This window comes from Myodes glareolus, chromosome 14 (assembly GCF_982192425.1).
Source record: "Myodes glareolus chromosome 14, mMyoGla1.1, whole genome shotgun sequence".
NCBI lineage: Eukaryota > Metazoa > Chordata > Mammalia > Rodentia > Cricetidae > Myodes > Myodes glareolus.
The window spans coordinates 59,927,374-59,999,462 of NC_142039.1; the positions used below are offsets into that span (position 1 = coordinate 59,927,374).

The 72,089-nt window shown below is 44.8% G+C and overlaps 1 protein-coding gene, 1 long non-coding RNA gene and 1 pseudogene across 2 annotated transcripts; 2 read left to right on the plus strand and 1 right to left on the minus strand.

Annotated features, from left to right (window-relative positions):
• Positions 1–6,490: 6,490 nt before the first annotated feature.
• Mcur1 (mitochondrial calcium uniporter regulator 1) lies at positions 6,491–31,635 on the minus strand. Its single transcript, XM_048430294.3, has 9 exons — positions 31,179–31,635; positions 24,057–24,176; positions 19,183–19,286; positions 18,598–18,699; positions 17,146–17,187; positions 16,271–16,342; positions 13,974–14,027; positions 11,686–11,800; positions 6,491–9,844 (listed from the first exon to the last, which is right to left on the minus strand). Exons 1-9 carry the CDS (start codon positions 31,522–31,524, stop codon positions 9,789–9,791), a joined length of 1,011 nt encoding a protein of 336 aa, XP_048286251.2. The 5' UTR covers positions 31,525–31,635; the 3' UTR covers positions 6,491–9,788.
• On the plus strand, positions 8,010–23,687 carry LOC146892054 (uncharacterized). The gene is made up of 3 exons (XR_015005164.2): positions 8,010–8,150; positions 9,501–17,634; positions 18,540–23,687. It is a non-coding gene; the product is annotated as an uncharacterized LOC146892054 (long non-coding RNA).
• Positions 31,636–34,186: 2,551 nt separating the features above from the next.
• LOC146892055 (cytochrome c oxidase subunit 7C, mitochondrial pseudogene) lies at positions 34,187–34,990 on the plus strand (annotated as a pseudogene).
• Positions 34,991–72,089: the final 37,099 nt, after the last annotated feature.

Here is a 72,089-nt window from a genome sequence, read left to right on the forward strand (position 1 = left end):
AGTCTAGAAAGTAGTGGGCTGGGCAGAACCACTAATGGTTGCTTCCTTTTATAGGTTTCCATCTGAGGCAACAGAGAGGACCAGAGAGCCCGAGGTGACACACACTACCTTCCACTCTCTGTCTTCCATGCTCTGAGCTTAGGGTTTGAGCTCTCAGTACCCTCTTTTCCTGAGGTACTTGGGAACAAAAGTGCAACTGGGTTGAGTCTAAGGAGGCTCTCCTGGCTGGAGAGAACCAGAGTCCCTTGATTTGCCTACCTGGGTCAGTCCTGGATTAGAGGGATAAGCAGGGACTCCCTTGAGGACTTTCTCCTGGTGTGGGTGGTTTGGGAACCCTGGGTGGCTAACTAGAACCTTTCTGCCCTGAATCTGGCCTCCCTCCCTGAGTTACTTAAGGGAAGACCCCATGGGGATGCCCATGACGGAGAGATGGCACTGTAGATAAGTGAGTTTGGATCCCTAGAACCCAATGTGTGAGCTCTGGGTTCAATTGTCTCAGCAAGTAAGACGAAGGGCAATTGAGAAAGATGTCTGACATCAACCTGGGGCATGAATATCCATGTGTATGTATACATATGTTCCTACACATGCATGAACATGCATACACATATGTACAACACACATATACATATGCCTTGGGGTTTCTATTGTTGTGAAGAGACATCATGACCTTGGTGACTCTTAGGAAGAAAACATCTTCACCAGCTTCCTGTTTTCAATGGTTTCCTTAATTGCCCAAATTTGGTTGTCCTTGAACTTGCTCTATGAACCAGGCTGGCCTCAAATTTTTTGTCTAGCATGCTCCTTTTCATTATAAACCTTTATAAGCATGAACACTAGTAACCACTCAACAGAGTCTACACTAGGCTGTTTTGAGATGTCCTCTGTCAAAGGAATTAATACAAAACTTTTCAATTAGCCTCAGGCAGATTTTTCGGACAAGGACAAAAACCAGTCATATTCTTCACCAAAATATCACAAGAATGATCTCTAGGCAACATACTCAAATTTTTCTCCTCTGAAACCTCTTGAGTCAGACCCCTATAGTTCATCAATTCACACTCAGCACCACTGCCTTCCATGTTCCTACTAGTAAGGCCCATTGAACAGTACTTATAGTATTCCAATGCCTTTCTAGTCTACAGTCCCAAGTTCCATATTCCTTTCAACAAAAGCAGTGGTCAGGCCTATCACAGTACCCTAATCCCTGGTACCAACTTCTGTCTTAGTTAGGGTTTCCTTTGTTGTGAAGAGACAGCATCACCTTGGAACTAGAGGTACACATGGTTGTAAACTGATGTGTGGGTGCTGGGAATGGAACCCCCAATACTCTGCAAAAACCATACATGCTCTTAATTGATGAGCCATCTCTCCACCCCCAATGTGGTAATTTGAAAGAAAATGGCCCCCAAAGGGAGTGGCACTATTAGGAGGTAAGGCTTTGTTGGAGCAGATATGCCTTGTTGAAGGAAGTGTGTCACTGTGGGGTGGGCTTTGAGGTTTCCTTTACTCAAGTTACACTAAGTGTGGCACACAGTTCACTTCCAGTTGCCTGTAGATCAAGATCTAAAACTCTCAAATCCTTCTCCAGCACCACGTCTGCCTGTATGCTGCCATGTCCCACCATGATGATAATGGACTAAACCTCTGAAACTGTAAGCCACCTAATTAAATGTCTCCCTTTTCCAGGGGATCAGGTGTCCTCTTCTGACCTTCAAGGGCACTAGGTATGCACAGGCTACATACACATACATACATGGACTAAACTAAAAAGGAAAGAAAGAAAGAAAGAAGAAAAAATGAGCTGCTTTCTGAAGTTTTATATTATTTTTATTTTATTTTATGTTTTTAGTCAGTCTTTCACTATACAGCCCTAGGTGGCCTATAGCTTTCTGTGTATACCAGGCTGGTCTCAATCTCATAGAGATCTGCCTGCCTCTGCCTGCCAAGTGCCGAGATTAAAGGTAAAGGGTGTGCCACCATGCCTGGCATTATAACACTTTTTTTTTGCTTTTATTTTTCAAGATAGGGTTTCTCTGTAGCTTTGGAGCCTGGAACTCACTCTATAGACAAGGCTAGCCTCGAACTCACAGAGATCCTCCTGTCTCTGCCTTCCAAGTGCTGAGATTAAAGGTATGTGCCACCGTCGCCTGGCCTTATAATACATTTTTTATATACAGAAATAAAAAAAAAACAATGAAACCAACTGAGGTCCTGTTTTGCTTGGGGGAGATTGAGGGCACATGATTTCCAGAGTCAACAGGAAGCGGGCAGAGGTAAGAATGAAAGAGAACCTAGAGGCGAGTGCTCTCCGAGGCCCAGCTCCAGCTTCCCACGGCAGTGGAAAAGCTGCCGAAGATTATTGATTCATTCAGTGCTACAGCTGGTCCACTTAGGTGATTAAGAATGGCATGACACAATGAACAATGACATCACAGACGACACCGAAATCAAACATCAGGCCTAATATTAGGGGAATCTAAGGCCTCAACAGAAGGTTCCATGCTTACATCAACCCATGGGTACCGAGACCCCTAAATAAAAATATGAACATTGCCACCTCTCTTGGGACATGAATGAGGAGTACTCCCCCAGGGGCACTGTACTCTTTGACTACAGTGTGGTCTGTAGTCTACCTGTTCCAAGGAGAAGGTTATTCTGTAGGCTGTTGCCTGGGTCTCAATCAGTCTGTCTGTCTGTCTTGGGACCCTGGAGCATTCGAAGGGAAATGTGTTCACCTGGGCAGTTGTGCAAACATAATGACAACCACGAGTGAATGATTCAGCTGTTGCACACAGACTGCACAATGGTTGCTGGGCAGGCTCAGGGTTTTCCTGTTTACTGAACATTTTCATCTTAGACTTCAGTTGATCCTCACTGAGTGTGGTGTTGATTTTCTGGACAATAGCATGTTCGGAGCTGCTAGTCACTTCTAGGCTAGGTGTTTGGGGCAGGGGAGTCGCTTCGGTTTTCTATGCCTCGGTGCCCTCACCTGGGAGGTAGAGATGATTCCAGTACATTCCTTACCAGGGTGTGATGAATGAGGTGAACACGTGGACTCGAGAGCTGTGCCAGGAACACACTGCCTCCAAGCTCTCTGTATTCTTAGCGTCACCACCACCATTATTCTAGAAATTTGAGAACTGTGGTGTTGGTCACGTTGACACCTGAGTCTGATGACTCGGTGAGGTGGGGCTTTGCAAAGAAATCAGGTCTTGATTGCTTGTCCACATCGGGTGGACACCTGATGAGATTAGTGCCTCGGTAGGAGACCAACTTTTCTTTCTGTGTCTCTACAGGGGGAGTACTCAATACGAGCACAGGAGAGGAGTGGTGGGCAGGTGTGCACATCTTTACACACACGGCAACTGAGGTGAGGAAACGACTCCCTGCTCTCTCTAAGCAGAAGAGAATCTCCCAGTTCTCGGGTTAAGGTAATACATCAAAGATGAGGATATATAACTGTGTGAAGTTTTGAAAAATACTCAAATGTGTATGTGAACTTCCCCCTCCCTCTTCAAACATCTAAGTTCATTCAGAATTATGGTAAGATTCTAGAAAACTGGTCACGTGATTTCGAAAATCAGTTCAAGAAATGGGGCTGGACAGATAGCTCAGAAATTAGGAACATTCACTGCTTTAGCAGAAGATCTGGGTTTGGGTCTCAGCACCCACATGGTGGCTCACAATTGTCTGTAACTCTAGCCAGGGAACCCATCTCCTTCTTCTGCCTCCATTGGAACTGCACACACATGTTGCACATAATCTGCAGGTATAACTGAACTCAAACATATAAAATAAAAATAAACCTTAAAAAAAAAGCAATTCAAGAGCTAGTAAAAAAACACCTTTGAAAAGGCTGGAGAGATAGCTCAGAAGTTAAGGGCACAGGCTGCTCTTCCAGAGGCCCTGAGTTCAATTCCCAACAACCATACAATGGCTCACAATCATCTATAATGAGATCTGGTGCCCTCTTGTGGCATGCAAGCATACAAGCAGGCAGAACACTGTATACATAATAAACCTTAAAAAAAAAACCACATTGTTGAAATGGAGTAAAGTAAAATCAGTCCTATACTGTTGGTATTCTCAAGTGTTTGTGGCCACTAAGGGATGGCGCTTCATGCTGATTGTGGGCTTTGTGCGCAGCCTCTTTCGGTTTTGTAACATTCTAACAGCACTGTCGCATACCGACCTAACAACCATTTCCAGCCTTATCAGGCTTGTTCAATTCCCTACCAAAAGGGCTGAAAATGCTAACCATTTCCTTTTGTCTGTTTACCTCAATCCTGGTCCATGACATTTAAGGAGATGAGAACCCCTCTCCCCTTATTTAAAATGCTATCATATGGAGGATGTGATGTCTGGAGTTGTGGCAGCCGTCTTGTGATCAGAAAACCTTCAGCTTGAAGCTAAAAGCTAACACAAAGGGAAGTAAGACTGGGAAGACGAAGAGTCCCTGCAACAAGAGTTTTCATGGGAAGACTCAACATAGACATCTGCTTATTCCAGACAGGGAGTCCATGACAGACCAAAGTACGGATAGCACCGAAGCCCAACTTCGGTGAACTTGTTGAACCAACTTGGTGAACCAGTGAGTTTTATTGGAGTTACTTACAGGAATATGGGTGCAAAAATGCTTACCTGCAGGAGCAAAAATGACTCAAAGACAGCTGCATCACCAAATCCACTCTAGCATGGGTGACAGCTCAGACATGGGCTACGGCACACTGCACGGCCGGCTCCATGCAAGCTGGCCTTTCCGGCTCCTCTAAACAGCTGCCAGGTAGCTCGGCTGGTTTCTGTAGCACAAATTCTAATTGGTCTTAAGAAATAAAACCCGTGGCTGGAGAGGTGGCTCAGCGGTTAAGAGCATTGCCTGCCCTTCCAAAGGTCCTGAGTTCAATTCCCAGCAACCACATGGTGGCTCACAACCATCTGAAATGAGATCCGATGCTCTCTTCTGGCCTGCAGGCAGACACACAGACAGAATATTGTATACATAATAAATAAATATTAAAAAGAAATAAAACCTGGATCAGATATTAGGGGCTGAAACCTGAAGGATCAGAGAAGCAGAGCAGCCAGTCACTAGAGAGACCATTTACCTCTACCAACGCTTAAATCCGAAGTGGCAATCCTGTCCTTAGACTGTCTCCCCAGACTGCATCCTCAGACTGCAGGGATGATCCTAAGACTGCAACTATCTCCACCAAACCCCATACTGCAAATGAACTCCTGTCTCCTCCTGCCTCATATTCCTCTCTCCGTCCAGCCATATCACTCCTGTCTCCACCTCCCTAGTGCTAACTAACTAACTTACTAACTAATCAACAGAGACCCCTCTGTCTCTGTCTCTTGAGTCCTGGGATTAAAGGTGTGTGTGTGCCACCACCACCGGGGCTCTAGTGGCTTAGCTCTGCACTCTGATCTTCAGGCAACCTTTATTTGTTAAAACACAAACAAAACATCACTACAGGTTTCTGCTTCTTCTAGAGCCGCTAGTCTGGTCTAGTCTCTGCAGTTTGGCTCACCTCAGAGATGATGCTCCTCTATCTTTATTGTTTGCAGGTGGAAGAGAAACACACGTCTCTGGCAGCATAGCAAACAGGTTAGATGGAAATCTGTTTCTAGAAAATGCCTTCCTTTCAAACACTTAGAAAAATCAAGGTGCCTAGACAAAGGTTTTGGTTTGCTGACGACATGAAAGGGACTGAGGAGGACAAGGTGACACGGGACTAAAATATAAAAAGTTGCATCTGATATTGAGCCGAATCTCTGAACCAATGAGGGTTCTCTGCCTCATCTCTCTGCCCTTCATCTTTGAGGAACCATGGCTCGCTTTTAAAGGGGTCTCTCTCTCTCTCTCTTCTTTTTTTTTGAAACGGTCTAACTCTGTAACCCCAGCTAGCCTTAATCTCATGGCAGCTCCCCGACCTCGGGTTCCTAAGTGATAGGAGGGATTGCAGGTGTGAGGCACCCCTGGTTGATCCCTAACAAATACCTCTAGAAAAAATAGTAATAGAAAACCTGGCTACATCTAGTTTCTTTAACTGTCTTAACTTTGGTGAAAGATTTCTAGGTGAAAAAAAAAAATAATGAGTCTTGCTTAACAAGAATTTTCTGGCTGTCTTGACATTCCATTTCCCCACCTTCCCAAAGACTTCTTAGACCGCCTCTGGGGCAGCCTTTCCGGACTCAAGGTCAGCCTGGAGAGTCCCGCCCAGGGAGAGCTTCAAAGTGACCCTACAGTGGCTTTTCCATCCTATGTGCGCTCTCTCTGGTCACTGTGGCTGCCCAGGGAAGGCAATCGGTGGTTTACACTGGGTCTGAGACTCTGTCCATCAGGGACAAAGGTGAGGTACAGAGGAGCGAACCCCACAATGCACCACTGCTTTTCCACAGCTCTGATACCTTAACCCCCAGGTGTTAACTGCATCATTTCCCCTCACGCAGGGAGTTAAAACACTTTACACGGAGTTGCTAACAATTCTTTCAAATAAATATTTATTTTGCAAATCAGACATTCACTTTCAAATATAGTTTCTCTGTAAATCCAATTTTTTAAGGTATTATATTTACTTGTAATTCACTAGAGGCAACTGAATGGTATCATTTTACAATGGGCGGAATTAAGAGTGTAGATGCAATTGTTCCAGATAGAAGGTATATTCTATTTTTATATACAGTCTGAACCAGAAAGGTATATTAATTACACAAGCATAAATCTTTTAGTTTAATTAATAAAATATATTCATTCCATACAATAATAAAATATAATCGAATATTTGCTGAAATACTTAAAAGGGTTACAAAATAATCTGGATTATCACTGAAGGAATGTAAATACAAATCTGTAAAAAGATATTTTCTGAGAACAATCCCTACAAGGTTTAACATTTCCAAATATCTTACATACATAAAGAATAAATTATTCCCGGTTAACACAGTTTTGCCTTAGGGCCATAAAAGCTGTAACAATTTTGAACACCTTAAAGTCCCAAATTTTCTAGGGTAGGTTCTGCCAGCGTTGGTTGGGGGAGGGGAATGCTCACAGTAATGACAAGGTTAATTAGCAGGCCGAGAGGCTTGGAAGGAGGAACAGGAAAACCAGAGGGAAGGCGACGCCAAGACACTAGACAGGTCAGGCCAAGCACAGGCTTGCTGTGGCTCAGGATCTGGTGCCTGAAGCCTTCTGAGAGACTCCAGCAAGACTTGGGCTTTGAGTAGGGCCTTTGTTCCTGAATGTGACTTGCTGAGGTGCCTGGCACACTTGAAGCGAAAATCATGTTGCCAGATTTTAAGAAAAGCAGTACAGAAATCAAAGCAAATGTCTCCAGTGAGGAGCCCCAAAGGGGCTTTGCATACGAATGCAGGGAAGGAGTGAAATTGGACTTGAGGCTCTAAAAAAAAAAGCCAGAGGGAGCCAGCTGTGCTGACTAAGGCTTAGAAACCCAGCACTTGGGAGGTTGAGGCAGAATAGAATATTCAAGACCTGTGGCTTGGTCCTCAGCAAGTGCCACAGCGCGGGGGTTGGGGGAGGACAGAAAACACAGTACCCAGCCGAAGGCAGAGGAACACTTTGAGAAGAGGGTGAAGCACGCTGCCCACGGGACTCTTCTACCCCTGTAGCAGCTACTGCTAAATGTCCCCACAGGCTCGACCCAAGGCTGCCATCTGGAAACCTGCCAGACATTTCCCAAGGGCTCTGAAGCCTCCGCGAGGAAAGCTCAGTTAGTGTGTGGTCATGGCACCCACACACTGTATGTCCAGGGCAGCGACGGGAGGCCATGCATAGTTATTTATAGCTCAGTGCTTTTCAACTTTATTAGGAAATAAAGGGAACACAGTCCTGAACACTCCCAAGTTTCAGATACGCATGACACCCACACCCTCAATGACAGCAGAGCTTCTAAGGTCAAACAAAACTGTAATGTTCGAGGAAGGACTCTAGAGCAAATCAGCATAGCCCGCAGAGACCAGGAGGGCTGCGGGGCGCTTTAAGCAGACACAGGATGTGTTCCTTAGCATACTTGATCAAGATATGGGGACATGGACAACCGCACACCCGCACACCGTGCTTTTCTCCTCCAGGAGATGATACGAGCATCTGGGCTTTGAGCCCTTCTCCAAAGCTGTGCTGCCTGCAGGTAACTGTGGGAAGGCCTTCTCGGAGGCCTGCAGGGTGCATGGGGACTGCTGGACGGGCAGTCTGTGGAGACTCTATTGAAATGGGGAGAGAAAACAACAAAGTGCTTTATTGGGTGTTTAAGACTTTTTTTTTTTTTGTCTACTTGAAAAGGATACACTTCTATTTCACCCTGATACTCTTCTAATACAAAAGCACTTGATTTCCATAATATGTGGGGCTTAGAATCTTCTTAAGCAAATGTTTTTTTTTTTTCTAAAGAGGCAAGAACTTAATGATTTCTAAAACTTGGAAATTACATTCAAGGAACAAAAGGTAGCCTTTATTTTTAGCAATGTGGTTGGAATCGTGACAAGGGCTGATTTAGTCCACAAATCAAATGGTGATGTGTCTAGGGGTTTCTACGCTGTGCACCAGCTTGTACATTTGTGCCTGCATGGGAGAAAGCCAGGAAGGGTCCCATGGTGTCACCGCTTCCCAAATGCTCACTCTCCTCCATGTGCCAACACCTTAAATAAGAGGAGAACGAGCTTCTCCAGAAAAACACCAGGATCTGTTTGTTTTAAAGACAGAGGAAAAGTGGATGTGAGGTCATCTCTAGCCACAAAGAAATCAATGCACATGAGGCCGACGGCAAGCGTGGCGGCTTTCCCTGGGCGAGGGAGCTGCACACAGACACGGGCACACTCATTCTGAGCGCTGTGTACACTATCTAGACAGCCCACGGGGGAGAGTGCAGTGTGCCATTTTATATAAAAAAAAATGGGTGGACAACCAGAAGGACGTTTACTCAAAACCGCAAACTGAAGCAGGGTTTCATTCTAAGAATTCTACGTTTTCTAGGGAGGTAACGCCATGGGTGTGGTGAGCTCCCACAACGTGAAGGAAAGTAAGAGGACGAAGAGGGGGAAGCTAGCGGGCTGAAAGATAGAGGCTGGGCGTGGTGGCACTGCTGAAGGACTGTGAGTTCAAAGCCAGCCTGGGCGAAAGAGCAAGCCCTTAATACCAGAAACACATGATTGGCAGCAGTGAGAGAACTTGTGCTGGAATCACAAAGATGCATTAGGCACCAGGACTTCCAGCTGCAGGGTACATTAACAACAAGCACCACATTTTACTAAGACACTGAAAACAAAGGCCGCTAAGGTGCAGCAGCTCCCGCAGCAGAAGCAAGGCCATGCCAGGAGCGGCTGTTGATGAGGAGAAGAGCTGGTATTCTGGGTTGGACTCCAAGGATTCTTCAGATTTAAAGCTATTTTGTCTTCAAAATGAGTTCCCGAGTTCTCCACCTTACAGACTACTTAGAGCAGCCGAGGATGACATCAGCATTTATTTCTGTCATATACTGCAGGTTTAGACCAAGTCCATTGCTTTGGTCGAATGGAGTCTTGAAAGCGTGGTTCATACTGCTTGGTCAGAAAGTCAACTAAAGAGGGGAGCGCTGAAGAAGAATGACAGAAATCCCGACTTCGTCACCTTGGTTACGGATCCACGGTTTGCCCAGAAATAAACGATATGTATGAAGTCAAGTTAGGACTGAAACTTGAAACAAGAAGCAAAAAGTGGGACGGGGTAGATGGGACAACAGTCTCGTACTCTTAAGGCAAAACGATAGAAATTTCTTTAAATAGGCACTTTATTATATCCACAGGCGATAAAATCCCAGAGCTACTGTTAGGCACGTAAACACAGACCCTGCAAGAGAAACAACCGAGAGAGCTGTTAGCCCCGAAGACACTCTCAGGGATTTTCTTTTGTGTTGGACCAGGTGTCAGGCCGGAGCCAGTTAGAGGGCGGAGTGAGGAAGGGCAGCTGACTACAGGCACTTCCTCCCTCTCCTTGTGCCAGTCAAGGCCTGAAAACAGTGTACCAAAGGGGTGCCGTCCATGAAACACTGTTTGTTAAAGAACATGTCTCCACCCGGCAGCCAGCACCAGCATCTTCCCACTACAGACGTGTTCAGGGGTCAGGAAGACCTTCCAATGCCAGCTAGAATCACCACAACTGGGGTCAAAGTGCATGCACGTGTGCGATCCACTTCCATTTAAGGAGCAACATTTCACTACTAAATGCTGCTATAACTTTAAAACACTTGATTAATCTGAAATGGTAGCACTGACTTGAAATAGTGATTTTTAAAAAATATTTTTTTTTATCATACGTGAATGAGTGTTTTGCCTGCATGTCTGTATGTGCAATGTGTACATGCCTGGGGCCGATGGAGACCAGAAGGTATCAGATTCTCTGGGACTGAAGTTACAGGTGATTGTGGGCTGCCATGTGGGTGCTGGGACTTGAACCCAGGTACTTTGCATGAGCAGTGATGTTAAGCACTGAGCCATCTCTTCAACCCCCCGGTGATTTTTTTTTTTGATGCCAAAATATTCCTTCTTTGGCTGAAACATTACGAAAGCAAAAATAACTTCTTTACAGGATTGCCCTGGGGCTGGAGAGATGGCTCAGCGAGAGCACCCGGAGTCTGAATCTCCAGGACTCAGCTAGAACACTGTGCATGCTCATAACCCGGCTGTGGGCAGTGAGATTTCACTTGGATTTTGATAAATAAAAGCTTGCCTAAAGTTCAGAGAGTAAAACGGCCACACTGCTCAGCCCCACAGACCAGGCAGTGGTGACACACACCTTTAATCCCAGTAGCCACACTAGTTTGCTATAGAAACCGGGCAGTAGTGGTGCACACCTTTAATCTGAGCATTAGAGGGGAATATAAATGGGAGGAGACGGCTCATTCTTCTGAGATTCCTGGAGGCAGGACCGCCATTTTGGACTGAGTTGAGGTAAGAGCCAGTGGCTGGCTGTTTTGTTTTTCTGACCTTCAAGTTGAACCCTAATTTCTCTCTCTGGGCTTTTATTAATTTTGTGCTACAGCTGTGTGTGTGTGTGGTGTGTGTGTGTGTGTGGGCGTGGGGAGGGGAGAGACAGGACTGCAGGCTGATATCTTAGCTCCAGGTTCAGAGAGAGACCCTGTCTCAAGGGAACAAGGGAGAGAGCGACAAAGTAGGGAAGCCATGCCCTCCTCTGGCTTCTTCAGGTGCACACATGGGTACCCCCCTCCAAGTGTCACCAACGGAGTAAGATAGTATAGATACACACTGGACAGAATGTACACACTGGACAGTCTGTACACGCTGGACAGAATGTAGACACTGGACAGAATGTACACACTGGACACAAATCAAAGGTCTTCCATTCTATTTATATGCTATTTTCTGTACTGAGCTTCACTGAAATCCCTAAACCATAAGGACAGCATCCTATCAAATTTAAGGTCTCATTATAAGGTTAGCATAGTATCATATACATATACTATAATAAAGTACATTTATTACTAAGGAAGAAAAATGCAAATTAAAGGAGCTACTCCATCTACTGGGAACTGCAGGACGTGCTGCAACACAAAGACGTTAGAGCAGGAGCCGGCGTCGGTCAGCGACATGAGCTGCCCGCCCCTGACTGGTCTATGATGCTCACTTCATTCTTTCCATATGTTTTAAATGCTTGGGTGTGAAGCAGCTCACCTGCTAAGTATTTGATTGTGTCAAGCTTGTGCGCCTCCAGCAAAGTCTTGAGGCCAGCCACCTCGGTTTCTATCTTCCTGTCTGTCTGGGTCAGGGCTCTGTCTTGCTGGGCGTGCTTTGAAAGCAAAGAGGTTGAGAACGTTAGAGTCTGTGGGTGCTGGTCTGTGCCCTGGTGCTCTGACCCAGAGCTTGTTCTCAGCACGGTGCAGTCCCGGATTGAGAGCTGGAGCTGGCTTTAGTCTTGGCTCTGCCATCCTCTGGCCACAGGGCCCTTAACACCCTCTGTCTCAGTTTCTCTCTGTTTGGAAAAAGGCATTAGAAACAGAACAAACCAACAACCTACCACTGGTCTTGCCTCCAGAAGAGCTATTCAGAGACTCGAGAACAATAATCTATATGGCAAAGTTGTTGAGAACCAGACCAGCCCGCTCTCGACGGTTAGTGATGGTAGCCTCTGTCTAGCCCTGCAGGGGACAGTGGACATGGAAGTTCCGCTGAGAGACGAACATGGCCTTAGATCTGATAGCAACAGAGCTGACTCAATATTATTTCTAGCCACGCCTTTCCAGGCTGTCTTTTCCACAAGTCAAACGTCAAGTGTTCTATTAACATCTGGCTCGGCGACCAGGGGCCGATTTATGTCCTTCTCCAAATGTGAGAAAACTCCAGACCACACATTTAACCATCAGTGGACGATGGCTCTGGCTGTCGTGTTAGTGCGTGAAAACACCAAGAGCCTTCTACTAAAAGTCCAAGGACAAGAAGGTTCTTTTTGGTTTTTCAAGGCAGGGTTTCTCTGCGTAGTCCCGACAGTTCTGGAATTCGCCCTACAGACTAGGCTGGTCTCAAACTCACATAGATTTACCTGCCAAGTGGCTTTTTAACAGCATCAATGCGGGTAAATAATAATAAAAAAATGAAGCCAAACAAAGATCCGTGTATCCCATGAAGGTCCTGCAGCACAGGTTCCAGGCAACACAACATATATTACCATAGGGATCTACCCTGTAAGCTACACTCAGGCCACTCAACCGCTAGGGTATGTATGTATGTATGCATGTATGCATGCATGTATGTAAGTATGCAATGCATACAGAAACACACACACATCAATTAATTCATGCCTTAAACTGAAAATACAAGTAGTGTCTTATATTTTGTCATTTGTCAATCACTGAGACTTAACGTTAATTCAGAAACATGATTTTATTTTTGTTAAGTTTGAAAGTTTTATGGTATTTCAACTACTGGGTATTTATCCCAAATAACTCAAGCAAAAAAAAAAAATCTAAACATGTCTATGCATCCATGCTTGTCACACTTCACACAGCAGCTGAGTGACAGAAGGAAGCCACGTGTGCGTCAACAGATGAATGAACGAGCTGTGATAACCCAATAGAACAGCACCGTCTGAAGACGGAAGCTGTGCCATGTGCAGTATGGACAAACGGGAGGAACGGTACTCACTGGAGCCAACCAGCCACGGGAGACAGATGGGCTCTGGCTGCACTGACACAGGTCGGCTGGAAGAGCAGACCCAGAGAAAGCAGGAAGGAGGCTGTGGGACTGGGAGGAGGGGGAGCGAACCAGGCTCTATGGGACACAGCTGGGGGCCAGAGAGATGGCTCAGGTGTGTGCCTGTGACTCCAGGGCCGAGAGGTGGGCAGGTGGACCCTGGAGCTCTCGGGTCAGCCAGTCTAGCCAGCCACCAAGTTCCCGCTGCAGTGAGAGACCCAACAGCAGGGGGAGAGCGATTCAGGCAGATACTTGATATTGACCTCTGACCCCTACAGAAGTGAGCACAGTTGTGCACCCCTCCCAAGGAAAACACAGCTTCAGCTCTGCAGAATGAATGACACTGGGACGGAGACATGGCTCAGTAGTTAAGAGGACTAGTCGTTCTTGCGAGGGTTTCGAGCTTGTTCCCAGCACGCATGTTGGACAGCTTACAACGTCCTGTAACTCCAGCTCCAGGGGTCTAATGACCTCCTCTGGCTTCTACAGGCACTTGTACTCATAGGCGCATACCCGCAGACAGACAGACACCACACAGACAGACAGACGGCACACAATTAAAAATAAAACAAATCTTCAAAACATGCTATTGAATTACACACTAAACTTCTTTCAGCGATAATTCTTGCATACATTTTGCCACAATGAAAAAGGATCCCACAGTAAATGTGCACATCTTCCTGCAACACGTCAGACGATGGTTAACCCCAAAGCCACGCATGGGGAGAAGCAAAGCTAAACAGAATGGCAGTCAAGTTGGCCCCGGTCCTTACCAGAGACACCATTTCTGTCCTCAGCTGCAGCATCTTCTTCTCGTTCAATGAGTACTGAAACAAGCATGCAGCACGGGTTAGTCTGGTCCACTGTCTTTCTGCGGCCCAAACCTTTCGTTCTCACCGCTTCCCAGAACATCTGACAGGAGACGTCACCCTGCACCCCTGCAGCCCGCAGCTCTTTCTCTGAGCCTTCTTATTCATATCCACTGGCTGCGCCAGCTGTTTTAATATCGACTTGAGTCATTTGGGAAGATGGACCCGCAGTTGAAAACACAGCCCACCAGGCTGACCTCAGAGCATCTTCCTGATTTGATGTGGGGGCCCAGCTCACTGTGCTGACGGCCCAGGGGCTCTAAGCTGGCTGAAAAAGCCGTGGGGAACAGGCCAGTAAGAAGCGCTCCTCCATGCCTCCAGGTTTCTGCCCTGACTTGCCTAAATGACGGACTACACATTGTGAGCTGAAATAAACCCCGTCCTCCCCAAGTTGCTTTAGGTCACAGTGTTTCCCCCAGCAACAGAAAGGAAACCAAGACACTGCTGATGTGTGGCGCCCTCCACTTCTCCTTCTCTCTGCTATTTCTTGTTCTGTCTCTTGACTGTGATATCGCTGGGTCCTGCCCGCTGTTAGAACAGCCTAGCTTGGGTCCCATTTAGATGGGTTTGAAAGAACTAATAAAGAGGAGGGGCGTCAGTTTAATTTAGGAATGACGCTCCCATAACAAGAAGCCAGACAGACATTACTGACAGAGGAATTATAGGAACAACATAATATTAGGAAAAAAACTGTTCAAGCAATATGATCCTGTAACATGATATACTATTGCTAGAAAGCTTAACATAGAATACATAACAAGAAACACAGCAAAGCATCACAGACTCTCCTAACAACAGTGACCAAAAGAACCCTGCTGTGGGAAGCCACAGCCCAGTGTTTCTGAAGGTCTTTAATGGTAGTAAAAAGACTTACTATGGCTCTTTTGACAATAAAATAAAAATCAGACATGTTTCCATAGTAACAAGCATTAGTATTTAATCGGGCAAACGGCAACCTGTAGTTTAAACGAACATTTTAAAGAATTAACATTGCTAACAAGAAAAATAGCAATGCCTTAAAGAACCTACAAAATTTCTCGCTATAAAATGTCCCAGTCAAACCCCCAGAGCAACAGAATGTAGTAAGGCAGTGGTCAGGAATAAAAATGCATCCCCAAACTCCGGAATCCTGAACTAAGGAACCAGGCTGGTGACTCAGGACCCTGTTACATAAACTGGAAGGGTTTCAGATCTGTGCCATTCATCATATCACCACCAGAGGGCAGAGTGGAGCTGGATGGTCTGTACCCCTTTAAGCTCACAGCATTAACAAATCCAGAGATAAGAAAGGCCTAGATCTCGACACACGGTCACGCTCATTAAAATGACGCTCTGGTGGCCGTACATTCTGGAAAACAGCAGTATTCTAGGCTACTATGGAAATGGCTGTAATATCACCACAACTAATTTTTGTTGGCTGTATCAAACTCAGGGCTTCGCGCATGCTACACAAGAGCTCAGCCAGGGAGTTACAACCTCAGTCCTAATTTAAATTTGAAATGAGTGTTTTAATTTTATCAAGAAGAAAGTCAAACCCTTCATTTGCACTCATTCTCTGTCACCCATTTACTAGGTACCATGCATGCAGTTCTGCCTGTTGCTTCAGAGACCCAAACCCGACATCCTCCCCTCAACAAATCCTATACGTTCACAGGTTTTTATCCGTATCCACGCCCTGCAGCTCCCAGTCTCTGAGATATATTTCTTTGCAGCTTGGTTACGCACAAGCACACAGTTACCTTTCTAAACCAAGTGAACTGCAGCAAAACCTAGCTGTCGGAGGCCACAAAAGGGCTCCCTCTGCAGGAGAGGGGTCTTTGAGACTCAAAGGTATTTTAAAGACAGCCAAATGGGCGCAGCAATTACTTGGCATAACAAAGCTTAACTTGAGCACTGAAATCCAACCGCAGCTCAGGTGTGATGCTGCACAGGTCTGAGCTCCAGTACTAGCTTCATCCCCCTACTGTGACACACCCTGACCAAAGACCGACTGAAAAGTGATGAGCAGGAAGGGCTACGTGGGCCCCCATGCGTGGGATCTGATGTAAAACGTAATTAAAATTTAAACTCAAGTTGTGAACTCTGATAAATGGACAAGTGTCTGATGATAGTTGTATCTTGCATATCAGACTAAGACTTCAACAAGCATTCCATTCTAAAAAGAAATAAATTAATGATTTACTCTTAATAAAGGAACATACCAATTCTTTTACTCTGCTCTTCTCTAGATTGAAGTTTAATTTGGTGTCTGTCCGGACTTTGAGTACTTCATCCTGGGCAGAGAGCAGAGGACAAAGAGAATGAAGGAGCCAGCAGAAGAAATCTGAACCTCCTGAGGGCTTACACCGAGGACTGCCCAGCAGGGAGCCAGCCCAGCAGGGGCCTTGAGACTCAGGACTCTCAGGTCAGCTCTGAGCCTGGCCCTCCCAGTTATCTGCGCAGATAATCCCCATCAGCCTGGGAAGGCTCAACTGTTTTAACCTCAAGACTCGCCTTATGACCTCCCTCACAGAATCTGAATTCCTCCAACCATTTCTGAAAGCAAAGACAGAACCAAAGGACAAATAATCAACTCTGGTTACATTAAGCTTTCTCGCTAAGATGCACCAACATCTTTTCTAATGCCACCGTTCTTTCCTACTTGACAAAGTGACCAGCTGCTGGGCGAGCAGACATCTAAACCCACATGGAAGACTACTAAGCCGCCCTCTTATAGAACGGTCTCAGGGACCCAGTTGTGATTTACAAAGACTCAGGCAGGTGTGGTGGCAGAGGCTATCAACCCCAGCACTCAGGAGACACAGAGGGAGGTGGAGAGCTGGTGGGAGTCTGGAACTTTACATATACTGAGACCCTATCTCAATAAAGAAAAACACACCTTCCTACAACACAATTTCCTTAATGACTGTGGTCACAGACAAGGGTAACTGATACATCACCCGGTGTGTGCTTTGAAGTGTATTACACAAATTTCACAGCATTGCATGCTTCAGCACACACGATGCACTTGTGACATTTTATCTATTCATGAATTATGGGATTCCATACACACTTGAGGGCAGGAAAGAGAACTTACCATCACTTGCTGTTTTAACTGGTGGAGTTCAAGTTTTATTTTCTAAAAACAAAGTAAAGGGAAGAGTCAAGGACGTGTGCCAGTTAAGGAGGCAAACACAGAACAAACATCACAGCAAACATCTAAGCACAGGTGCCCCAGTCGCGACCATGCTCAGGACACAGAACTCCCTGAGCTGGCTGTGGAGGAGCAGCCTCAGCACTGGGGACACTGAGGCAGAATTGTGCAATGAATTTGAGGACAGTCTAGCTATATACTGAGTAGAACACCAGAGTCTGGGCTACATAAAAAGGCTCTGTTTAAAAAAAAAAAATCCCCAAACCCAACTGACTAAAAAGAACATTTACAGTCATCCTATAATGCACGTGCAACTGGGAAACCAGGCTGACTCCCCCTTTTTGGTCACATCAAGTGAGGAACTGTGACACACATTTGTCCAAGGGACTCCATTTTCTTCTTAGGCTCCCCCCCAATTCTGCCCTCTACAAGGTGAGTTCAAAGTCAACTGTGTGACTTCCCTTACAGGACTTCAACAGGACTGAAGATGAAAGCCAGATGTGAAGAAGCATTTCCCTAAGCCACACACTACACTTTAAAAGAGGCAGAAAGCGGCAGGTGGGATGGCTCAGTGGGTAAAGCACTTGTCTTGCAAGCCCGACAGCCTGAATTCTATCCCCAAATCCTATTGGAAGGTGGAAGGAGAAAACCAGCCCCGCGAGGTCGTCCTCTGACCTCCACAAGCATGCACTGGAATTCACGTATGCACAGACATACACATACATTGAATACATACACAATAACAAAAATTGAGGCTAGAGAGATGGCTTATTGGTTGAGAGCACTAGTTGCTCTTATAGAGGGCCCAGGTTTGATTCCCAGCACCCACACAGCAGGTTGCAACCATCTGAAATCCCAATTCCAGATGATCTGACACCTTCTCCTGGCTTCTGTGGGCAGTGCATGCAAGTAGCACACATACATGCATGCGGGAAAACACCCGCAAACATAAAAAGGCTTAAAAAGAAATAATACTTATTGAATTACTTATTTTTGGTAGGAAAGTGGTAGTCTATAGATTTATTCCTAACCTTCCAGACTGGGGGGAAAATCCGAATACCTACTATAGTCGGATGATGTGCATATTAATATAATAGCATAGACAATGAAAACATAAGGTTCTGTTATGCAAAGCACACTGTATGCATCTACCAAACAGAAGTCTAGAATGGGCACACTCCGTGGCGGGTTAATCAGCCAGGGTTGTTCACTTCTTGAGAGGAGGCACGAGAAGGGGTCTGGGCTGGATTCCCAGGGCTAGGAAAGTTCTCGCCTTGATGTGCTCAGCTGTGCAACCCTGCACAGTCACTCTGAGTTATTTCCTTGTGCCCTTCTAGGTGTGTGCAGCTCAGCGTCTTTAGCAGAGAGAATGTTAGCGTAGCAGAGCGGCTTTACCTCGTTTTCTGCTCGGAGGGCTGAAAACTCACTCTTCTCCAGGATGACCATATCCTTCTTCACGTTAGCAATGTTAGACATTATCTGCTGAAGAGTGATTTCCTAGAGGAAGAGAACAAAGCACGGCCGCTAGCCCCACTTCTTCTCATCTCTACCTGCTGACACAGCTACAAAGAAACTGGAGCCGCGGGGCAGAGTGAGACTGGTAAGGGCACCCTCTGCCCCAAAGTGAGACCCCGAGGAGGACACTAATCCGTAGCAAAGCAAGTGAGTCACAGCTTAGGGGGAGAGAGACTGCACTCGGAAACACGAAGCTGTCACCTACAGCTCTGGCCGCATCTCCAGCCATTAACGTGAGCTTGCCTGGAACAGTCATGCTGACATAATTAGCATTCGAACACAATCCCATAACTAACTTAATGGCTTTCATGAAGTACTTTTGTTATGATTTTTGCCTCTGAACTAGAGTTAAAATTACCATACACTTATCACTGGGACATCAACCAAGAAGCTGCTTGAGTACTTATTACAAGTAATATCCTACTTTCGGATTTCCAATGTGTCAACCCACCCTGCCCGCATTACCTGCTCCACCTTGGTGACCGTATCACTGTAGACGATATTCATGTTGGTCTCTGTGATCTTGACCAACGCAGACACAATGATTTCTGCTTGCTGAGTGGTAAACCCTAGGCAAGCACACAGAAACAACTAGACTCAGAAGAAAAAAAACAAAGACAGAGGTGTAGGAAACACTCACGTTTCTGCGAAGGCCTGAATTCTGAAGAAAGAGGAAAGAACGGCACGGTGGGAAAGACGGACCTACAGGCTGTGACATGTCTGCCACTTGACCAGAAGTAAACACCTGAATATGTTTCAGGGGCTGGGTTCATCAGCAATCTCTAACACCGTCCTCAGGTTCCAAATCAAACAAAGTAGAACACGTCTGCTTATTGAGACGACTTTATATGTCCCTCATTTCATCTCTAGCTTTCTCTTAAATTTGAGGCTGAAGGACCTTTGGGTGGAAAACGCCTGCTGTTTCATTTGACGAGAAAAGCTGAACAAACTATAACACGGTGTTTGACCATTTTTCCAAAGCCCACTAAGAACATTACTGCATTTAATACCCTAAGGGATCTTGGGGTTCTTCTTATGTCTGTGGTACAAGTGGGCAGGCACACAGAAGCAGAGGAGGCGGGGCTTCTACAGCTACCCAGAAACCAGGGTGTCCGTCCACCCAACAGAGGCCACAGTGCTCACTTAGCACAAATGTGTGTAAGTGGGTAAATAAACTCAGTGAAGTAAACACAGACATGTTTATTTTAGAGGCATCCTCTATGTTAATTCAAAATCTGGTTTTAAGAATACATGTGCGATATTATAGAGGATTGTACTCAGCATATTTCTCTGAATATTAATTATAAGATCATATTCTGTGTTTCAAGTGTAATTTCAGTGACCAACTCCTGCAAGTTGTCATCTGATCTCTCCCCGACCACAGTAAATATACATAAAAAAAACAAAATAAAACAAAACCAAACCCCCCAAAATACAAAACAAAACAAATAAAACACCAATAAATCCCAAATAAGCAAAAATGTACTGTCTTTTCCACAGAGAGAAACAGTAAAGAAATGTGAGTATGTTTTATTACCATTGGTTAATAAAGAAGCTGTTTCAGTCAATGGCTTAGCAGAGTAAAGTCAGGCAGTAAAATCTGAACACACACACACACACACACACACACACAGAGAGAGAGAGAGAGAGAGACAGAGAGAGAGAGAGAGAGAGAAAGTAGGCAGAGTCAAAGGGACCCATGTAGCTGCTGAAGGAGAGAGACACCAGCCAGAACCTTACCTGGTAAGACATAGTCTTGGGGGAGGCTGGGGGGGGGTAAAAGTAGGTAGAGTCAAAGGGAGGTCATGTAGCTGCCGAAAGAGACACCAGCCAGAACCTTACTCAGTAAGACACAGTCTCATGGTGATACACAGATTAATAGAAATGAATTAATTCAAAATGTAACAGCTAGCCAGAAATATGTCTAAGCTATTGGCCAAACGGAGTTGTAATTAATATAATTTCTGTGTGACTATTTGGGTCTGGGTGTCTGGGAAACAAACGAGCAGTCTCAGTTTAGAGTGTATTAATAAAGCAAAAAAAGCTTCCTTATGCAGGATGCTTACCCAGCAGGTACTAAGCTCCGTTCTCTAGCCCTGCATAAACTGTGTGTGGTGGTACACGCCTGTAACCCCAAGGAAAGGCAGGGCGATCTGAAGTTCAAGGTTACCCTCAGTTATACAGAAGTTTGAGGCCAGTCTGGGATATGTAAGTCTTAAAGTGTCTTTCTTAAAAAAGAAGAAAAAGAGAAAAAAAAAAATAAGAAGTGAATTTAAAAAAGAGGCTAGATAGAACTCTGCCATAGTTAGCTTTGGCTGTCGATTCTACACGCCTAGGAAGAGGAAGCAAACTTAATTGAAGCTCCATGACCCATGGGCATGTCTGTGGGGGTAATTTTTTTCTTTTTCTGGTTTTTCCAGACAGGGCTTCTCCTGTCTGTCTGTCTGTCTGTCCTGGAACTTGCTCTGTAGACCACAGTGCTGGGATTAAAGGCAAATGCTACCACTGCCCAGTCTGGGGGAATCTTTTTAAATTGCTAATTGATCTGAGCGGGCCACGCCCACCGTGGGCAGTGCCATCCCTGGGCTATTTAAGAAAGGATGCTGCTCAAGCCCAAGGAGTAGGCCAGCAAGCAGCACCCTCTGGGCTCTCAAGTTAGTTCCTACTGAGTTCCCGCCACACTTCCCTCAATGATGGACTGATGCGGGGGAATTGTCTGTATTCTGTCAATCATATTTTAATAAAACGCTGATTGGCCAGGCAGGCAGTATAGGTGGGAAAACCAGACAGGAAGTAGAGGTGATGCAATGAAAACAGGAGTATCCTGGAAAGCAGGAAGCCATTCCTTCACTCCTGCGCAGACCACCGAAGAGGCAACATGTAAGCTGTCACACTGAGAAAGGTATTGAGCCCATGTGGCTAACATAGATAAGGATAATGGGGTAATATATGTTATAAGAGTTAACAAGAAGCCTGACCTAATGGGCCAATCAGTTTATAACCTTATGGAGTCCTGTGTGTAATTTTTCTTTGTTGCTTGCCGGCTGTTGGGGTACTGGGAAGGACAGAAACCCCAACAAGCCAGCCCTCATACTACATATGGCGCCCAGACGTGGATAACTGAATCCACAGAAAGCTTGAAAAAGCTTGGGAAGGAATAGAATAAAGCATGTTTTGTTGGTAGCAGCAATTTCTCGGGTCTACTTTGCTTGCTAGAGGCAAGCAAGGCTCTCATCTAAGAGAGGCTTCCTGACTCAGCTTTAGCTGCAAAACCTTGCAGCTCATTAAGAGGTCCTGCCACAAAACACTTAAACGATGTTGATGAAAAGCTGAACACATGCTTTTCGGTTTTCAGTCGTAGCAGGAAAAATGCTGCACTGTTTTAAAATGCCGATTTTCTGGGCTGTCCTGCCAGGGCAAACTCTGACTCTTTCAGGCAGGCAGTCCGACTGAGTGTGGTCTGTGAGCAGAATGCTGCAGCTTGCTGGCAAGGACCTTGAAGCGCCATAGAGTTGTGGCAGTGAACACAGCTCTGGCTGGTACCTCAGCCACGAGGATTTAGCTGTCAAAGCCACGGCTTTCATCCTCTCTTTAAAGACTCCTGTAGTCAGAAAAAGAGAGATATATAGTAAAAGAAAGATTCGAAGTTGAAGAAAACCTCTAAATGGTTTACAGTGTGTTAAAAATATATGCAGGCTAAAAGTTAAAGTTCTTAATGTTAAAAAAAGGAAGAAAGAGAGTAGTTGGGTGTGGTGGTACACACCTTTAATCCCAATGCCTGGGAGGCAGAGGCATATTGATCTCTGTGACTTCAAGGGGTAGAGGTAGATTGACCTCTGTGACCTCAAGGTGTGGTAGTACACGCCTTTAATCCCAATGCCTGGGAGGCAGAGACAGATCTCTGTGAGTTCAAGGTGTGGTAGCATACACCTTTAATCCCAGCACTGGGGAGGCAGAGACAGGAGGATCTCTGTGAGTTCAAAGACAGCCTGAACTCACAGGCTATTGAGTAATAACACTAATAACTACAGTGTTATTCCAGGACAAAGATATACAAAGATCCTGTCTCAAAAAGTAAAAGTAAAAATAAAAGAAATAGAGGTTAAAATAAAGCCACATAAAGATGGAAAATGCACAGAGAATCTTCATACTGTATGCTATTATGCTCTCTTTAAATTGTTTGATTGCTGAGGAAGGAGCAACAACTGCTAAAAGACTTTTGTTTATAAATGCTGCTGAACTAACCCAAGATAGGAATTTTGAAAATACCTTGGCTTCAAAACTGAAGTCAAAAGGTATGTTACTTTGGAGAAGAGATTTTGCTTTTGTTTTCACAGAAAATAAGAGGTTGTGGATTCATTCTGAGTTAAGAAAAATCCAGTATGACCAAGGGAGGCCACCTGAAAAATCTCCGACAGGAATAGATGGCCCAGATGTCTGAGTTCTACATCCAGAACGGATTCAAGGCGCTGCCTGAGATGATCAGGTCTCACAGGATACTCCAGTCAGGACTTGATTATAACTCTAAATTTTCTTTAGGTCCCCATAAGATCATCAGCGCCCCCAACCAGCAGGAAGTAGCCTGAAATACTACTGCCCACATTCCCAACAAATGGACTATGGGTACTTTCCTTTGTTTAAAAAAAAAAAAAAAAGAGGGAAATGATGCGGGGGAATTGTCTGTATTCTGTCAATCATATTTTAATAAAACGCTGATTGGCCAGGCAGGCAGTATAGGTGGGAAAACCAGACAGGAAGTAGAGGTGATGCAATGAAAACAGGAGTATCCTGGAAAGCAGGAAGCCATTCCTTCACTCCTGCGCAGACCACCGAAGAGGCAACATGTAAGCTGTCACACTGAGAAAGGTATTGAGCCCATGTGGCTAACATAGATAAGGATAATGGGGTAATATATGTTATAAGAGTTAACAAGAAGCCTGACCTAATGGGCCAATCAGTTTATAACCTTATGGAGTCCTGTGTGTAATTTTTCTTTGTTGCTTGCCGGCTGTTGGGGTACTGGGAAGGACAGAAACCCCAACAAGCCAGCCCTCATACTACAATGGACTGTAACATGTAAGCCAAATAAACCCTTTTCTCCCCCGACTTGCTTTTGGTCACAGTGTTTAACCACAGCAACAAAAATCAAATTAGAACAGCAACCAAAAGCTTCCTGAAGGCTGAGAAGTTGAAAGAGAAATCCAGGAAAGGAAAGGAAAGGAACCTAGGCCGGAGAAGTCACTGAGAGCTGTGCTGACCCAAGGAAGATGCATGCAGTGACAGGGGTGGGCAGGAGTCAGGGGAGGAGGAGAGGGGTGGACAGGGGTCCGACCGCTTACCATTTGCTTCAAGTAAGCACACCAAAGCGTGGGTGTCAAAGTAGAGCTTCCGACTCACAGAAGAGGGCAAGTTCCCCTTTCTGTGCTCCAGCTGCGGGCACCCGGCAGACAGGCTGAGCTCTAGAAGGGAATAAAAAGGAAGCCAGATCAGTCTCCAGAAGAAACAAAAGCCATTCGAAGCTACAGGTAATGTGTCAATACCTCAGAAACCCGTCTTGTTTTTACAGTGCCATAATCCACACATACAATGTAACCCATTTCAGACATAAAATTCATTGGTGCCTTGTATATTGAAGAGTAGTCCCTAAGTCAACTTTCTCCATCCTGATCAGAAACTGTATCCTTCAGCCAGTACTCCATCTTGTCCCTACTGTCTCAGACAGGGAGGATCTCACTCTGCAGTCCAGACTGACCTAGATCAAACTACATGGCCCAGACTGGCCTCGAACTCACAGTGATACTTCTGCCTCATCTGCCTCCCACATCCTGGGATCTCAGGCTGGCGCCACCACACTCATCCTCTTCCCTGCTCTCCATCACAACCAGGAATCTATTTTCCGGCCTCCTATCCGCCTCCTCTGTATGTTTCGTATGCATGGAGTCCCACAGTGCGGTCTCGGCATTATGGTCAACGGTCATCCACGCTGCAGAACGAGCCAGCACTCTGTTTCTGTGTCACTGAGAGTATTCCACTGCAGAGCTAGCCCACACTGCTCATGCATTCGGTAGCTGGAGGGTGTGTGCTGTGTGCACATCATGGCTCTCACGAATGACCCCCGGAGCAGAACTGCAGGGTCACATGGTACCTGCTTAAGAAATTGCCAGATTTCTTCCTAAGTGCCACCACCAATTTTCTTGTTTACTCACAGCCAAGGAAGCTGCCAATTTCTCCACGTCCTCACTAACACTTGTTATGATGTTTGTTTTGTAAATTATAACCACCCTGGCGGGCACAAACAGTATCATGTGGCTTTCGCTGCACTGCTGTCATAGCCAACAATGCTGGTCACTGTCTCATATACTTACTAGAATCCGAGGATCTTTGAAGAAATGTCCATCCAAGTCCTTTGTCTACACAAGAATATACTAATACAGGTGTGGTGGCACACACCTTTAATCCCAGCACTTAGAAGGCTGAAGCTGGAGGATTTCTGTGAATTCGAAGCCTGATACACACAGAGTTCTATGACAACCAGCGCTACATAGAGACCCTGTCACAAACAACTCAGTTCTAAGCACCCCACGCCCCACGTGCTTTTTTTTTTTTTGTCAGAGTGTCTTTGTACAGCTCTGGCTGTCCTAGAACTTCCTTTGTGGATCCTGGCCTCGAATTTACAGAAATCCACTTGCCTCTGCCTTACAAGTGTTGGGATTGAAGGCATGGGCTACCATGCACACTTGCTTCTGACTATTGAGCCATCTCTCCAGCCTTTTTGTCTATTTCAGTCCATTACTGATGCGAAGAGTTTGTCACATATCCCAAACACAAGTTCCTTGTTAGACTATTTCCAAATACTTTCTCCAATTATTAGTTAGTTAATATTTTTTAAATTTTATATTTATTTTTTATATATTTTTGTATTTTGAATCTTTGAAAAGTTCAATTTTGATGATGTCCAAATAACCTATTCCCTTTCTGCTGCCTCTACGTTTGATGCCATGTAGAAGAGACTATTGCTAACCCAAGTGTACGAAGATGGGCTCCATGTTTTCTTCTAAGAGGTTTCCAGTGTTAGCTTGTAACATGAAGGCCAGCTTGTTGGGGTATCTGTCCCGCCCAGTACCCCACAGCTGGCAAGCCCAAAGAAAATCACACACAGGACTCCATAAGATTATAAAGCTGATTGGCCCATTAACTCAGGTTTCTTATTAACTCTTATAGCTTATATTAACCCATTATTCTGATCTATGTTAGCCACATGGGCTCAGTACCTTTCTCAGTGAGACAGCTTACATGTTGCTTCTTCGGTGATCTGGGTAGCCTTATTCTATTCTCATTGCCCCACCTCTACTTCCTGTCTGGTTGACCCGCCTATACTTCCTGCCTGGCCAATCAACTTTTTATTAAAATACATGATTGACAGAATACAGATAATTCTCCTACACCATTAGCTCTGACATTGAGGCCTACGATCCAGGGGGAGCTACATATGGCACGAGGTAGCCTCCCTGTTCTGCATAAAGACGTCTAGTTGTGTCATTACCATCTGCTCTATGACACTGTCCTGTCGCTGGTTGAAAGTCAGCTGCTGTGTGTGAAGGTTTACCTCTGGACTCTCCATGTGTTTAATTTACCCAGAACATCTGTCCTCATCAGGAAGTGGATTTTGTTCTTTATCCTGATTGTAGGTCTATTCTAGATGAATTTTAGGGTAAGTATGCCATTTTTTTGCAAAGAGACTCTGAGATATTTGAGAATTGCATTCTATGAATTGATTAAGGGGTACTGTCATCTTAGTAATATAGCAATAATTACTATACTCAGATTAATAAACACGAGATCTCTTTCTATTAATTTAGGTCTTTGCTCCAATCATGCTCTACAATTCTCTGAGTGTGGGCTTTGTAATCTTTCCCAAACTTATCCCTAAGGGTTAGTTAAGGTCACGTCTAGGAATCAAACTGTTTTCACTTTCAGAGTGTGGACTGTGGTGTATAAATATACACCTGACTCTGGACTCACGGGTGCCTTGTTGGACTTTGACTTTTCCTAGTAGTTCAGGGCGTCCCCAGCATTTTTACAACCAAGGCCATGGCATCCGGGAAGGAGAGCTTTACTCTGCTTTCCAGTCTGGATGCCAGGCATTTCATTTTCTTATCTAACCATCCTGGCTAGAACCACCCGGAGGGCAAGCCTGGACCCTGATCAGTCTTTCTTCACCACATCTATGCTGGTTTTAAAGATACTCTTTATCACTTAAATTCCTACTCTAGGGACAGTCCCCTCCCTTCCCTGCCTTTTTTGGTTTCACTCTATAGCCCAGGTTGACTCTGAACTCAAGATGCCCCTGCTTTTGCCTTCCAGGTCCTGAGATCACAGATCCAACCCATCCTGTAAAGTTATTTCAAGGTCTCCATCTGATACAGAAAGCAAAGCACATTGTGACATTTACCTGGCTTTTTGTGCTTCACCAATCACTAAAAGTTTTGTTTTGTTTTTAAATTAGAGTAACATGGGGGGAGGAGAGAAAGTCTATGTATTATTTCTGGTTCTTCTGGAACTTTCTACATAAATAAGGTTGGTCTTGAACCCCTAAACTCACAGAGATCCTCCTGCCTCTGCCACCTAGCACCACCAATTCTGTGTGTATGTGTGTGTGTGTGTGTGTGTACAGGACTGTGCCACTTCTAGGTGCCCAGAGTCCAGATGAGGCTGTCTGCTGTCTTCCTAGCATTGTGTGCCTTACTCCCTGAGACAAGGTCTCTCAGTGAACCTGGGGCTAGATGGGCAGTGAGCTAACCACAGAGATCATTTTAGCTCCCCTCGCAGCGAGGTTAAGATGCAGGCAGCCCTCCCTGACATTTGACACAATTGTTGGGGATTTGAATCCAGGGTCTTTTGCTTATGCAGCAAGTGCTGGGACTGCTGAGTCACCTAATTTTGTCAAGAAAAACTGTTTAAACCCAAAAGTTTCTTATTAAAAGAGTCATTTTGACACAAAACAGGGCCAGTTGAAAATAAAGAATTTTTGTTCAAGCTACAGACCTTTAGGCACAAGAAAATCTTGCTACAGATTTGTCTTTGCTCTTCTAACGTTGGCACGGTGTGGCTGCAGGACAGCCTGCTACTATGGAGAGAGAGTAGGAGAAGAATCCCTTAATAACTCAAGGATAAAAGGGTTTCTTCAGCAGACCTCCCTCATGACCAGAAAAACACTTAAGCTTATCAACCACCTCTCTTGAAACTTTAAGGTGGAGTGGGCAAGATAACACAGGCCTGATGCTTCTCTGCGGCCTTCAGCAATCATCTCACATGGCTGGCCGCTTGGGAAGAAGTAGCTGTCATGATTGGCAGCGAGTTAAGAACAAAAGATACAATAATTGTATCAATAATGTTTGCTGCCTGACAAAATATAAAATGCAAGGACCTCTGTGTCTGGTAGCAAAAACCGGGCCCTTACTGCTCTAAGGAGGCTGCTTCCTTTCGCAGCTTTTATGTTTTTACATAAACTTTGTCGGTTTCCTCTGCTCAGGTAAAGAACAGCCTTTATTGTGCCTTTGCCCGTGTTCTCAGGCTAGTACAGGAAGCCCTGCCCTAGCACTTATTACTGTATTTCCACATCTGCATCACCCAGTAGTCCACGTGGTCCAGAAGCAGCCAGATTCACTGTTTTCAGTTTTGGCACCCATCAGAAGGCCTTCTATACAGCAAGCCAGGAACAATTTTACACTTTGCAATTAAACTATAACAACATCTAGGATCTAGAATACGGCACCAGCTAGTCTACGTGTTCATGAGTGAACTCACATCATCCTGGGCCTTTTCCATCACCGTTCATCTCTAGTTCAGGACTAGAGGCAGCTCTGTAAGGTAACGGCAAGGATGAGAGGCTTAGTTGAGCGCTTGCCCGGTCCATATGAGGCCCTGGATTCAATGCTCGACACCATAGAAAACCAAGTGTTGTGGGGCATAGCTGAAATCCTAGCATTCGGGAAGAGGCAGGAAGTTCAGGAATTCGAGGTCATCCCTGGCTGCATTGGGAGTTTAAGACCAGCTTGGGTTATACTATGAGACCCTGCTCTTCCCCCTGCGCCGGCCCCTCAAAAAAGTTCTGCCCAATATAAAGCAGACCTAGCTTTAAAAAAGTGTGGAGTGTATGACAGAGCTCCTCTGGGGATCCACCTCACTCCTCTTAGCGCTCTCTGCTGGATCATTCCACGGGTTGAGGTGCTTGAAAACATGAGTCTAGAATGTGTGACAGCCAATTCCTTGTGTCGAATGAGAAGGCAACTCTTGTGACTTACAACATCAGCACCAGCCTCACTCTTCCATATCTACACAGCAGAACAAAACCAATCACGACAGGGCTGGAGGGAAGGCTGAGCAAGCTCTTTCAAAGGATCCCGCTCAATTCCCGGCACCTGAACGGTAGTTGGTTCACATGTGTGAACACGTGTGTTCGGGTGCATATGCAACGTCTGTGTGTCTGCCTGTAGAAGCCTGAGGTTGATCTCTGGCATCTTTCTTGATTAAATCTCTACCTTATTCAGCCAGGCAGGCTCTCTCAAATGAACCCAGAACTCATGGCTGTGGCTAGAGATTGCCCCCAACTGTACCTTCTGAGTGATGCAATGGTAGGCAGATCACTATGCAAGCCCAGCATTTACGTGGGTTGGTGATTTGAACTCTGGTCCTTCCGCCTGAGTATTTTATCCACTGAGCTAGGTCCCCAAACTCCCACCCCACCACTGCTATTTAGAGCTAGCAGGAATGTGTACACTTAATGGCTTTTTTTTTCTCTTTTTTCCCAAGACAACTGGAACCAGAAATAGCAAGCTTATTTCAAGAAAGCTGTCTTCTAAAAAGTAGGGAAAAGGGCTGGCCACTTCTCAGCTGGCATTCCACTCCTGCTGAGGGAAGGGAATGCTCCTTGCTCTCTGTCAAATGACAACAGCAGGGACGCAGCAGCTCTGAATTCTCAGGGACCACAGCAGGAAGTCAGTAACTTGAGGTGTACTAGAATGTAACATGTAATTCTCCTTTCTGGAGATCTTCATCATAGCCCAAGGATGTTAAAACCCTTAATTACAAAAGGAATTCAAAGCTAACCTTGAATAGATGAGAAACTGACTGCAAATTTTCAAGGCACAGCATCCTGAAGTGAATCTATCTACCGAGGGCCTGAGTCACAAAACCAACCAACCAACCATGGACACAGAACAAAGGGACAAAAATGGGCATAAAACCCTCCTACTGGCTCTACTGTCTCCTTCTTAGAAAATGCATCTCTCCTCATGTCTGCCTGAAGAATGACATTAAAAGGGGACCATCTTGCTAATGCAATAAGAAATTTAAATTCGTATATTTAAAGAAGCAAACAGATAGGAAGGCAACAGCTTGTCAGTAGTACAGTAACCAGGGTGTGGTGGCCTAGACTTTAATCCCAGCACTTGGGCGGTGCAGGAGATCACTGTGTGTCCAAGGCCAGCCAGGACTACGTAATTCTGACCCGTCTCAAAACAAAACAAATTAAAACAGCACATAGAAAGGCAAGGTATGGAAATTAGACTCCAGACCCACCTCCAATTCCTATTTCCTACAAGGCTGACATAAAGTTCACTGCTCATTTCCCGTCTGTGTATAAACCGTCCTTCACCTTTCATAACTATCTGTTTCTCCCCTCGTCACAAGTATTCTTACATTTTAGATGCCAGCAATACTCATCGAAAAATATGGAAAACCAACGCATGGGTGCGGATGGCCACTAATGGACAGGAACAAGTTACCCAAGGTGTAATTATGCCACATTTTCTGATCAGCCGGCACGATAAGATTTTATCTGCTACTTACTGAGAGCAAATTCCAGTTAGTTTACTTTCAAAATCTTACTCAGTTCAGTGATGTCCCTTCCTTCCTTCAAGTATTTAAATGACACATCAATGAATCAGACTTCGATCACCCAATTTAAACCCACAAACAGAGGTCCTCTTCAATTCCGAAGAATACTGCCTTTATTTTTCTCTAAGCACGTGTCAAATTAGTACATATAAAGTTAATATGGATAAGTACATATGCATATAGCAAACACACATACATGCTGTATATCTTGCGTGAAGTAAGCTCCAGCAAGAAAAGATTTTGTGGATCTATTACCCCAAACAGCTAGGAAAGTGCCAGCTACTGAATGGGCGACGCCATGAAATAATCAATACAGTTTGGAATCAAATCAAAGCGTAAATGCCATCCTTTCATTCCCGGATTTGCTCCTCTATGACCCGCACGATTAGGCACCCGCGTCCAGAACTTTTCCCACGTCTCCCTGGCTCCAACAGGTGAGCTGGGAAAGACCTGCGCATGCGTGTCAGTGGGTGCCCGGCCACACGGACTCTGCTCTCCGAACCTTCGCCCAGGCGTGGGCAGATCCCCGCCACCTAGGTGACCCGTCCTCCCGCCCTCCTCACCTCTCCGGCTGCTCGCCAGCGCGGCCACACGCCCGGCGCCCAGCGACAGACGGCATTGCGCGTTCCTGCCGGCGCCGAGCACGGCCACGGGGACGGCGTGCCCCGGGCGCGTGCACTCAGCCAGCGTCCTACGCGGGGCGGTGGCGGCCAGGCGCGGGGAGGGCACGAGCAGGAGAAGCAGCAGCGGGGACGCGCGGGCGGCCCGTCCGCGAGGCCTCAGCCAGCTTCGTCCGCCGAGCACCGGGGAGATGCCGGGGCGCGCAGGAACTCTGCAGCCGGAGGGCAGGAGCCGCTGACGACCTGGCGTGCGCTTCGGCCGCTCGCCCGCCACGGAGCCGCTGTCCATCCCCGAGTGGGTCACAAGCCCGGGCGCGCAGGCATGTCGCTCCCGCGCGGCCCCGACCACGAGTCGCCGCGGGAGCGAGCGGGAGCAGCGGCGCAGACCTGCCCTTTCCTGCCGGGGCGGGGGCGGCGGGCGCAGTAGTTCGCGGTCGCCACGCTCCCGCCCATAGACGCGGGTCTCGGTTAGCCCCGCCCTAGCCACGCCCCTCTCCAGGCCCTCTACTACTTTCCCCTTCATAAGACCCATCCTAACCACGCCCCTCCCCGGGTCTTGCCCATAGCCACACCCTCTCCGGGGCCGGCCTCTGCGTTGTCACGCCCATCGTCCCCTTCTTGTGTCCTGCGGGCACCTCCTCTTTGGCACAGCGTTGAGGGCGCGTCTTAACCGCTTTTCGCAGCAGAGCGTCGCAGTTGTTTACCGTGGAGACACTCAGAAAATTACGTTGCGCTCTTTGCCGCAACGATCTACATTTTCTTTATGCGGTTGTTCTTAAAGAATGGTAATGACTCCTTTGTCCTTCGCAGACCTGTATAAAGTCCTAGGTCATTCGACTGGTTTAGATTTCAATTAACTACCCGAGTCTCAAATTCTCTAGTGTTGCGTTTTAAGAACTTCTTCACAGAACGTAGGGAACTACACTTGCAGAGTCAATACACTTACTAACTTTTCAGAGCTTTGTGTTTTGAGACAAAGTCTCCCTATGTAGCCCTCAGGCTGATCTTGCTTCCTGTGTGATGGGATTAAAGGTATACACCGCCACATAAGGCTACATGTTTTATTTTGGATTAGAGCACTGATAAACATTAGAAGGTCCTGTGGTGGAAACTTGGGGGTCCTAGTGTAAAACCTGGGGTGTGAATGTTAAATTAGACTGTTGGGATACTTGAAACAGATAATGTTTGATTCAGAATTTTTTGAAAGATTGTTGCACTTTACAGTTACTGGTCCTTTGTTTAAAACTGAAAGTTTGTTGAATGAATGAGTAAAACGCACAAGGCACTATGCTAGGAGAGAGAAAAAAAGAAATTGTTGAATAAAAAAAGAAGAAATAAAAAAGGAAGGATAGGAAATAGGTGTGGTTGGTGGAGGAGACGGTCTGTAATCGCTTATAAGAGGGAGAGCAGAGGCAGAGACAGAGGCGCCAGGGAGAGGCCAGACTGAACGTGACCTTGAGCCAGGCCCAGTGTGGAGAGCACGAAGGAGACAGAGGAGAGTCAGGAGTGTAAAGAGTAGAGGAAAAAGGTACCCAAAACGGTTGAATTATATAGGGAAGGGCATCTGGAAGAAGGGTAGTCCAGGCCCTAGGTTGGAGAAGTTTAGGGTAGGAAGCGGGGTGTGTTAGTCAGAAGGACCCTGTAACTGGTGAGGACTGAGGGATCCTGGGAGAACCCGACAGCCAGGTCCACTTTGTTATGTTAAAAAGACACCTCAGCCAGGGTGTCTCAAGTTTGAGACCTAACAGCTGTGCTCCTGGAGCGATCGGTAATTAGAGTGTTTTGGTTTGTTTTGTTTGTTAGTTAAGGGCTGTCCCCTTTACACATGCAGATTCAGTACGTGTTTAATAGGCTGCTGGGCAGTGGAGTGTGTAAACAGAGGGGAAGATGTGCTGGTGAGGACAGAATGCAAATAATCAGAAGTAAGGTCCAAGCCAGACACTTAAAAGGCTAGACTATCGATTTGTTAAAATGACGGGTAATGGAAGGCAGACTTTTGTGTTGAAGAATTTTGCTCAACACCTGTCTCTGAAAATGTAATCTAAGCAAATAATCCAAAATCATTAAAAACCTGTTAGTTTAGATCATGGAGAATTTTTACTTTTATCGGTCAAAACTATTGAACATTTGGTCATTCCATAAGACCGACTTAATATACACACAAAGGAAAGACTAGGTGTGGTGGCACAGTCCTGTAGTCCCAGGATTCCAGAGGCAGAGGCAGAGGCAGAGACAGAGGCAGGAGGATCATCCTCAGTCTTGACTGCGTAGCAAGTTCAAGACTAGCGTAGAATACAAGAGATAGTTGTGTGTGTGTGTGTGTGTGTGTGTGTGTGTGTAAGATAATGTGACATGATTTGAACTGAAAAGGCAGGCAAACAAACGCACAATCTTAGCGCCATGGTTACACGACAGTGGCACAAACAAGCCTTTAAAATTGACAGATACTTTTTACACATTAAAGCCCCCACATTTTATACGCTCAATAGTTTTTAACTGTTTATATTAATTAATATTAATTAGTTAATAGTAATAACTAATATTAATAGTATTTAACAACTGCACACACCACCCAAATAAGAGCTGAGGCATTTTCATTTTTCGGGACTAGTCCTTGTGTTCCTTTCCAGTTTTTCAGATCTCCCAGCAACCCAGGGAGAGGCCCCTGGGCTCTGATTTCAACCACTGCAGACTAGTTTCCTTGGTTCTTGGACTTCATGGAGCCCTACAACATGCGTTGCCTCGCATCTAACTCCTGCTTCCTGTCTGACTTCAGTATAGTGACTGTGAGAGTCATCGATGCCGCATCAGTGGCTGCAGAGCCATCCACGCCGCCTTAGCAGCTACACTCATTATTAAATACTACCCATTGTACCACTAGCAATTGCCCTGTGTCCATTCTACTGCGAACCGCCATTTGGTCTGTTTCTAGTTTGGGATTGGGATTTACTATGAGTAAATCCTTATATATCTGAAACTGTCTCATGAAAAAGATTTAAAATTCAAATTGCTAAATCATATGATAATTTTAATTGAACCGAAGAATTATCCTTTCAAAGGGACCACATCCTTTTACATTCTTGCCAAGGGATGAGATTTTCAGGTGTTTTATATCCTTGACAGGCTTGAGGGTTTTTTTTTGTTGTTGTTGTTGTTCTTTGTTTTGTTTTTTCAAGACAGGATTTTCCAAGTGCTGGGATTAAAGGCATGCGCCACCACTGCCCAGTTAGGCTTGAATGTTTTTGACCCTTTTTGGAAGTTATAACATTGGTGGGAGTTTTCACTCTTTATGAATGTAATATAGGGCAACAACGAAATAAAGGGGTGAAAATAGGGAGATGATTAGCATGAATTAAAACATTTAAAAAAATCCTCAAAAAATTAAAGAAATAATTAAAAAATAAAAGAAATAACTTAAAAATAAACTGATTAAAATAGGCAACTAAAAATTTTAAATGGGCACTCTGTAGAACAAGGTCGTGAAGGGAGGGGAGTGTGGTGGTGCGGCCATTCTCCCGCCTTCCACCTCTGTGCCCTCACAGAGCCCCCAGCGGCGCCATGTTGGGCTGGAGTGTCAGTCTGGAGGTTCACCACCTCTGTGGTCTGTCGCAGCCACCGTGAGGAGGGCCCGGGGAAGAATTTGCCATTTTCAGTGGAAAACAAGTGGCAGTTACTGGCGATGATGACGGTGATGACGGTGATCTGGATTTGCTGCTCCTTTCTTCATAGTAAGGCACCAGCTTCTTAAAAAGTGAGGATATTTAATTCATCCTCTTAACAGAATGAAGATTGTTTAGGAGATGTGATCTGAAAACTGGATTAAATTCTTTAACTCTAATTACTAAATAAAAGTGTAAATAAACGTGTGACATAATTTTTTTAAATGGACCACAAAAATATTAAAGAAAAATGAACCATGAATTAACAATTTTTTTTTTTTTTTTTTTTTTTTTGGTGTTTTGAGACAGGGTTTTTCTGTAGCTTTGGAGCCTGCCCTGGAATTCACAAAGATCCGCCTGCTTCTGCCTCCTGAGTGCTGGGATTAAAGGTGTGCGCCACCACTGCCCGGTGAATTAACAATATGTTGTCTTCAAGAAACTTGTGTAAATTATAATGTATCTGTTATTCTTTTGCTCTGGTCCCTTTAAGGGCAAGCCACGCCCACTCCCAGCGACTTCTGACCTCCTGGTTGCCATCTTAACTCTTTCTCTTCTGTCCCCTACTCTCGGTGTGTGCACACGTGTCTCTCTCTGTGTCTATGTTTTCATGTCTCTATGTCTCTCTATCTCTGTCTCTCTGTCTCTCTGCCTCTTCTTTAAGGAATAAATGTTTAGCTTTATGAATAGTCTTATGTTTATTTACTCCGCCATCCGCCGCACCTGCCCGCCTGACTCGCCTGGCTGCATGGCGGGACCAGCCTGCCACCCTGGAGATCTTGCAGGGACCCACAGCTGTCCTTATGGGACTAGCGGCTGCTCTGCGAGCCTGACAGGGAACATGCCAGCATTAAACAACACAGTATCTGGGTTAGAAACAGGGCGAGGAAAGGGAGGAGCCTTTTGTCCTCTTTCTGAGTTGCATGCCGACAGAGATTAATGAAAGCTCTGGCTTCTCTATGGCTAAGATGTAGCACAGTGTTGACGACAGTGGACAGGACGATAAGGGGCAGAAGACATGTGGTGCTCTGGTCGCAGGCATGGGGCGGGCGGCAATGCTTTCTACAGCCCATGTGTTTTATACAGCACGTTAGCAAAAGTATTCCACATATTTGTGTCTATGCCACAAGTTAATTTTCTTTCCTTTATTTCAGCAAAATCACTACTTATGTTATATTATGAAGAATGTCACATAATTTGTTATTTTAGACTAGAGAATATGTAAAAGATTATGGAATAAAAACTGAATGCTGGGTGATGGTGTCACACACCTTTAATTCCCAGCACACAGGAGGCAGAGGCAGGCGGATCTCTGTGAGTTGAAGGTAGCCTGGTCTATAAGTGTAACACGAGGGCTGGCTTGTTGGGGTATCTGTCCCGCCCAGTACCCCACAGCCGGCACATCCCAAGGAAAATCACACACAGGACTCCATAAGATTATAAACTGATTGGCCCATTAGGTCAGGCTTCCTATTAGTCCTTATAACTTATATTAATCCATTATCACTATCTATGTTATCCACGTAGCTCAGTACCTTTTCCAGTGGGGCAGCTTACATCTTTCCTCTCCTCCGGTGGTCTGGGCAGAACTGTGGAGGGAGCTTCCTGCTTCTCAGAATTCTCCTGTTCTCTTTGCTCCACCCCTACTTCCTGTCTGGCTTTCCCACCTATACTGCCTGCCTGGCCAATCAGCATTTTATTAAAATATGATTGACACAGTAGAGATAATTCTCTCACACCATATAAGTGAGTTCCAGGATAGCTGTTACACAGAGAAATCCTGTCTTGGGTGAAAAAATGAACAAAATTTGAAATATCTACATCAAAAGCATTAAGTAAATGTAAAAAATGTTTAAATTTAAATTGTTTTAGTAATTTATACATATTTCTATAAAAAAAACTCTGAAAATTTTTATTAAAAGACCAAACTATTGCAATGATCAAAATGATTCCAAGTTGATATTTCTGTTTAACATTTAAAAAATTGCATGCAGCCTTAGTGAATATTTTGATATTGAAATGCAATCTGTAGTTTCAGCATTCAGTGTCCACTGTCTATCTAGTCTTATATAAGATAAAGAATTAGTTTCATGATTTACCTGTGCCACGTCTCACTAAACACCCTGAGATGTGGTTGACATGTTATGTGTTGCCCCGACCCACGGGTTAGTTAATGGAGACCCTAGGTGGGGGATTGAGAATTGAAAGGGACAAGAGACAGAAAAGTTGGAGACAAGACAGAATTCTGATCAAGTCTTGTTTATTAGGGGAATAAACAGGGTAGATACAGGCAGTGGGAACGAGCGAGTGGGTTCTTACGTCAATGGGTTACTAGGCAGCTATCATGAAAAATGTTTCAGAGGAGATTGAAGTGAAAGTCACTAATTGCAAGGAAACAGATGTCTTTAGCAATTAATCAGGAAGAGGGATTGCTAGTAATACCAGAAGGTTAATAAATCAGAATGATTAGTTCTTAGGCTGGGAACTTAGAAGATAGCAAAAAGTTTCCCACAATGTGTCACACCTGTAAGTAAAACTAATGTTTTGTATCTTCCAGACCAACAAACTGGACATGAAAAGTGAGAAAATGGATGGTTGGCCTTCCGGGAATCAATACTTTGTTAGGCAAGAATCTATTGCTCTGTCTGCTGGTCTATTGACTGGCCTTTCTTTGCTTGGTGCCTTTCTTTCTTTCTTTCTTTCTTTCTTTCTTTCTTTCTTTCTTTCTTTCTTTCTTTTATCACAGACATGCTTGGGAGCAGATAATGCACCAGGATCATTTGTTTATAAAGTTTTATTATATATTATTTTTATTATCATCATTATTAATTTTATCTTTATTATTTTTAATATTGTATTATTATGTAGTATGCATGGGTGTTTTTGCCTTCACGTGTGTCTGTGTATCAGACAAATGCCTGGTGTCTGTGAAGGCCTGAAGAAGGCGTCAGATCCTCTGGAACTGGAGTTACAGATGTTTGTGAGCCACTGTGTGTGTCCTAGGACCTGAACTTGAGTCTTCTGCCATAACTCTTAACCTCTGAGCATCTCTCCAACACAGTTACTCTATCCTAAAATACCCTCATAGACACACCCAAAAGTGTAGCTCTAAGGTCAGTGGTTCTAAATATGTGGGTTATCACCCATGGGAGGGGAGGGGAGGTCGAATGATCATTTCACAGCGGTCTGTGATATCCTGCATATCAGATATTTACACTGCGATTCATAACAGTTAGCAAAATTACAGTTGTGAAGTAGCAGTGAAAAAGTATTTTTTCTCTTTTGGTTTTTCCAGACAGGATTTCTCTGTGTAGCTCTGGCTGCCCAGGAATTGGCTCTGTAGACCAGGCTGGCCTCAAACTCACAGAGCTCCTACTGCCTCTGCCTCCCCGAGTGCTAGGATTAAAGGTGCACACCACCACCGCCTGGCTAGCAACAAAAATAATTTTGTGGTTTAGGGTCACAACAACATGAGGAATTGTATTAAAAGGTTGCAGCTTTAGGAAGATTGAGGTTGTTCTAAATCCGGTCTGGTTGACAATGGAAGTTAAACCATACCGTATACATGCAATTTTTACCCTTAATAATTTTCCAAGTGAGGTTGCTTGGTTTACTCTGTATGGAACCTGCAGACAGAGTCGTAAAGCTGACAGCGTTTTGGAAAAGCAAGAGTTAATCCTCAAGCCGCTGGAAACTGCGGTTTTCATCTGGAGACCTGGGCTCGTTTCTGCCGCTGGCCACTCAAGTGGATTTCTAAGATGTTCCTCATATTTTGTTCTTTCTCCAAAACATCACTTACACAGGGTATTTCGGGCACCAGATGCTTTTAAAGTTTGGGGGATAATTATAGTATAAACAAAAGAAGGTCCGATCCATCCCTCGATTTCCCTACAATCCTACAACTCTCCACTAGGGGGAGCTTTCCCCACTTTTCATGAGGCCTAGTCCCCCGTTTTCTGTGAGCGCCCTTCCTTCAAGTTCTTTCCACAGCGCCAGCTGGTAATTCCAAAATTTCTCAAGAATTCATTTTGATTAAACATTTTCCGTGTTTCCGTTCTTAAGCTATTTTGAACTTAAAAGACAAATATCTTGCAGTTTCCAGAGGGGCACGCCTGCTCAGGTTTCCGCAAGAGTCGAACATAGAGAACACCGGTTCATCTGGTTTTGCCGGTTTTGTTTCTGGGCAGGTGCAGGAAGCCTCATTATCAAGCCGAGCCCCGTGGCGTTCACAGTTCACAGTTCTCGGGTAACGGGAAGGCTTTGCGTGGTGGGAACTGTCCACCTACTGAAAGTTAAGATGAAACGGCTGGGGTTATTTGCAGAGCGCACCCTGGTTGAATGCACAGCGCCTGCACTGCCCCCACTGTGCCCTTCCCGCATTGCTTCCTTCCTCTCTTGAACTCTGCCAAAGTGATGCCAGCTATATCTTGGACAATGACAATGAGGCCATGAACCATTGTTCCTGTAGCACGTGCTCTATGAATAAGGCCTGCTTGATTATTTATACTGCCTAGGAATTCACAGAGCCCGAGGAGGGAACTATACCTCTACAGGGTAAGATATCCTTTAGAAATGGCTTTGTGCATATGTGTGTGTCTGTGGAGGTGCACATATGTGTTGGTAATATGCGTGTGTGTGTGTGTGTGTGTGTGTGTCTGAGTGTGAAGCTGTACACCTCTTGCTTGCTTGGGACAGGGTCTGTCATTGGCCTGCAGTTTCACCAAGTGGGCTAGACTCCTCAGTCAGTGAGCTCCATGGGTCCAGCGGCCTCTGCCTTACATCCCACTGTTAATAGGGTTATACGCCATGGTGCCCAGCATTTGACACGAGTTCTGGGCTTGGACTTAGGTCCTCGTGTTTGCAAGGCAAAGGTTTTACTGACAACCATCTCCCCAACTCCTAGAATTTTCTCTTAGGAACTTCAGTTGAAATAACAGTGAACCTGAGCTACGCCAGCTTAAATAAGTAGGGATTTAGTTACTCTTTCAAGGCATGGTTGGATACTGCCAATTCAGGCCTGACTCAGTGTTCAACATTTTCTTGAGAAGACTCTCTTCCTGTCCTCCTCATTTGTTTTGTTTGGTGTACACTTTTCTTTTAATTTTATTCTTAATGTGCGACATGCCGGTGTCTGAGGAGGCCAGATGTGTTGGGTGCTGGGAACAGTCAGGTCCTCTGCAAGGGCCACACGTCTACTCTACTGCGGACCCATCTCTGCAGCTTTGCAACCTCAGGCTGTAGGATTCATGGTCACAGGATGGCCACTGTACCACTGCGTCTCACAGCTACAGTTCTCCTGATTGGGAAAACACAGCAGGTCAAATGGCCAGAAGCTTCTTTTCCAACTAAGGATTTGCTTTTCCTTTCAGAGAAGGAGGCGTCCTCAGGGCGGGCCTTCTGCTCAAAACTCAGCAGCTAGAACTATGTCACATGGTCACTGGTGGATGCAGGGAAAGCTGAAAGCAAGGCAATTAGTTTTCTGCTTCAGGAAAAAAAAAACCAACAAAAGACAAACCAAGCAAGCAAGCAAGCAAACAAACAAACAAAAACTTCAAGGGAAAGGATGGGAAACGGAAATTGACAAACCCTTATGCTCTGCCACAAAGAGCTGGCATAGCTCAGGGCACAGACAAAGCCAGCTTTGTAGGTTTGCCTCCCTTTCCCATTCCCAGAGCCTAGGCAAACCCGAGCTCTGGGTCCAGGAGCGTGAGTGGGAAAGGGAAAGGCCGTCTGCCCCTCCTACTTCGGTTTTCTTGTTTTTTGTTTGTTTGTTTGTTTTTGTTTTTTGAGGCAAAGTCTAGCTATGTAAACCAGGTTGATTTCAAAGTTTCTGTCCTCTTGTCTCAGCTTCCCAAGTGCTGGCATTTCAGTCATGGATGACCCTCTTCACCAACACTTACTGAGAGAGCCCAGAATAGTGACTCAAGCTATTAAAGCCAGTACCACTCCAGAGGCGGGGGCAGAGGGGGGTGGATTTCTGAATTCAAGGGCAGCCTGCTCTACATCCTGAGTCCCAGCAAGAGCTGAGTGAAACTCTATTCTAAAACAAAGCAAAACAAACAAACAGCACAACACAGCACACCTACTAACGGAACGACCATAAAACAAGCGAGAACTCAGCTGAATAATGTTGATGCAGCAACCTCTATGTTCAAGGGTGGCGGAACACATGCTTGTCACACGTGTTATGTGGCATCTGTTGAGGCTTTCCCTTAGTTACTTTTCCAATTGCTGTGACCGAGTCCCTGACTGGATGGGACTAGAGTGGTTTGTTTGGGCTCGCAGCCTGAGGGGATACATGAGACCACATCTTTACAAACAAGACAATTCCAAGGAGGACCAAGGTCAGCTTTGAGGAAAATTGGTGAGTTTGGCTCTTCTGGGCTGAGTTTGGGGCTCTCCCAGAACATTTGCATGGCAGGTATATGCATAGGAGACATCCTGGAGCCACAAGCCAGCATTGCAGCCTGGAGTGCTGGGAACACAGGACAGAGGTTAGACCACTTAGCTTATGTAAGGCCCCAGGTTCTGGATCCAGTACCACAAAAAGGAAAAAGAAAACTAAAAGAAGTGTTATCTGGGCAGGAGGCACTGGTGTTTGATCGGCAAATAAATAATGTCTGTGTCTCTAAAATGATGTGGGCTGGCCTGTTCAGGGTACACCACTGAGCTTGCATAGTACCGGGTTGCAATGTTGAATCTACCCTTGCAAAAAATGTTTTGCAAGTGAGTGTATTCACTCTCAGTAAAGTAACCATGAAGTCAGTCCACTTAAACTCTACAAATAGATTTTTAAAATGTTGTATATTTATTATTTTTATAAGTATTCCTTTGGGGATAGATACTCATAATATATATATATATACATATATATGTATATATATATATATATATCAGGACTACAAAGCAAATTCTAGAAAGTACTTTTTAAAAAGAAAAAAAGCAAATCTAGGGGTTGTCATTCAGAATAGCTAGTATAAAAGGCAAACTGTGAGGTGGTCTTCACAGTCTGGTGTTCCCTCCCATAACGTCCTTGTGTCATGAGCAATTCCGATGCTGTGGAATAATCCTGTACACTGTGAAAATGTGTTGCTCTCATTGTTAATAAAAAACTGATTGGGTTGATAGCTAGGTAGGATTTTCGGGGCAGAGAGAATGCTGGTGGAGTCTGAGGGATCTCAAGCTAGATGCAGAGGAAGCAGGACACGTAGAAAATGAGGTAGTAAGCCATGAGCCACATGGTAGAATTTAGATAAGAAATATGGGCTAATTTAAGTTGTTAAGAGCTGGTTAGTAACAAGCCTAAAATATCAGTTGAGCATATGTAATTAATATTAAGCTCCTTTGTGGTTATTTGGGAGCAACTGCTGAGACACAGAGAAACTCCTCCCACATTCTGAAGATAGACCAGCTAGAGGACTGTCGGCCTCCTGCTGCCAGCCCTGTGAGGGCACCACATTGGATGATGATGACCCAGTCTTAGAGGACCCTTCAGCTGTCAGTGGCCCTGGCTAACACCTGAGTCGTGAGAGACCCTGCGCAGAATGACCAGGCCAAATACTCCCTGATCCCGACTCACATTCAAGAAGAATATATGTAAAGTGCTTTAAGCCACTAGGCTGCTTGGTGGGAGTCACACAACTAGAGATAACTGAGAAATAATATTTCCTCGGCCTCTGGGGTGCTGTGATCGCTAACACACCCCGCTTTCAATATTTCACTTTCCATAGAAGTGACCTTGGATTTCATAACCTTGATTTGAGATAGGAAACTGTCAACAGATTTTACATAATTTTTAATTTTGAGACGCTTTGTTTTTCAATACGGAAGAATAATTAAATAGCTGAGCGTCTCATGTCAGAATTCATCACACTTTGAGGTAACAGCACAAAGGAACAAGCTGATGACTCTTAACGCCTGCTGACATTCTGTACTTATTATCATTTCATAAATAAGTGATTGCTGTAACACAACGAGTCTGCCCTTGCTTAGTCATTTCTGATTAATTTCCATATGTTAGTTATATCTGTGAATTATTCATGCTAAATAATGACTATTCCATCCTGGCTTGGCCAGAAACAATGCCCTTCTTGTTAAGTGAATGAGAACACAGAGCTCAGACTCATTCTGTGAAATTATTTTCATTCTAGCTCTTCTAGGATTACTAAGAATTTCTATGTCTCGCCTTTTCTAGGGCATGTGTAAACTCCTGCCCTGTTGCCTTATTGCTGGCTAGGCATGGTTCTCAGGGTTGCTGTGGGTGATGGATGGGACCTGAGAACCCATGGTGAACTGAGTTTCCTGGGAGGCAAACTTTTGAATTGATGCTTGGATCTGTTGCCAATCAGTCTGTTACCTTCTGATATTTATTCAGGTTTACTTTACAATTTCACTTTTGAAAAATAAGAATGATTATTAACAAGTTCTCATGATAAACTAATGATTTCATTGGTTGTATACTTTGCTGACTGGTCTTTGGTCAATTCGGCACAAGGTAGAGTTATATGGGAAGAGAGAACCTCCACTGAGAAAACTCCCCACCTTATTGGCCTGTGGGCAAACCTGTGAGGCGCTTTCTTGATTGATGATTGATGGGGGCGGGGTTTCTAGTTCACTGTAGGAGGTACCACGCCTGGGCTGGTGGTCCTGGGTGCTATAAAAAACAAAACAAAACAAAACAAAACAAAAAACAGGCTGAGCAAACAACAAGGAGCAAGCCAGAAAGCAGTAGTCCTCTGTGGCTTCTGCCTGGGTTCCTGCTTCGTGGTTCCTGCCCTGAACCCTTTCAATGGTGGAATGTAATGTGGAAATGTAAAATAAACTAAGCTCGTTCTTCCCCAAGTTGCTTTTGGTCACAGTGTTTTATCTCGACAAGAGATGAGTAACTAAGACGCACTCTGACATTTTGGCTTCCCAAACCTTTTGTTCAACCGGTTGTTGTCAGTTTTGAGACAGGGCCTCGTGTAACTGAGGCTGACGGCCTTGTGACCTTGCGTTCTTAATCCTCTCACCCCCACCTCCCAAATTCTGGGATTGCAGGTGAGCACCCCTCCTCCCTGTCTTATTATTGCTTTAAAAATGCTTTGCCTTCTGTGCAGTCGTGAGGGGTACTGACTGGAAAGAAAATTCTACTCTTCTTAGGAGTGTCTGTGTGTCTTTTTTGCATGCATGTTTGCATGCATGTGAGACCTTTTTGTATGTCAGAAAAAGGAACATACTTGTGTGCATGTGTACACAGTTCCAATGATCTGAGACCAATTGAGGAATGCCATTGCAGCTCACAAATGCTGCCCCATTTCCTGTCAGGTCCATTGCTGCATCCCAGACACAGTTAGCCAGGACCTGACCCTTCCAAGGGCTGTCACTTTTGAGACGTGGAGAAAGTGAGCACCCACCATGCATCATAGTGCTATTGATTGGCAGGTTCATAGTCTATGTGTTTAGCTCAGGAGGCTCATATAAGGTGGAATAAACACAGTTCATAAACCCAGCTTCTCCATTTTTTAATAATTACAGGGCATGTGTGAGACTCAGTTTGATATTCTGCCCCATGAGAACCTGCTCCTTCTAGTTGTGGGAAACACTTCTGGGAATTTTCCAAGTCCCTAACACCTGAACCATGTCACCCTGAAATTCTGGTAAAAACCGCATTTTTTTTTTGATTGCATCCCACATCATGTTGACCTAAGATTTAGATTTCAGGAACCACTTCTTTTACATTTTTTGTTTTATTTTATGCACATGACTGTTTGACCTCCATGCACGTCTATTTACCATATGCATGTTCAGTGCCTTTGGAGGCCAGAAGAGGTGTCAGATGCCCTGGAACTGTAGCACGAGTTCTAATTGGTCTTAATAACAAATTTGGAGTTACCTATCGGGGGTGAAAGCTGAAGGACTGGAGAAGCAGAGCGGCAGCCACTAGAGAGTTCTTACCTCTCCCAGTGCTCAGACCAAAGGGGCTATCCTGTCTGTGAATCCTCAGACTGCATGCTCAGACTGAGTCTTCAGATTGCATCTGAGCTCCTGTCTCCTCCCATTTTACATTCTCTCCGCCCAGCCATGTCGCTCCCCTCTCCACCTCCTTAGTGCTGGGACTAAAGGTGTGTGATTCCAAGTGCGGGGATCACCTTTTGAGAGCTCGGTTGCTCTTTTAGACAGATTCAATCTTGTGTAGCCCAGGGTGACTTTGAACTCACAGAGATTCATCTGCCTCTGTCTCCTGAGCGCTGGGATTAAAGGTGTGTGCCACACTACTCCCTGGCCTCTATAGCTAACTAGTGGCTTAGCTATTCACTCTGATCTTCAGGCAAGCTTTATTTGTTAGATTACAGATAAAACATCACTGCATGGAACTGGCATTATGGGATGGTTGTGAGCCATTGTGTAGGTGCTGGAATTGAACCTGGGTCCTCTGGAAGTGTAACCAGTACTCTTATGCACCGAACCATCTCTCTAACCTCAGGGTCCATTTCTTATAATTCCATTGTACCACTTAGCTATATTGTTTTAATGACTGTACTTAATCAAAATGACCAGTCATGGCACATTGGAAATCATATTTAACATGCTTCATTGTGACCTGCTTAAGACCTAAGCAATGTCATATTCCTCATGACTAGCCCAGAGTGGCCCCGCACAGCTGGCGTGGCAGAACAGCCTGGACTCTCACACCCACGTCCCATCTTGTCGTGACTCATCAACTCCTCTCACACCGGGTTCAGAACGAGGACTCTGTTCTCTCCTGGTTTACTGCTGGCTTGTGTGAGTGTGTGTGCTCCCACGCGCACGTGTGTGCGTTTCCGGGAACGAAAGGTAGGGCCTTGAGTTTGCTAGGTGAGCACTCTACCGCTGAGTTACCTTTTCCCAGGCTACTGTTGCTTTTTTGAGGTGAGAATAGGGCATCTTAGGAGCTAACGATGACTGTGTAGGGAGAGAGGCATGGCTTCGAGGAGAATGCCGTCTGCACCCCCACCAACTGGCTGACCCTGTATCCAGCTCGCTGAATCCCACAGTAGAGGACAGAGCTGATAGTAAGACTGAAGTGCTGCCCTCAGAAAGATCTGCTGCTTAGAGCAAATTTCGGGAAGGTTTTTATCACTGGCTGGGAGTGGCTCTGAGTGCCTAAGCTCTTCACACAGCAACACAGTTCATGCCCACGGTGATGTGAAGTGTACACAGCAGACTCATGTGGCTGAACACTTGGGCCCCGGATGTTGTTGCTGTTTTGTGAACTTGTGAAAGTTTTTGGACACGTGGCCTAGATGACTGACTTGGGTTCTTTGGGATTCTGAGGGTTATAGGTAGGCTTCATTTGCCTTACAAACTCTCTGCTTCCTCAAAGTTCCTGGAATGAACTGGGCAGTTCACTATCTTATCTTGCCTCCTCTATTAGGATGGGTGACAGCCCTCGAACCCTGAGTCATATGAGATCTTGTCACAGCCACAAGAGAAGTAGCACATGCAAGCAATTGTCACCGCAAGCGGTTCTGATAAACTTAACAGTGCAGCCTTAGGCCTTTGGAATGGGTTTCCAGGCAGAACAGGAAGGCCCTAGAATACTGTAAACCACGTTTTGAGGGAATGGCTTTCTGAAGTCCTTCATCCTGTGGCATGTCACCAGAGCAGTATGAAAACACAAATACACTAATTCTGAGTCCTTTATACTATGAAGATGTTTGATGTTTTCCCACTTCTAGAAGACAGGCAAGCATCTTAGACTTTCTCCGGTGACACCTCCATATTCGTCTATGCAAGCTGACGTAGCGTTTCCGTCAGATTTTGTTCTTGTGTGCAGATCTTAACTCAAAGTAAACACTTGTAATTGGTTTATTTTGGAGTTACAAAGAAATTACCAAGCCAACGATTTTGTATGATTATATCTGTGTGGCTGACTGGAATCTAAGCATTATTGTCTGTACTGTTTGGAGTCAACAGCAGGATGCAGCTCCAGTAAGTGTACAACCAGCGTATGTATTGTTCTCCCCCTGTGAACCCAGCGGAGCCGTCTGCCGAGGACAGAAGCAGAGACAGATGAACGTTGGTGCTCAGCTAGCCTTTTCTTGACGTCTCCTTGTATTCAGGTGATGACCCCCAGCTCAACAGAATGGCTCCACTCACTTTCCAGGTGGGACCTCCGGCTTCCGTTAACCATTTTGGACATTTAATTGACATTCCCACAGACCTTCCCAAGGATGTATCTCCTCGGTGATTCCTAGTCCAGTCAAGTGGAGTACAAAAATCAACCATCAGTGAGTGCATGTGTGTAAAATGAGGGCGCATATCCTTTTATCCACCAGAGAAGAAAAGTCTACTGGAGTTGCTAGGTTAGCAGCAAAATTGTTCTTGTGAGTGGTATTGGTGGAGAATCCTTCTCTGCTGAAGTTGTTTTTGTTGGATTCTTGGTCACAGCAGCAAGAGAAGCAGCTCCTACAAACACTCGATACCGGAAGTATTGAGTTGCTGTGGTAAATCCCCCCCCCATGGGGCTTTTAGGTGGTGCGGGAGAATTGTCTGTATTCTGTCAATCATGTATTTTAATAAAACGCTGACTGGCCAGGCAGGAAGTATAGGTGGGTCAACCAGACAGGAGGTAGAGGCGGGGCGATGAGAACAGGACTATTCTGGGAAGCAGGAAGCTCCCTCGCCATTCCTGCACAGACCACCGAGGAGGCAACATGTAAGCTGTCTCACTGAGAAAGGTACGGAGCCCATGTGGCTAATGTAGACAAGGATAATGGGGTAATACATGTTATAAGAACCAATAAGTAGCCTGACCTAATGAGCCAATCAGTTTATAATCTTATGGAGTCTTGTGTGTGATTTTCCTTGGAGTATGCCGACTGTGGGGTACCAGGTGGGACAGAAACCCCAACAAGCTGGCCCACATACTACATTTAGGCCTTTGGAACTGCTTTGCAGGAGGAACCTAGAGGCCTAGGAGACCATGAGCAACATTTTGAGTGAATGAATCTGTGATTCTGAGAAAACAATGGTCATCCCAGCTGGGCATGGTAGTGTATTTCTGTTTGTGCTGCCTGATTTTCACCAACCTGGAGGAAGCTAGAGTCATTGAGTGGACCTCGATTAAGGACCCTCCCAGATTGGGCTGGCATGTAGCCATGTCTGTGAGGTATTTTCTTAATTGCTAGTGGATGTGAGAAGGCCCAGCCCTCTGTGGGCAGAACCATCCCTAGGTGAGTGGACGTGGGTTGTATAAGACAGCAGCCTGAGACAGCCAGGAGAAGCAAGCCAGTAAGCAGAACTCTTCCGTGATCTCTGTTTCAGTTCCTGCCTTGGTTTCCCTAGATAATGAACTGTAGCCTATGAGCTGAAATAAACCCCTTCCTTCTCAAGTCGTTTTTGGTTTATCACAGTAACTAGAAGCAATTGGAACACTGCCCTTGCAGAAGACCCTGGCTTGGTTGACAGCACCCACATGAGGTAGCTCAAACTGTCTGTAACTCCAGTTCTAGAAGATCCAATGGCCTCTTCTGGCCTTTGTGGGTACTGCAGGCACATGGTGAACATAAATTCATGTAGGTACACACACACACACACACACACACACACACACACACACAGAGCACACATAAATAAAAGGAAAGAAAGGAAGACAAAAGCAAAGAAAAGATGCTTGTTAATCCTCCCAGACCCTGGAGGAAGGAACAGTTATATTGGGCTGGAAGAGTGCAGAAGGCATGGAAAAAAGCCAGGGAAGGAGAAGTAAGATGGACCTGGCAGGCTTGGGACTGGCTGGTTTGAAGGTGTTCAGTATGTTTTAGAGACCTAGGTCTTTCCTGTTATCTGCATGGGCCCAGGGATGGTTAGTGCAGGGGGAATTGGTCTTAAGTGGGACAGAGAACCCTGGAGAGCATGGATTCTGGGTGGATTGGTTTGTACATGACAAGTGTGCTCTCGGGTGTGCCAGCCTTTAGTTAGCTTTCTTAAAAATTTTAAACACCTATTTATGCCTGTGTCTTCGTGTGTATGCTTGAAGTGGTGTTTAGCTCAGAGTAGCCAGGAGGTGCAAGAAACGGAGCTGTGTGCAAAATCGGTCCCCAAAGATACTTTCTCAGTGGCCTACTTCCGGTAGTTAGGTCTCTCCTGAAGTTTTCGTCACCTCTCAGTGACCTGTTTGTTAAGCTGTGTCTCTACCAGAGCCTTCCTGATCCAGTCACTACCCAAAGGCCCACCTTTAAACTCAGCTGCATAGGGTACCATGCCTGGAACACAAAAGCCTTGGCCGACATTTAAAGTCCAAGGGTCACACTTACTGTCTACTGGAGTTTGTTACCCCTAGGAAGGTTCATCTCTCCAGGGTCAACTTGGTCCTAAAGGTCAAAGCATTAGAGCCACGGGAAAGAAAAAGGCAAAAGAAATGCAACTTCCGGCTTCTTTTACAGAAACATTCAGGAGGGCAGTGAACTCACATGCTACTCCCTTTGAGCATCGAATACCACCTGAAATCAGCCTCTTTAGTCTCTACTACCTTCCACCTTCCTCATCGATGGGTTTGGAAAAAAAAAATCCCGAAAGTCTTATCATTCTGTCCAGAACTATTTTACAATCTCCTAAAGAACTATTTAAAAAGGAGCCAGAAGTTGGGTGTGGTGGTGTGTGCCTTTAATCCCATCATTCAGGTGACAGAGGCTGGCAACTCTCTGTGAGACCAAGGCCAGCATGCATGGTCTATCTAGCAAGTTCCAGGCCAGCTGAGGTTACATCCTGAGACCCTGTCTAAAGGAAAAACAAAAACAAAAAAACCCAAACCCAAAGGGAGGGCATTGGGGAGCTGGCTTGATCGGTAGAGTCGGCCATACAAACATGAGGACCCAAATTTTACCCCCAGCATCCACGCACTTTGTTTGCTGGTATCTTTCCTTTGCATTTGTGACTCTCCTAGAAATGGAATCCACTGCTGCTAAGATATGGGATTGTTATTGCTGCAGCCCAAAGTGATTTGAACATAAAAAAAATTGTCAAGTATTAAAATAAAAGTGTTATATCTGTTTTCACATCTACCACTGTGATGATAAACATTTTTCTTTTTTAAAGAACTCTTTTGATTAAATAAGTTGTGTTGTTCTCCCTGTCATGATTTCTGCTCGAGAGAGGGACTTTGGCCACAGGTGGATTCAAGAAGCTGCAGGTGAGAGCCCGTGGTGATTCTGTGTGCAAGAGACCTTGGTGGGTGAGAGCCATAGGCCTCACAGAAAGGTTCAGAGAGTGGAAGAGGAAGAAGAGAGACCAATAGGTCATGCAGGCAAAGCTCAAGTGAAGAGTTTTATTGAAATAAAGGGAAGGGGAGGGAAGAGAAATAGAGAAAGGGAGGAACAGAGAGAGAAAGAGAGACAGATTCAGAGAGGGGAAGAGGAAGAAGAGAGGGAAATAGGCGGAGTTTCACGTTTTAAAGAGACAGGAGACTGCCTGCCCTGCACACAGGTGTGACGCAGGGCATCTGTCAGGTCCTCAAGCTGCAGGGCCAGGTTCCTCTGTATGTCTGTATGTTTACACTCTCAGTAGATTTTATTTTTAGTTTTTTAGAGCAAAAATACTGGTTCTTGATTAGCATCTTATATAAGGAGGGGAGATATTTTTATTTGCCAGGAAATTAGCATTGAAGCACAGAATAAGGCCTCGATTGTTCTACGGCTCCTCAACAGTTTCAGTATTGTACTTTATAAGCTATAGAAACTCCATTAATAGAGTTATTTTCCTGTATTGAGTTGGAAAATGATCATTGAGAATATATATATTCCTTGTGGATGTGGAGTAGTGCCATTACCAATTACTTGATCCTAGTGAAGTTGAGGAACACGTTTTCTGTAGGATTTCGCTTTGTGTGATAATCAGTTTCTATTTCTGTGTCCAAACAGCTGACAGAGCCAGCTTAGAGAAGGAAGGGTTTACTGCTTCGAGGTTTCAGCAGGCCGGTCCTCGGTTGTTGGGCTCCATGCTCCTGGGCAGAACATTATAGTGGCAGGGACAAGGGAAAGAGATTCTTCTTCACCTCGTGACAGATGGAAAGGGACAGGATAGGCATAACATCCATAGGCATGTCCCCAGGGACCTGCAGCTGTGTCCTGCCTTCTGACCTTCTCAGGACCTCTCAAGAGAGCACCACTAACGGGGACCCAGCGTTCAACACAGCAACCTGTAAAGATGTTAGCACCACCAATGGGGACCCAGCGTTCAACACAGCAGCCTGTAAAAATGTTAGCACCACCAATGGGGACCCAGCGTTCAACACAGCAGCCTGTAAAGATGTTAGCACCACCAATGGGGACCCAGCGTTCAACATAGTGGCCTGTAAAGATGTTAGCACCACCAATGGGGACCCAGCGTTCAACATAGCAGCCTGTAAAGATGTTAGCACCACCAATGGGGACCCAGCGTTCAACATAGCGGCCTGTAAAGATGTTGTATGTTCAAGTCATCACATCTTATCCTCATAAAATGGCAGCCACGGTGGTCATTCATGAAAGCAGATTGCTGCAAATGGTCACTGTTGATCCAGATAGTAGGTACAGCTAGGGCTTGTATCTGAGTTGACTTTGTGGGCACATGGCTTTGAACATTTAGTCTTCAGTTGGCAGTTCTGTTTTGGGTGTGTGTGGACCCAATTTGGGAATTGGGGCCTAAGCTGGAGAAATTAGATTACAGAGGAGTGGACTGTGATGATGTAGCCTCACTGTGTTTCTACCAGAGTCTCCCCGTCCACTTGGTCCTTGGAGATGTCAGCGAGCTGCAACCTGCTCCCTTCGTGCTTTTTCAGCAACAAGGAACTGCATTGCCTCAAACTGTGAGCCAAAATAGACACCTCTTCCTGATGTGGAATAATTCTCTTGTACATTGTGAAGATCTTTTGCGCTCATTGTTAATAAAGAGCTGACTGGCCAATAGTTAGGCAGGAAGAAATCAGGCGGGAGAGCCAGATTGAGAGGATGCTGGGAAGAAGGAGGTGGAGTCATACAGAGTCGCCAACCATATGCAGAGGAAGCAGGAGATGAATATGCTGTGCTGAAAAAGGCACCACCATGTGGGAGACTGTAGATAAGAAATATGGGTTAATTTAAGGTAAGAGCTAGTTAGTCATAAGCCTAAACTATTGGCTGAGCATTTATAGTTAACAATAAGTCTCTGTGTGGTTATTTGGGAGCCAGCTGGCAGGACAGAACTGATCAGTGATCCTGACAAAAAACTTTGCCTACTTCTTCCCCCAAGTTTCTCTTTCAAAAATAAAAGAAAAATATGTATTTAAGTTTATTTTATGTATATGAGTGTTTTGTTTGCATGTATGCGTGTGCACCATGTGCTTGCCTAGTGCCTGTGGAAGTCAGAACAGGGCATCGGATCCCCTTGAACTGAAGTTACAGGTGGTTGTGAGCCACCATATGGGTGCTGGGAACTGAACCCTGGTTCTCTAGTGGGGAGAGCAACAAGTTTATTTTCTCAGGCATTTAGTTATAGTAGTGAAAAAGGTACATAATACAGTCCCCAAGAGAGGGGGCTCCTTTATCAAACTTCAGGAGTGTGTGGTATCTGTGGAGAGAGAAGAAACAATATTAGTTCTTCTCCCAGATAGGAAGTGTGACCGTGGCCAGAATCAGCTTTCCAGAGCTGTTAGTGAGATAGGTACCATCTGTCATGACAATGCAGTTCTGAACTGTCCCCAAGAAGTAGCAACAGTGCCGTAGCCCCCTGTGAAAATGGAGAAGGTAATTATGTTTCAAAACTTTCTGTTTTGTTAAAGATGGTAACTTTACTCATGTAGAAATACACATCCATAAATAATGTGGGAAGTCCTTCTGTATATGTGTTGCTTTTATTGGTGAATGAATAAGCTGTTTCGGCCAATGGCTTAGCAGAGTAAAGGCAGGTGGGAAATCCCAACACAGATATAGAGAAAGAGTAGGCAGAGTCAGAGAGACACCATATAGCTGCTGAAGGAGACAAACGCCAGAACCTTACTTGTAGACCACAGTCTCATGATGGTACATTGATTAATAGAAATGGATTAATTTAAGATGTAAGAGTTAGTTAATAAGAAGCCTGAGCTAATAGTCCAAGCAGTATTATAATTAATATAGTTTCTGTGTGATTATTTGGGTCAGGTCGGTCGGGAAATGAATGAGCAGTCTCCATTTACAAAACATAAATGAGTGAATGTTCTCCTGAACTCGAAGGCTGTAATTCTAAGTACCTGAGTTAGATTGACTATCCAGTCTAAGGCATGATTCTATTACAAACCTGCGAGCAGGTAAGTTACCCAATCCCTTTTTGCCTTTCCCACCTACAGCATGGGATTGATCACAGTGCCTACTGCATAGCTGCAACAAAACAAAACAAAAACACAAAAGAAAAACAATGACATTGCAAAGGTAAAGCACAGATCAATCAACAAAGACTCCCTTGATTACTATCATTAATATTGTTATTTTATGAAGGTGCCACTTTAGTTGGTTATAAATAACATACTGTTAAAAGTTTACAGTGTGTGTGTGTGTGTGTGTGTGTGTGTGTGTGTGTGTGTGTGTAAGAGAGAGAGAGAGAGAGAGAGAGAGAGAGAGAGAGAGAGAGAGAGAGAGAGAAAGAGTTCCAGTGCTGAGTTCAGGTCATCAGGCTTGGTGGCAAGCACCCTCATCACTGATCCATTTCACTAGCCCTCAGAAATTGTCTATAATGGGGCTGGAGAGATGGCTCAGAAGTTAAGAGCACTGGCTGCTCTTCCAGAGGTCCCAAGTTCAATTCCTAGCAACCATATGTGGCTCACGGCAATTGAAAATGAAATCTGGTGCTCTCTTCTGGCCTGAAGGCAGAGCACTGCATACATAATAACTAAAATCCTTTCAAAATTGTCCATTATGTGGTAGAATGGAAAGAGCTAGGTCTGGGGTTAGAACCAGGGGGTCAGTTCAGGTTTGCTACTACTACTTGGGGATTCCTCAAGTCACATTGCTTCAGTCTCCAAGTCTAAGCTTTCTCATCTATAAACAGAATGGAGCGGTTTCTAAATGTGCTTTCAACACATAGTCTGCTTGTCTCCTTTTGTGACACCTGCCCTGTATTGTAGACACAGAGTGGACTGTAGCACTCCTCTGTGCGTGGGAAGTAGTGTGCACCTGCTTTAGGATGTACAGTACTGACCCTGCTTTAGGATGAGCAGTACTGACCCTGCTTTAGGATGAGCAGTACTGACCCTGCTTTAGGATGCACAGTACTGACCCTGCTTTAGGATGCACAGTACTGACCCTGCTTTAGGATGAGCAGTACTGACCCTGCTTTAGGATGCGCAGTACTGACCCTGCTTTAGGATGCACAGTACTGACCCTGCTTTAGGATGAGCAGTACTGACCCTGCTTTAGGATGAGCAGTACTGACCGTGCTTTCCAGAGCCGGTTTTAATGATGCTCCTCAGAATGCTTTCTCTCCAGATGGTAATTAAGAAACTAATTTTAAAAAATGGTATCTGGCATTGCAGCTAAACCAGAACTGTGCTCTTTTCTAAGACTTTGCTTTTAGTATTATTATTATTATTAATTTTCCAACACAGTATCTTAGATGTCTCTACAATTTTGCTCAAATGACTGTAGAACTTGAAAAAACTGTTGGTGCTATGGATACACACACACACACACACACACACACACACACACAATACACTTCTACAGATGCATAACATACTACATTACTGTGTGCCCACTCTCTACACACACACACACACACACACACACACACTCTCTCTCTCTCTCTCTCTCTCTCCACACACACACACACACACACTCTCTCTCTCTCTCTCACACACACACACACACTTCTACAAATGCATAACATACTCCATTACTGCATCCCCACTCTCTCTCCATGTACACACACATAACACGCACTGCTACAGATGTATAACATACTACATTGCTGTGTGCCCTCTCTCTTTTTCTCTCTCTCCACACACATACACACACACACACACACGCACACAAACACATGCACAGATACGTGTGCACACACGCACACACATGCACACACACACACACACACACACTGTCCTCTTTTGAAAAGTGTGTCCCAGTTTACTATATTGAGTTGGCATCACAGAAATTAGCAGCCATATTGGTCTAAAAAAATGTTAAAACTTAACCTCCTTCCCCATTTGTATAAGGGTAAGCAGGGTCGGTACTGCTCATCCTAAAACACAGTCATTACTGCTCATCCTAAAGCAGGGTCAGTACTGTGCATCCTAAAGCAGGGTCAGTACTGTGCATCCTAAAGCAGGGTCAGTAGTGCTCATCCTAAAGCAGGGTCAGTAGTGCTCATCCTAAAGCAGGGTCAGTACTGCTCATCCTAAAGCAGGGTCAGTACTGTGCATCCTAAAGCAGGGTCAGTACTGCTCATCCTAAAGCAGGGTCAGTACTGTGCATCCTAAAGCAGGGTCAGTACTGCTCATCCTAAAGCAGGGTCAGTACTGTGCATCCTAAAGCAGGGTCAGTACTGCTCATCCTAAAGCAGGGTCAGTACTGTGCATCCTAAAGCAGGGTCAGTACTGTGCATCCTAAAGCAGGTGCACACTACTTCCCACGCACAGAGGAGTGCTACAGTCCACTCTGTGTCTACAATACAGGGCAGATGTCACAAAAGGAGACAAGCAGACTATGTGTTGAAAGCACATTTAGAAACCGCTCCATTCTGTTTATAGATGAGAAGACTGTCTAAAGAGCTCAGCTACATGAGTTTGATTACAGAAACTAAGAAAGCAGTGTCTAAATGATGAAAGCAGGAAGCTGATTTAGTGCTGAGACACCACCAGTAGCATCTGTAGACAACATCCAACTCATTCTAGGGCAGTGGTTCTCAACCTTGCCAGCGCTGCGACACTTTAATACAGTTCCTCATGTGGTGACTTCCCCAACCATATAATTATTTTGTTGCTATTTTAGAACTGTAATTTTGTTACTGTTAAGAATCATAATGCAAATATTCAGGATATCTGATATGTGATCCCTATGAAAAGGTCGTTCGATCGATCCCCAAAGGGGTCTCGACCCACAGATTGAGAACCACTGCTCTAGGGTGTGCAACATGAGGGAGTTTGTTGACATGTTAGTAGACTCTAAAAGGTGACATTTCTACATTTCAATGCTGTGCTTGCTTACACACAATTGACATAGGCTCTCGGGATATGATCTCTTCACTGCTGTGGAAAAAACTTGTTCTGGCCAGCAGTACAAACAAGGCCCTTCTAGTTGGATAGAAAAGAATTGAAATGTTTAAGGGATTTGAACTAAGTGGTATTTATACATTTATAAATATATATTTACATTTAAGGTATATGATATGATGTCTTGGTATATTTGTCTTGACATAACTATGTATCTGTATTTATAACATTCTGTGTCCTTGGGGAACTGGCTCCAGGAACTAATCCAAGAAGTGATTCAAGTTTCTTGTACAAAGCGGCCTTGTATTTACATAAAGCCATATAAATTCTCCTGTAAGCTTCAAATCATGTCTAGATTACTTATAGTCTCCAATATAGTATAAATGTTATACAAGTAGTTGTGACATTGCATGGTTTTAAGATTTGCATTATTTTTGTAGTGTTGTTTTGATGTTTGAGGCAGGGTCTCATTACATAGCTTAGGTTGTTCAAATTTAGATCCTTTGGCCTCATCTTCCTGAGTCAGATTACAGATGGTGTGGGTGCAAGAAAGATAGGGAGAGGGTGAAAGCACGGGAGGGAGGGAGAGAGAGAAAAAGAGAGAGAGAGAGAGAGAGAGAGAGAGAGAGAGAGAGAGAGAGAGAGAGAGAAGGTGTGAGGATGCACACACTTCAGTGTGGAGGTCAGAGGACAATCCATAGGAGTCACTTCTCTCCTCCCACCTTGTCGACTGTAGGGATTAAGCTCACGTGGTCAGGCTTGGCAGTAAGCCCCTTTACACGCTGAGCAGTTTCATCTGCCCTAGAAAAATATTTTCTACCTGCGGTTGGTTGAACGACAGATGTGGAGTCCTGAGGATGCAGTACCCACGGACACAGGGGTCAATTGTACCTGATGAATTGATAACTATAGTCAAGTAAATCAGTACCACCCATTATTTTATCATTTTGGATAGACAACTCTTCTGTTTGCCTGTAACATTTAGAATGCACTGTCCCAGCAAACTGTTTGCATGCCTTGTTTATCCATCATTTGATGGGCACTTGACTATTCTCACTTTTTGACTATGGCGAATAGAGCATCATGAACAAGGATGGACAAACACCTGCTTTCAGTTTCGGGAGGTATATACTCAGAAATGGACTTGCTAGGTCACATAATAATTTCACCTTTAGAAAAGCTGTATTTATTTTTATTTTATGTGTATGGGTGTTTTGCCTGAATTCATATCTATGCACCCTGCTAGTGCAGTATCCACAGAGGCCAGAAGAGGGTATCAGAACCCCCCAATCCTCACCCCCTGAACTGGAGCCACACCACAAAGGTGCTGAGAATCAAACCTGGCTCCCCTGGAGGAACAGCCAGTGCTCTTAACCTCTGAGCCATCTCTCCATCCTTAATAATTTCAGTTTTAGTACTTGGAGAAACTGTCAGACTATTTTCCTCAGTGGCTCCACTCACCCATAGTGCCCAAGGACCCCTGTGTCCCCATACCCTTTCAACACTTACTTATCAATCATTAGTTTCATTTCTCAAACTCTAGTCATCCTGATGGGTTTGGAGCACCCCTTCTCTTTTTATGAATTTATTTTTCTTTATTTGCTTATTTTTACAAGTGAATGCATATGTGATATGAGTGTACATGTGTGTATGTGGAGGCCAGAGTCGATGTTGCTTGCCTTCCTGTTCTCTCTCCACCTTAATGTTGAGATAGGCTCTCTCATCTAAACCCAAAGCTCTCCCATTTGCCTGGCTTAGCGAGCCAGCTTTGGCGAGCTTTTTCTCTGTTAATTGGTACAAAGACTGGAGGGCTCTAATTACATGGGATCCATTGCTGCAGTTTCTGGGTAAAGGGAGCCAGTAGCTCTTGGCAGTGATTATGGAAATGGGGCACAAGATATATTGAGCTAGAAATGCTTTGCCACACAGAAGTTAATTGGGATCATAGAAAATGGCTCATCACAACCATTTATTGTACTTTAATAGACGCCGGCAGGATAACGGGAAACAAAAGCTCCTCGGCTATGGAGCTGTGTGAAGTATGAAGAGAGGCTTTGTGCCGTTGTTTTGTTTATTTCAGAGTTCCTGTGAGAAGTAGAAAGTGGTGTGCAGGCAGGAGGAATGCTGGGAATGCTGGGCGTGGTGTCTGGGAAGAGGTGTGCTCACAGGAAGAATGCTGGGCGTGGTGTCTGGGGAAGTACAGACAAAGTGCAAGGTGCATTTTGATGTGATCCTTCCTTTGAACAAATCTGTGACCATTCTCATTATGTTCACCATGGAAGTTTAAGGCGGTGGTAGAGGGTAGAGAATGGTCCAACCTGGTGATGCGAGGGTCTTGGAGCTAGGTCATCTTTGGCACCGCTGGCTCCCGCATTCTTTATCCCTTTGCTTCTGTGAGGATGATGGAGGCGCTTTAGCTCTGGGTTTACTTGTTTATGCTGTCTTTCACTTAGCCAAGTTGGTCTTGAATGTGGTCTTAGCTGAACATGACCTTGAACTCTTTTATTTGTGTGCCTATGTAGGTCACAGGTTAAAGGTCAACCCCAAGTGTTCCTCAGATGCCACCAAACTTTTTCTTTCCATTTTTTTTTCCAAACAGTGTCTCAGGAAGATCAGGCTGGCCTCAAACTGACTAGGTAGCTGAGGATAACTTTGAACTTAAAATCATTTTTATGTGTATGGGTGTTTGCCTGAATGTATGTTTATGAATCTTGTACATGTGTGTAGTGGCCTTAGAGGCTGGAAAAGGGAGTTGGATCACCTAGGACCGGAGTTCCAGCTGGCTGTGAGCTTCTGTGTCGATGTAGGAATTGAGCCTTGGTCCTCTGGAAAGCAGCCGGTTCTCTTAACCATTGAGCCATCTCTCTCCAGCCCCCAAACCTCGGTCCTCTTCTGATTTCTTTTCCAAGAACTGGGTTTGCAAGCCGGTGCTACCAAGCCAGGGTTTCACCATGCTGGACAAGCACTCTTCCAGCTGAGCCTGTCTTCAACCTTCACTTCCTGTTTTGAGACAAGGTCTCTCACTGGGTCTTGAGTTTTCCCACATTAAGCTAGGACAAGAGAGCCCCAGGTTGGGGGGGGGGGCTGGAGAGATGGCTCAGAGGTTAAGAGCATTGCCTGCTCTTCGAAAGGTTCTGAGTTCAATTCCCAGCAACCATATGGTGGCTCACAACCATCTGTAAAGGGGTGTGGTGCCCTCTTCTGGCCTGAAAGCATATACACACAGACAGAATATTGTATACATAATAAATAAATAAATAAATAAATACATAAATAAATAAAGAGAGCCCCAGGGATCCATCTGGCTCTGGCTCTGCTTCCCCAGCACTGGGGTTATAAAGTCCTATCGGCAGGCTGGACGTTTTATGTGCGTTCTTGGCATCAAATGTGAGTCCTCATGCTTACATCACAGTTTAACGTCGCAGTTTACTGAGGGAGCTGTCCCCATGACCTTGAATTTCTGATCCTCTTGCCTCTATCCCCACCCTGGGTCACAGGCCACCACGACTGATTTATGCAGTGCTGGGACACCAACCTGAACCTAAGGCTTCCTGAATGCAAGCTAAGAATTCTCGACAACTGAGCTATAACCTCAGATCCTGGTATTTCTTCCTGTGCGTAAGGGAGTGTTTACCTGTCCCTCCCATCTTATGCAAGGAATTAATGGTCACACTCACACAGAAATCATGAACCTTCATGATTTCCCAGGCTGGGGAGAACCTGAGTTAGGTAAGCTGCTTGGGCACGGCAGAGTGTGATGGGCAGGGATGTCAAGGGGTTTCTGAAAAGCACACGGTGGCTAGAAGGCAAGGAAGAGTATTTTTCTCTGTTTCCAAGAGTTAGGATCTCTGCCAGACATTTGGGACGCCAGCCCCGCAGGCCAAGCAGGAGAATGCCCCGGTTGCCTAAACCAGGGTGTTGAGAATTCCAGAACCATGGCCACTGGGCACGCGATGCCAATCCTGCTGTCACAGAGCAGAGCAGGAAGCGGCCGCTAGAGGCCGCCAGAACCGAGGCCTAAAGGGAAGAAATCCAAGCGCAGGTGAGCGGGGTAGAAGAGCACAGGATGTACAATGTTACTTGCTGACAGAAGTTCGCTGGACGGCAACTGTAGCCGATGAAACTCCCTCAGGACACACTTCCTCATCCAGGTGAAACCACAGTGCACTCAACCGGATTGAAATGACCCGAAGAGATTACAACACTTAATTACTAGCTTTTCAATTTTCTGCTGCCCCACTCTGCCAAGAAGCGAGTGTGGGCACGGTTCCACAAGACAAAGTCATCACCAGTTGCCAGGAAGAGGAAATTGCCTCCCGTTGAGCTGACAAGCCTGAGCCTTGAATAAGAGTTCGCTGAGGGACCGTCTCCAGACAACCGTCACGTGCTCCCTTGACACACAAGGCGGTGCTAACCACGGCTGTGCCCGTAAGTACCTGGACTCTAAGCAGGACCAAGCTGGGAACCGCTGTGCTGGAGGATATTATTAAAAACTCCAGAGGAAGGCATTATCAGATATACAGAAGGTCACTTCATAATGACACAATATTAGCGTAACAGGAAAGACACAATGTATGTAAACACCGAAAGAGCCTTGATATGCTTCCAAGAGAACTGAGAGGGGAATTAAGAAAAACAGACAAATCCACTGTCTTAGGGAAATATTTTGAATGCATTTTTCTTGAGCATTGATTGATATAAATCAAAGGCCATGGAAGATTTCGATAGTGCCACATATACTTGCAATGTATCAATTCAATGCATTATAAAATCCTGTATCCGGGGCTGGAAAGATGATTCAATGATCAAAATTGCTGCTCTTTCAGAGGACTGAGTTCAGGTCTTGGCATTCAGACCAGGCAACTCACTATAAGGTTGATTGTAGGGTTCTAAAGCCCATCTCAAACTTCAGAGACCCCCTTCTAGCTATAGAGCAATAGAGCAAATGCCAACAGGAAACAGGCAGAACTTTCCTGTTTACACAGTAAAGAGCACATCTCTAAATACCCGATAGCTTTAAGTCAGAAAGCCTGCAGGGCATGGGGCACAGGTCTTTAATCCCAGCACTAGCAAGGCAGAGGCTGGAAGATCTCTGTCAGTTCAAGGCCAGCCTGGTCTACAAAGCAAGTTCCAGGACAGTCAGGGCTACCTAAAGAGATACTGCTTCCAAGGTCTCTCTCTCTCTCTCTCTCTCTCTCTCTCTCTCTCTCTGTGTAAAAGAATATAAATTAAAAATAGAATAATATGATCCATCAAGATTTAAAAAAGCAACCAAAGAATACTTGTGAGAATTTTTAGGCTTAAAAAGGAAAATTAAAATTTGAGGTAGGAAATAAAGAGTGGCATGGTGGTTTGAATGAGAATTGTCCCCATATGCTCATATATTTGAATGTTTAGTCCTTAGTAGATGGATTGTTTAGGGAAGGATTAGGAGGTATGGCCTTGTTGGAGGAGGTGTGACACTGGGGATGGGATTTGAGATTTCAAAAGTTCATGCCAGATCCAGTGTCTCTGTCTCTCTGCAACTTGTGGATCAGGATGTAGATGTAAAGCTCTCCACGTCTGTCTGCTTCCTGCCATGATGACAATGGACTAACCCTCTGAAACCATATGCAAGCCCTCAGTTATATGCATTCTTTTATAAGTTTTGCCTTGGTCATGATGTCTCTTCACAGGAATAGAACAGTAATTAGGACAAACAGAAAAGCAATGAAACAAAAAAGGGAAGAAACAATAGAGAGTATGAAAAAAAATTGTAGACAGAAGTTTCTATCCCTTCCGGTCCTGCAGCTATTCAGTTCCAAAGAAACACACAGAGTCTTATAACAATTATAAATGGTTTAGTCTGCTAGCTCAGGCTTATTTTTAAGTAACTCTTACATCTTAAATTAACCCATAATTCTTGTCTGTGTTAGCCATGTGGCTTGGTACCTTTTATCAGTGAGGCATTCTCATCTTGTTTCCTTTGCAGGCTGGTGACTACAGACTGAATATTTTCACTTCCCAGAATTCTTCTAGTTTGATCACCCCGCTTATACTTTCTGCCTGGCTGCTGGCCAATCAGTGTTTTATTAAGTCAATATGAGTAACAAATCTTTACAGGGTACAAGAACATACACCACAGCAAAAAATAAAAGCTGATTTATTGGAACATTGAATTTCTGGCAATGCTAAATAAAAGGGAATCTTCAACAGACAGGTGTGACATCACAAAGCATCAAAGACGAAACAAAAATCTTAAAAACCTACAACCCAACAAGGAAAAAATTGTGCTGTCCATGATAGGGTCAAGAACAAAAATAGCCAGATGTGTCTGTTCATGCCTGTAATTCCAGTACTCTGGAAGCTGAGGCAGGGTGATTGCCTGGGTCACAGTGTGAGGCCGCAGTGAGACCATTTCTCAGTAAAACTAAGAAACAAAGCAAAACAACAACAGCAAAATCAAGAGAATCAAATAGGAGCCAGAGATGAAGGCAATGATACATTCAGAGAGCTGAGGGAGGGTAACTGTCCACCTAGAGTTGCTTTCCCAGTCAACCTGCTTTTTCAGAAGATCGCTGTGGTGGCACAAGCTAATTCCAGCACTCAGAGGCAGAAGGAGAGTCACGGTTTGAGTCCATCTGGGGACAGTGAGAGAAGACTTGTCCTTAAAAAACAAACTCAAACCACAGACAATTTTAACAAATACAAGTTAATTTTTTACCGGGAGGCTCTCACTAAAGGAATTTCTAAAAGTCATACTGCAGGAAGACAAACAGGCTCAGAAGATGCCAACATGAGATTAGTGGATAAAACAGAAGCCCCCCCTCACTTGTGAGGTTTGTGCGCTGAGACCCCCTGTAGCTGCCTGAAGCCGTGAGAGCACCTGCCTTTGTACATCCTATGTATGTGTCCCCTGCAATATATATGGATGGTAAAATTTACCTTATAAATGAGGAATAACATTGATACACACACACACACACACACACACACACACACACACACACACACACACACCAGTTGGAACTCGCATTTTTCTGTTTAGAGGAATCACTGGATGACTTCTCTTTACCACATCCAAACTGTCAGCATCTCTATTCCAGCACTTCCAAAGGCTGCTTTGAATTCCCTCGGACTGAATGAGTGTGTGAGCGTAGCCTGGATGTACATGTATAGAAACATACATGAGCCTGAGTCCTACGTGTGCACGAGTATGAGTGCATTTATAAAAATGTAGAGTATATGAATATTTGTGAGCATGTGGGGATATGTGCATATGTGTGTGAGAATGCATTTGAGTGTCTGTGAACACGTGGTTTATGTATGTCTGAATATATGTTTGAGTGTGAAGGATGCGTGAGCACATGGTGCATGTGTGTGTGTATGTGCACGCACACGCATGTGTAAATCAATGGCACGGATCTGCCCTCCTTCCTGGTGCTCCCCACCCTCGGATCCTAAATGTGTGTATCACTGTGCAACCTGTCCCCGCTCAAGCCCTGTTCCTCTGCAGCCTCTGGCACCTGAGACCCTGTCTCTGCACTAGGGGGTTTTCTCACAGGACTCAGGTGCTACATGCCTGCTTCTCCCACAACTTTGTCACTCTTAGTGGTGGCCTGGCTTTATTGTCAAGGAGGTGTTACTAGAGCTCCCCGTAGTCCAAGTCAGCTGCTGCCTGTCAGTCGGCTAGAATCATGGCTCTTAAAAAACACCACATTCCTCGAAGCAGCGTGTGCACAGTCTCCTTGATGTAACAAATCATACTCTTTTATCCATTATATATCCATTATATATAAGCCTGCACAAGTGTTTTCTTCTGCTCTACCTTCAATTTTTCCTGCTGAAATCCAGAAGCTCCCCTCCTCTGGAAATCTCTCTGGTCTTCACAAAGTGCTTTGGACACCCCATCGTTACTGGAGTTTCAGCGTGCTTGGCTTTTGGAAATGATCTTCAACTAGTTCTAGAAGTTTCTAGTGCTTTCCTCCTCTTAATTGCTCTTTGGGTTTTCTCCAACATGGTAGCATTTCTTTCCAATTAACAGGTGCCAAAAACCACGTTTCTTCCCCCGGCTCAGAGCTAAGTTAATTTACTTCATAAGTGAGCCAATCCTTCTCTGAGTATAGCTGGTTTTGCTCTGAAGGAGACAAAGAGTCAAATCTCAGAATTCAGGAAGGTTGATCTATAAGGGTTACAATGTTGTTATTGTTTTTTAAAAATTGAGACATACAGTCCCATCTGTAACACCATAGTTGTCAAACTTTAGTCAGATGGTCTTCCCACAAAAGTACAGGAGTAGGATCTTCCTGTCCAAGTAGAATCTTTAAGGAGTGGAGTCTCGTCATGTCTTCATGACTCTAATCTGTCTGAAACGATTCCCGTTGTACACTTATCGTCAGTGGTTGTTTGTCCATGTTTGAAATGCACTTCCCAAATGCTCAAGCCTTGGAGAATGCCTGAGAGACAGTGGGTGCTCAGAGGTGAATGAAATATAGCGGGTGCATTGTACTCATGATCTTATTTTTGTTCTTTTGATTCAAAGTCCCTTATAGCCCAGGTTAGTCTTGAACTTAAGGCAGCAGAGGCTGGCTTTAGATGCCTGATTATCTTCTCTCCATTTCCCTGGTATTGAGATTACAGGTATGTACTGCCACCATGCTTGACTCTTGATTTTTAACTCCATAGCAACCTAGTAGGGTGGATGTTATTCTCCCCATTTTATAAAAGAAGAAACTGAGGATCAGATCAATATTTTTTTGCTCCGAAGTCATTGAGTTAGTGGTTTCTGGAGTTGGACTTTGAACCTTGTTCTGTAGTTGAACTACAGAGCCCAAGTTTCTTCTAGAGGCTTACATCAAGGATTAGGAGTGTTGTGCCCAGAAAACTGAAACACCACCCTATCCTCAAAGAGACTCCACAGGGTACAGATGACAGCCAAGCTCTGTAAGTGATGAGAACTATGGGCGTGGTGGCTGCTCTGGGCGTCACCCCTTTCTCTGAGAATGGCACCTCCAGACACTCAAATGAGCCTTCTGTCCGCCGCGTCATCTTGGGTCAGCCCATTGATTACTACCTCCCATCGCTAGGTCACCTGCGTCCTTCTGAGAGGCCGCTGTCCTCCCTCAGATGGCTTACAGAGACAGTCACATGGCTTCGTCACAGTCCCCATCTGCAATCCATCTGCCACCAAGGCAGTTCTGCCGCCAGCCGACGTTCTGGGACACAGATGCTGTTTCTTCCCTGTCCTTTAGACTCCAGGCTTCCCAGAGCTCTTTGCGGGACATCTGAAGCCCTTGAGGGTCCAGTCTCTTCTCTGGTCATGGTTCCCTCTCACCCAACATTCTAGTCTTTGGCTTTTGGTGCCGTTTGTTTTTGCGTCCTGACCCTGAGTTCTTTTACTCCCAGATCATCCATCTCCTTGTCCATTCTGATCATCTCCTCACTCAGAAGCCGTTTCTGACCCCCTTGAGCTAACGTCTCCTCATCTTTACCTTGCTGCTGTTGTAGTTACTTGTGCATCTGTATCTTTCAAGAGGGTGTGCTCACCTCTGCGCCATTTGTTCTGGCATTGTGAGTAACGCAGTCTCTCTTTCTCTGCAGTTTGCTGCTGGTGTGGAGGGACAAACAACAGTGGCATTTCAGACAGGAGTAATGGACCTGCTTTGACTGACAAAGGCTGTCTCTGCATGGTATTCATTTGCTGGGGTTTCCATAGCAAAATGCCACCCACTGGGTGACTTAGACAGCAGAACCGTATCTCTCCTCTCACAGTCGTGTGGTTAGAAGTTTGAGGTCAGGGCTGGAGAGATGGCTCAGCAGTTAAGCACTCTGGCTACTCGTCCAGAAGACATGGGTTAGATTTTCAGCACCCACAGGAAGGCACAGAGTAATGTTTCCACCCACGGGAGTGGGACCTTGTAGCTGTCACCCTCACATTTTGCCTGGGTCAGGAAGAAAACCTGGGCTGACCAGAATCAAATCCAATGTTTAAGATGTGCCCTGATATGGGAGTCCCCTCTGTGTGCTGTGATTCCCATTAATGAATAAAGAAACTGCTTTGGACCTATAGCAAGACAGAACTTAGGTAGGCAGGGAAAACTAGGCTGAATGCTGGGACGAAGAAGGGCGGAGTCTGGAGATGCCATGGAGCTGTAGGAGATAGACATGCTGAAACTTTGCTGGTAGGCCATGACCTCGTGGTGATGCACAGATTAATAGAGATAGGTTAAGTTAAGATGTAAGTGTTAGCCAATAAGAAGCTAGAGCTAATAGGCCAAACAGTGTTTTAAATAATATAGTTTCTGCGTGATTATTTTGGGTTTAAGATAGCCTGGTGGCTAGGAATGAACAAACAGTCCTTGCAACAGTTCCCTAGTGACCTGCAACTGCTAACAAGGTGGCTTCTTGTCCCAAAGACTCTACAACCTCCCCAAATTGTGCCACCAGCTGGGAACCAAGTGTTCCAGCACATGAGTCTGTGGGAGCATTTGGCATTCAATCCACAGCACTCTGCCTCTTCCTATTAGAATTCAGCTTATACCAGCCCCATTTAAATGGCCTTGTTTTAAACCTAATTACCCATTTAAAGGTCCCATTTTCAAAACCAGTCACATTCTGAGGTACTTTGGATTAGCTCTGTCTTGGTTACTTTTCTATTGCTGTGATAAAATGCCATGACCAAGGCAACTTATAAAAGAAAGTGTTTAATTTGTCTTGCAGTTTCAGAGGGTTAGCATCCACGATGGCGGAGCAAAGGAACAGTTGCGAGCTCACATATTGATCCGCTCTACAGCCTTGAGGCAAAGGAAGCTAACTAGGAATAGCATGAGTCTTCTGAAAACTCAAAGTCTGCCCCAGAGCCACACCTCCTGAAATAAGGTCACGCTCCTCGTGCTTCCCAAACAGTTCCACCAACTGGGGCACCAGTATTCAGATATGTGATACTATGGAGGCCATTCTGATCCAGATCACCACAGAAATGAATCCTGTTCACTATCCTTGCACCTCCCTGGGGACAGCCATGCTGGCTCCGCACTCGCTGAGGGTGAGCTCAGGTCTCTGCTATGGTTGCAGAGGGAAAGAGCCCTCTCTTTCTCAGTCTCCACCTTCCTCATTTTCCTTCATTTGCAAACAAACCTCCTTCATTTCATCCTTACAATTCATTTTAAAAGAAATGAATTCTCTGTGACCCTCAAAGGACAAGAAACATGGGTGATTTGTTACATCTCCACACAGCAAAAATTCCAGTCTTTCTTAGTGGATTTAGAACTAAATGTGACCGAAGAAGATACTCTCTGGGGAACAGAATGCCTCATTAAGAAAAGATGGAATGACATTCCAGCCAGAAGGGTGATATTTTTATAATCCTTTGTACTTGAGAAACCTCACAGAAAAGATTATCAGGTGACATTCAGCCACAGTGACCCATTTTATTTATATACCTGTTTTCTCTTTGAGTTCATTTTTGGAGTCTTTACATTGCTGAAAATATCTGGAACCTCTTTTAACTCCAGGGCTTCCTTTCCAGCAGGCACCTATTTTGTTGTTGTTGTTGACTTTTTTATGCACCAACTGGAGCCCCTCTGCTTGCCACACGGCCCACGGGCATATTGGGTGTTCGTCGTATGTTTAAAATCTCATTTTACCTAGCAGCAAGACAAGGAGGATTATGCTTGACTGGTACTTGATTGTAGATTGTAGAGTAGCTCAGTGCACTAAGGCAGTAGCTTAATTATGGCTTCCCCAAAGAGGACATGAAGAATATAGCAATCAATACATTCGAAAATGAGTTAAAATTCTTACATTTCTAGGTGGACTCTGGATCGAGGGTCGTTTGGGTAGCCACGACATAGACATTCCGGTACTCATGGAAGGTTCCAGCTCTTCTGGCATCGTATCCTGCTTTCCCTCTAGGTGATTTTTTTTTCACTTATAGAGGCCACCAGCTGTTCTGTCATGAGGCATTGGCTAATCATAGCTGGCCCTGCGTGCATTGTGCCAGGAATTTGAGGAGCCTTGCAGCCATTTAAATTACACATCCAAGTTTGGGTTGATAGAACTGTGCCAAATATGACTTTAGCCAAAGTATATTTATTGAAGTAAAAACATATGAAACCCAGGAATTGCCAGAGCTCACGTACTCTGAAGCACAGCCTGGAAAGGCAGAAGTGTTCTGAAAAACACACATGTGTGCAGATGCGCACGCGTGCGCGCACACACATACACACACACACACACACGCACACACGCATACACACATGCTTAATTAAGCCTATGTTGGGTTTATGAACTCAAACATTTGTCAGTTAATGCATGTTGAATTTGTTTCTGGCACTGAACTTGATCTTGAACCTGGGACCAAACGTTGAGAAGACAATGTTTGCCTCTTCTAGGCTAGGAGTGGTGAAGTTTTTATATGGGCCTCTGTTTGTTACTTCCCTTGTCATTGCGCCCAGGTACCTTACAAAAGGGAGGGCAGCAGGACATGCTGGTGGGTGGCAGCAGAATGAATGGCAGTTGTCTGCTAACATCTTGCTGGGCCCGAGAAGCAGAAAGAGTGAGAAGGGTTGAGAGCCCGGTGGGTGAAATATTTTGCCATTAGTAAAAGTTATGCCTTAAATAAGTAGTTAATCACAAGGGAGTATGCTCACTACATAATAATAATGAGAAGATGGCTAGTAGTTTATAGTATAATCCCAATTCCATGTAATGCATGGGCAAACACACACCATACACACGTACAAGCACACACTGTGTAACATACACAAAAACCATGCAATACACACTACAGGCAATCTTAAAAGAAATACACAACAGTGTTAACAGTGGTCTTGTCTGGATAATGGAATGGTAGATGACTGCAGTAGAGTTTTATTTCCTCAATTTTCCTGTAACCAATATATATTGTTTTTATAAGCAAGGTTCTGGGATTTCTCCTCATTACCACAAATGTTGAGCTTCTGATTCAATGAGAGAGCATGCCTTGAGGCAATGAGGCTGAGAGTGATAGAGGAAGATACTGCATGTCCCGCTCTGGGCTCTGCATGCATGTGTACAGGTGTGCATCCTTATACACTCACGTGCATGTACTGGATACACACAACACACTCACTATCACCCACAGCAAATAAAAGCAATAAAAAAGAAATAAAACCAATCTTTTAAATTGCAGAAGTAGTCCATGATCATTGTAAACACTGAATAATACAGAAATGTATAAGCTTAGAAGCAAAATTTCTTTTTCCAGAATAATTACTGCCTATAGTTTGCTCTATTGACTTCCAGAGTTTTCAGTGTGGATGGGCTGATGTTTACTGTGTGTGGAGGCTGGTACAATACTGCGGTTATGAAAGGATTAAAAGCATGCACAACCGTGTGCACCTCTCTTTCCTGCATTGACTGATTTGTCTGTGACACTTTGTCCCTCTGGCACACGTCGAACTGCTTTATTCAATCTAATAGCTCCGTGGGATGAACATAATACAATGGCATTATCTCTTCTCTTTTGATGGGCATTTGGGCTACTTCCAAGCTTTTCTCCTGTCTCAAACAAGGCTGCCATGAGAGTTCTTGTGTATGTGGCTTATGTTTAATAAGCATTTACTGCTGTGATATGTGACTCGGGTTATAACTGCTGGCTACACGATTCTGTTGCAGAGGGCTGGAATGTACAATCCTTAAACGGCTCTAAAAATTTAAATTAGAAACAAGTCTCTTCCATTAGAACCCGGTTAAAGTCGCAGGGATGTTTTCCCCTTTTATAGGAACGAATCCTCTTACTCCAGATGGAGTACAAAGCTCCTTAAACTGAAATTCATTGCACAGGGGCTCAGCTGGGCCTTAACAGATGGAAGGCAATCTCACTCGGGCGGTTATGTAAGTCAGCGATTGTCGCGGAGCCCTTCAGCCGGCATCAGACAGAAGGTGGGCAGAGGAAGGCTCTGTGGGAAAGGCAGGTGACAAGGCTGTGGCTTCTCACAGCATGCACTCCGTTTGTGTATGCTTGCTAGTTGATACAGTGTATCTGGGAACACAGCAATGCAGTGTTGTCTTGGCCATCTTGGTAATTCACATGATTTCTTCTTAAATCACCTTGGCAGTGAGGTTGAAGAAGGTCATGCCACCTCTAGAAGTCTAAGTTTTACAAATGTGCCAGACGGTGCTCGAGTACAGGGTACTGGAGTCATTCAATAGCTATTTGTTGAGAGCTGGGTGTAGAGAATTTAAGGGTTAGGGGCCTGGGTACAAATAAAAGAGATGAGACTCTCCCCTTTTATTTATCAAAAGTGACTATGTTTTGTTCTTCAGCTGAAAGTAATCAATCGATCTACCCGAACCGAGTCACACATCATCAAAACCTCACCTCTATGCACCGTCTTCCTGGTGATGGGGCTAACACCAGAATGAATGTATTAACCAGATCAAAGGCCCTCATCAGAGTTAATCCACTCAAGAATTCTCTTGCCTCCTGCCTCTTGGCTTCATTGCTCAAGTTAGTATCAATTTCAATACACACTGAAACCCACCATCCCTCTTGTTCTCTGTCCTTTGTCCTCCCCTCCCTCCCTCCCTCCCTCCCTCTCTTCTTTCTTCCAACCCGCGAAGACTATGAGGACCAAGCATTCAGAATAGAAATGATCACATAGCAGGTATAAACTAACTAATATTGGTGAAGTTGCTACAAATACTTGTTATTAAACTTCAGTCTTTAGTTGCAGGAGCAGAAAACTCACCCACTGGACGGGCCCGTCAATCCCTGTTTAATAACTGGTGAAAAGGGTTGTGCAAACTGCAGAAGTGGGCACATCAATAGTCTTATCCAGTGTTGGCCACTGCATGCTCCAGTAATGACCCAGCAGGCGAGATGAGCCCACTCCTGCAATGGTGGCAAGGCTGTTTACGGGGGTAGCCACTGGCTTTCTTGATGGGGTTTGAGGCCTGTTCCACAAGAAGGAATTCTTGAGGGATGCCGTAAGCATGGTTAAAAACAAAATCAACAAGCAAACCAACACACACACACATGGTTAGGAAAATTTCCAGGTCCTAGGGGAGAACCTTTTGATGTTATTTTTATAAATGATCATATTGCCAAATTACCTTCTTTATGGGTATGTTTATATCCTTAGGTTTGCGCTTGCTCAGAGACGCTCTTAGTACAGTGGATAGTAGCTAATGTAGAGACACATTTCCGCTCAAAGTGCTCAGCTATAGAGGGAGCATCTATATCAATACCCACCCCCAAGCCCAAGGACCGTCTTGCAGAAGACCCTGAGAGCATGCAAGAACTAGAGGATGTGAAAGTGTACCATGAGATGCTGTCCCTCGGGCATGATGTGTCTGTGGCACACATGAACTCATAGCTGCAGTGGTGACCTACATAGGACCTGCACAAGATCAGCTAAAAAGTCAGGATGGAGTGGGGAGGGACCCCCCAAGCCTCATCAGTAGCCAAGGTGTTATAGGTGGTTGGTGGCTGCTGGGGAGGAAGAGTCGCTTTTCTTTAGGAGTGTGGTCATTGGTAGGCTCCCTGTGCCCCAGGGGTAACTCCATGCCCATGTGCATAAGTCAGCACTAACTTCCATTTGATATATATATATATATATATATATATATATATATATATATATATATATTTATATTATATATATATAAAAATCTTCTGAGTGCAGTATATATGTATGGGGGATTCTAGGGGGGATTGGAGGGAATTAATAAGGGGTGGGTATAATCAAGATACAGTATATATATATATATATAATACATATATATATGAAAATTTCAAAGAGTAGATAAAATTAAAATCAAAAGAAATATTATTTATTTCTAATTTCTCAGATTTTATATCTCATTAAGAGACAGGCATGCCATCCAGATATATGGCAGAAACTTTAAGAATCATGTGTACAATATGTATCTCCATATCTCTGAATGAAGAGTTGCCACTCTTAAATTTTTTATATTCTTATTATTCAGGACTCTTCTTATTTGATTTTTTTTAGGCAGGGTCTCACTATGTAGGCCTGGATGGCTTACAACTCACTATGTAGGCCAGGCTGACCTGGA

What these genes read in the sequence shown, in the direction of transcription:
- Mcur1 (XM_048430294.3), bottom strand. Translation starts at nt 31,524, where the DNA reads ATGGACAGCGGCTCCGTGGCGGGCGAGCGGCCGAAGCGCACGCCAGGT. An exon ending in AGTTAAAACAGCAAGTGATG is followed by an intron (nt 16,343 to 17,145) that starts GTAAGTTCTCTT and finishes CTCTCTGCCCAG; the next exon opens with GATGAAGTACTCAAAGTCCG. An exon ending in CACAATCAAATACTTAGCAG is followed by an intron (nt 9,845 to 11,685) that starts GTGAGCTGCTTC and finishes TTTCTCTTGCAG; the next exon opens with GGTCTGTGTTTACGTGCCTA.